Below are 71,375 nucleotides of genomic sequence, written 5' to 3' on the forward strand. Positions count from 1 at the left end.
TTATCACTCCCCCTCTCTTGTTTCTCTACGTCTCTAAATTTTGTTTGGAGGAGAGACTAGCAAGGCCTCCCGCTGTTGCGGAGAATTTCCTCTCGTTGTTAATTTTCCCTGCTCCATATGGCGCCACAGACACTTCACCTGCAGGCTGTAGCAGGCCGTGCAGCAGCCAGCAGACATCCTCGGGCTCAGGCTGTCATTTACACAGGCCTGTGCATCTGTCTGAGCAGAACAGAGCGCAGCAGAATGGAAACAGCTCTTCCGTTCTCACCTCACCGCCTGAGACCAGCACCAGCTACCTGACGAAATCAGATACTGTTTCTGAAATACACTGAAATGCAATAAGGAGGCAGCAGCAGGTTAAGACAAGACGCCGTCTTTGTAGCGGGCTCATGCCCTGAACCGGCACTTTGGAAAAGTCCAGCTGGAAAAAAGCCAGCGAGATCATGCCAGACGTCTGCATGCGAGTCTGTCAGTCTGTCTTTGAGCACGTGCATGCATGTGTGTCCACAGTGCGTTTTTGTGTGTGTGTGTGTGTGTGTGTGTGTGTGTGTGTGTGTGTGTGTGTGTGTGTGTGTGTGTGTGTGTGTGTGTGTGTTTTCAGGGGACCTGAAGTTTGCCTATGGCAGAGCCATGGAAGAGAGCATTTCATCCTGGTTTGTCATTGATTAGAGAAGGGTCTTTAATTCCTTCCCACCCCATGTTGTGATTCATTTGCATTTGTGTCAGGAGGTAATGGAGTTTTGCTCCACGGTTTGCTCTGAAAATCTTGAAGATGTGGTCTAATGTGCATGCAGCCGCTAGCAAAGAGCTTTCTGATTTATTAGGTCTCTTGTGTTGGCTCATTTTTTCCCATCTTCCTTATCATAGGACTCTGTGCTTCTCAAACACAGAGGAGCGAATACTGTAAAAAAAAAAAAAGAAAGAAAGAAAGAAACTCTCAATATGCTTGTAATGATTATTATTTTACAGAAGAAATTTGCATCCAAAACAGACACACAATTTTGTAATAGAACTGTACAGCAGTTTTCTATTCCGCTTACATTAATTTAAAACGTTATATGATGTATATGTTTTATTTACTGCAAAATCTCAACCATTATAAGCTCTCAGTGACATAAATTTGAAAAAATATATATATAAAAAGAGGAAAACCTACAGCCCATATCATAAATATATCAGCAAAAGTAAAATAAAATATCTCTAAATGCTCATAACAAGCACTGTGAATTTACAGTCTTTGTTTTTTTTTTCTAAAAATGATTTTAGAAAAGTGCAAACATCCGTTTTTTTAAATTATGTGACAGTTTGTTAATTAGTGTCTGATAATTCTTCGAGTCTTTTGCACTAATTTACTGCAGTGAAAGCCGTGAGATGTCCCTCATCATCCCAGCACATGCCCTCATTTTCCATGAATCTTAAAGGGTTCCTGTTCACAGAGGTCTGATTTTCCCATTATGTCGGAGATGAGATATGAGGTTAAGGGAAGCGCCTGGATTGGCTGTGGGTTGGTAAGTTGGTCTGGTTTTCTCTGCAAAGTTGGGAAAATGTGGTGATAAAATTTGTCAGCCTCTGGGGGAGGCCGTGTTCAGGGTCACGGCTAAATCTGTGTGCCATGGGCAAAAGGCTAGCCCATAATTCCAGCACAGACGAGCGGAGAGCTGACCTCACTACAGCTGAGGCCAAGCCACACTGATTTCAGCCCACCTGCTGGATAGTCAGTGGGATAACAATGGAGGCGAGGGAAGAGACAGGGGTCTCTCACTCTCTCTTCTTTTCTCCTTTTCTTCTCGGTCTGTAGAGAAACCTAAATGTCCTTGCACATTGGCAGACTCGCAGCTTTTTCTTCATTTCCTCCTCAAAAGAATGCAGCTGTTCACATAACAGCGCCGTGCTTTTCAAGTAGCAAATGGAATTTTCAAGGAATCCCTCCACATACTCAGTCTATCAAAGAAAGAACTCAATAAACATCAAAAACGGCAGAACTCGCACTCTTACAGTTGCTGTTTATGTTAATCCACATATTGATTTTCTATTATATCAAAGTGTTGCATCAACATGCAATCACATTAATACATCTTACCTATTGTGAGTCATGGCTCATTCAACTGATAAATATGTAAATTAAGATGTTTTATAGTTGATGGCCAACATTAATCTCATTTGGATGTCTTAAACCAAATTAAATGAGAAAGGGTAGCTCATAGCAGTTTGGAAAGAGTGTTGCAAATTCATCTCTGAATTAAAAAGGAAATGAGCAGGGGATAGAGCTCGCTTTTTTTTATTACAAATGTTAATGAAAAATGTTATTGACTTGAACAAATGGAAAATACACCTGGAAATGTATATTAAAACCCCCTTTCCAATTTCTCTCTCTGTGTAGTTTGCAATTATAGTTATTTCAGCAATAGTGGGGGAATTAATTTTGCGTGCAGACTGATAATGTTAGCAGTGTAAAAAGAATGGATATTGTGTTGGATAGGGGGTCTCTAGGTATTTAGAAGGAGGGGAGAGAGCAAAGCTTTATTTAATTGAGAGAATGAATCAATAACAGCTGCGGCGCTTTGTCAGAGAAGGCCTTGCGAAATGAGCAAGTAATTTAATGTGGACAATCCAAGGCCAGGTGGATGGTTGATTGAAGGAGTGTATTCGTGGTGGAAGACCATCAGCTGTAGCTAGATGCAGGTGGGCATCTTAAAAACTTAACAAGTTACAAGGACAAGCACTTCCATTGACGCTACGTTTTTAGTTGTGGCTGAGAAGTATAGCTGTTCTTTCTCCTCACTAGATGATGACAAGATCACTGGCTGCTTCTTTGTCTCTTAACATATCTTGACCAAATATCCTTAAATCCACAATTAAGAATGTGAAGTTTCAGAGTATCCATCCAAGTGATGCCGCTTTAATGGTAAATAACAATCCTCCACTTCATCCTGATAGGGATATTTTTTTTCTTCTTGATCTAAGTTTCTGGAAACTCTTTTTCTCTGTTAGAACAGTTCTTACTGTTTATAAGTAGAAAGAAAAATAGTTTTTCCTCGCTAGTTACATCTTACAGTTCAGTTTCATTGTTGCTGGATGCTGGCAAATGTTTTTTTTTTTTCTTCAGATCTCACGTATGCATCATTGCTCTCAGGCCATCACTGAAATCCTTTCTAGAAAAATCAATCTTTAAGGTAAATTAGTCTCCCTGCGCACTGGCAGGCATCCCAGTATGTAAATTCATGTGCTAATTCACAACATGATTTCATTTCAACTTTCAAGCAAATGAGATTTTAATTGAAAATGAGATCTTCCATAGAGTTTCTCACTGGAGATGTGCAGCAGGGGAATGGTACTTTTCGCAGATTGTTTTAAGAGGCACGAACACTTTTGTTTTTAATCTTCCGAGCCATTTTGCAAAAAAAAAAAAAAAAAAAAGAAATACACACACACACACACACACAAAAGACATTGCACATTTCTCAGCATTTCCTCCACAACCTGCAGGTTGGCGAAAAGGCAATGTGAAATTAACATTGCGCTTCAGCTCCTTGTCCGTATGAAAAGGTGGGCTATTAGCGTATGTGTGTGTTTTCATTATGTTAATGGTGTTAACACATGGCCGCAGATTGCCACCAGTGGTGCAGTAATTTTGTCTTGCTGATCATAAAGTGTCCGAGTGGGTCATTTTGATTATGACACGCTAATTACATATTGCTTTGCCTCTTTGTGTATTCTTCCCCTCAAACTCAGAGCGACCTACAGTCTTTAATGGTAAGCTTTTATGCGTTGGAGGGAAGAAAATAGCAGGAAAAGATCTCTGTCTATGTTCCTGACGGCTATGCTGCATGCATGCTTCACTGCTTCCCTTTAAACTTCCTAAATTGTGTTTCACAATAAATAGATGCCCAAGCCCTTAACTGCCAGTATTAGATTAGATACCATTAGATGTAATAGAAAATTCTCTCCCTGTAATATTTTCATAAGAGTTTGAGGCATTTGATTAATCTGACCACATTTTATTGCATTAATGATTTTTTTTCCTTCCCACTCTGCTGTAAAGACATTGTATACAGGCTAATGCTGTTTTCTCTCTCCCCACTCTGCTCGCTCTCATTCATCCTCAGCCGTTATTGCAATGCATTGTTGATGAGGTGAGTCGGCGTCTTATGTGCTTTCACTCCTAAAGTCATTCCTAATGGAGTGGAAACCTTATATTTTGTTTCCTAATGAAGCACAGGAGTGGCAGACAGCTCCGCTTGGGCTGTCCTTTGGCTGCCTGCAGGTTGAAGCCACCGGGCCGAGCCTCGCTGCTCTGAGGGAGACAGCGGGGGATGCTGGGCCGGGGCAGCAGACAGCTTATGCATGAACTTATACACAGGATGCGGGAAGTCTTAAAGAAAAAAATCTTTTAAAATACTCCATTGGAAGTAGAGGTGCGGATTTAGAATTTAACTTAAGTAAACATATGAACTTCAACACTCTGGTACAGTGGTTAGCAGCGTGGCCTCACAGGAAAAGGGTCCTGGGTTTGAATTCACCCGCCAGCTAGAGGCTTTCTGTGTGGGGTTTGTATGTGCTCCCTGTTTATGGGAATGGGTTCCCTCCAAGTTCTCCGGCTTCCTCTCATAATCCAAAGACATACATGTAGTGTTAACTGGTTATTCTAAAACATCATTGGGTGTGAATGTAAGCATGAATGGTTGCCTGTCCAAGGTATACTGTGCCTTTTGCTCTATGATAGCTAGGATAAGGTCTAGGCCTCATGACACTTGACTCCTATGACCCTGAACTGGTCATACTTGGTTGGCTGGATGAAAGTGTGAGAGCAGCATCAGCAAAATATGCGTTAATTATGAGTAGTTAAAGAAACCATTAAATAGCAGATATTTTTACGAGTGTCATGTTTTAATGCCATAATTGGATGATCAGATGTTAATCAGATTTTGTAAACGAATCTGTGGTTTTGTGTCATATCTGTCTATTACATACATAATGAAGGTACAGCCAACATGATTTTACTTTAATTGAACTCGAACGCTGGGGGAAACAGCTAACCTTGCGTTGGAGAACAGCATCTCTAATTTAATTGGCACTAAAACTGAAGTGTAAAAATAAGTTGGCGCACTCACACGTGTTCTTTGTTCGTGCTAAGCTAAGCAAACTAGCTGCTCAGTCTAGCTGCAAGTGCCTTAATTAACTCTCTGATAACTTGTAGCTGCATCTGTCAGATGCTGTAACATCTCCATTTTAAACAGTGTAGCAAAGTAGAACACAGAAGAACTCAAGTGAAGTACAGCTCGCTTTAAATCGATATACTTTCAGCTATCAGAAACATCTGTAGTTTATAAAGGAAAGAAAATACAAGAAAAACTGAACCGTTGAGGGGTCGCTGCCTTTTTTTTTTTCTTTGTCTCTGAAAATTAATGCAAAGTTGTTCTGAGTGATCACCTGCTTCCTAAAATTAAACATTGTATTTAACACAGATCCCACATCCTGTGGGAGATAACGGATACCACTGTCCACAACAATTATCCAAAAATCCAGTGAAGTATCATCTCCTGAATAGTTCACATAATGGACCAACACCTCACTAACTAACTTTATGTTGTTTTTTCCCCCTTTTTTGTCACCTCTCTGCGCATCAGTGCATTAACACATCGGATTATTCATTCAGATCTGCATCAGAAATCGAGGATTTCGTGACCCCAGTCGCTGCTTTAATGCTGTGTTCAGCCAGAACTGAAGCGGTGATGGCTCTGCGCACTCAGAGTCTGTGGAAAATCTGAGCTATTCTGAGCTGAGGTTTCACAGCAAGGTCACTTTTAAAACAAAATGTCTCCCCTGCTATCTAGGTCACAGCACATTCTGTTACTTTCTCCGAAACTTCCTCCCTTCCTTCCTGCAGCTTATAATTAAACACACACAATTATCCCAAATTTAATGGGATTTCAGAACCAGGCTTTTATTTAAGAGGTAATGAATAATATTTTAATTGCATATGTAACTGTGAGATCGAAATGTGCTCCTCTCATCACGTGTAATTACTATGCCACATTTTTCTCGTGTAATATTCTATGAATGCGATCAATAACTGATGAACATCTTTTTGTATCAGTTATTAATTATGAAATGTTCCAGGAGGATGAAAAAGAAGAGGCATAGGTGCACTGAAAACATATGGACTGAGTCCTTTTGTTTATTGATCTCTGTAATTAATGATATAATGCATGTCACTGAAGTAGTTTGACCTCTGAACCGATCATTATTCGGAGTGTAGCAGCATCAATCAAACTGCGCTTTTCTCAGATCTATTTCTGAACACCCCCTCAGGGACAGACAAAGCACCCACTGTATCCTCATTTCTATTCAGCTGACCGTGGCCTTAGTATGAATGATTTAGACATCTGTACATCAGACACAGACAGTATGAGAAGCAGTAATGTGAGATTTTACAAGCCGCTGCTGAAGTTCATAAAGAACACAGTGTTTGCTTCGCTGCCTCAAACTCCCAGAGAAGAAAAAAAAATCATTTCCTTTATAGGACTTTGGTGTATTTACTGATTTGTTGTTCTCTCTGTTCCACCTCGGAAACAACATGTATTTACTCGTCTTGGCGAGATGTTGTTTTTGTGTCCAGTAATGACAGGCTCAGTGGTGTTATTCGCCCTCTTCACATCATAATGACCAGATTGTTTGGGCTATCCGGAAAAAGCGACATGCATCACCGCCCAGCCTGGGGTCTAGAGGTGGTGTGTGGTGTTTATGTCCCACTCCAGCAAGCGTCCCAGGCTCTCCTTGGGACGGGTGTATTAGAATAAGTCATTCCGCTGTTAATTTAAATGGCTTAATACATCACTCTAAGGTGGCAGAGAGATGTGAGCGGCAGAGGGAAGGAATATGAGAGAGAGAAGCCAAGGGGTGTTTCTTCAATATCAAATGAAATTGAATCCTGTGTTACCTCACTTTTGCTGTTTCTCAAGCAGCTCCCAGGCTATTAATGGAAACCTGGAACAGGATTGGTTCAGTCTTACGGTTCTTTAATTTCACCACAGCTCCCAGATGTTAGGTCTTTGTCTCATTGCTGATCCCTTGCTGATCTATGCTGTTGTCTTTATCCCGCCTCCAGTCCGCTGTGGCTGTGTGTTGTGTTATTGGGTCAGGTGAATCTATCAAGGACGGAGAGTTGGGCAGTTCACACACCAGGGGGATAATTACAGGGTGATTGGTGTCCTCACGCTCTCTGCTCTCACTATCTTTGTCTCCTCCCTGCTAGCCTCACCCTTACATGAACGCACACAGCATGCCTGGTATTGGAAGTCGACCAAAAAAAGGAAAAAAAGAAAAGCTTCTTAGTCCCGGGATCCCGGCCCTCTTACCTTCTAGATCTCGGGGGCCCAGTTTGAACCAGCTGTGTTTGTTTGACAGAAAACATGCGCGTCATTGTTTACAGATGTTTTGCACTTATTTACACCACCTCATTGTGCAGAACACAAGAGACAGCACACTGGATTTCTGCACTACCTCCACATCTGCTGCTATTATTACCCTAACCTCCTCCCATGGATAATTCATCACCCTTACCTTCCAACCACATTCTCTTTCTGTCTTACTCAGCCTTGATTCCTCACATCTGCACGTCCTTTCACGGTCATAATGACACACTGCTCAAGTTGAATTAATTACTTTGTAAAACCCATTCCAGTTTTCACTCTTTAAGGAATAGGTTGTCATTTTGGAGGATACCCACCTTTGCGGCCCTGGTGAGAGTTAGCAACTTAGCTTAGAGGACCAATGCCGCTCTTCTGTCTGTCATTCAGACTTGAAGCTAGAGTCTAGAGTCTTAGCTTAACTTAGCATAAAGATCAATAATAGCTGGCCTGGTTTTCTCCAAAGATAAATATACTCTGAGTGTGTTTCTAGTCAAGACACTTTCATCTGTTACCATGTGGAAGGTCAAAGATTCATGAGAAATTTTCAGTTGAGTCACCAGCATGCTCACTTTTAACTCAGGGAAATAGTGAAGAAACTTAAAGCCATGCAATAATTATTTGTTTTTATTTCAGTATGAACATACACAAGCCTAACCTCTTCACAAAATATACTGGGTCAGAAAACCCACCAGATAATGAAGTCGAAGCATCCCAGTGCAATTAAATATCTCTTCTGACTATCAACTACAATACAAATATTGTGAGGTCAAATAATCCCACCACCAGCTTCTGTGTGTGTGTGTGTGTGTGTGTGTGTGTTGTATTTTGTTTTCTTTTTTTAATATGTTTAACAAATACTTAGCTAACCGTGGTTAGGACCCCTGTCAGTCACGTGACCAGGCGGAGTCTCTGGTTTGTACCAGCTGCTTCCTCACCTTTGCTGTGCCGGTTTTATAGTGACAAGAATGTAAATCATGCACTTAAAAAAATGTTGTCCTGTGTTGTCCTTTAAGCAACACCTCTTTACTCTCCTGCGTGTTGGATGCACCTTGTATTTCATTGTATATTTATTCGTGCGCTTTTCAAAGTTTGTAACCTTGAAAACACGCTTTCTTTGGCGAGGGGAGGGAGGCTTTTATATTTTTGTTTTAGACATTTTGCTGACAAGTATGTTGCACGCCCTCTCACCTGCATGTGATCTTGATGGAAATCTCTGGTTTTTTGTTCACGCATACGCGCGCACACACTTTGCACTTCCCGACTTTGAAAACTGCCAATAGAGCAACAGCAGGCTGTTTCAGCACTCTGGACAGTTCCTCCACAGAGACCCGCGGGGATGTTTGAACCGGAGGCTCTCCTCAGCAACACCACCACTCCCACCCAAGTAAGACTGGGGACACCAAGGCTGAGTCCAGCACTGAGATTTGCCACTTCCAGATCCTGATTGTGTGTGCGCGCACGCACAGATGACTCCACTGGAGTCACACAACCCTTCCCCCACATACGCATATCATCCACCCAGAGCTATTCTATCTGTATGGAAATTTGGGCTCCACAGCTGGAATCCCACAAAGCACTGTCATCTACTAATAGTTATTATCGCTTTGGCCTGCTCCCTCACAAAAACCCTGCAATACAAGCACATCGCATCTTTATGGTAATGCCCTACAATAACAGCCCCAAGCTATGGTGCATAGACCTTTGTTATCATTACGATAATTCCCATTCTCACTTGACTCCTCATTACACTATTGAAACTGCTCGGGGTTGGATATAGACAAATTCCTGTATCTCCCTTTATTACACTGTAGCATACAGTGATAGTGCACAGAACTTAGGGTCCCTAAATACTCAAGCAGTCCCTATAATGGCAATTTAAGAGTTGTTCTTATGAATTAGCAGCAGAGAGATCTGTTTGCTATAGCATTAAGGCGCTTTTGAACTTGGTTCTTGTTGGGGATGAACAGCGTGGAGTTTAAATGCAGATTGGATTATGTTTGACAAAACTCTGTTTATTTTTATTATACTGTAGAAAAGAAATAGCAAAATTATTTTGAGGTCCTTTTTTCTTTGTCAACTGCTTTCTTCAAGGTCAATTTTACTTCACACATTAAAAAAACTTCTATGGTCTTCTATGGTTAAAAATGAATTAATGCATATTAGGTTGTTTCCAATGTAATTTAACACATATTTGCTACAGTGTTAATATCTAGAATATATTAGTATATTACTGTCTTTTTGTCAGCATTATTTTTCGGTACTGGTGGTAAATATAGCTTTACATATCTGATCTCAAAGTTAAGTTAAATGCTGCTACGACCGTTTGATTTCTTTGTGTATTTTTTATTTTTCTTCCTTGGATTTTTCTATTTTATTTTATTTTATTACTTTTTTGTCCAGCGTCGACCAAAATCTTCATTCGCTGCCATCAGGATCGTGAACTCTGTGCTCTGAACTCTGCATCTTCATTCATGAAGCTCATTGCCTTTAGTGATTGCTTTAGCTGCATGCTCGATCTAATTGTATTACACATATTAGTATGGGCAAAATGCATCTTTGAATCAGTGTGATGTTTGCTCTCTGATGGGTGCAGAGTTCATCATGAGAAAAAAAGGATTTGAATTTGCCAGGAGGTTTTCTCCCTCTCTCTCTCTCTCTCTCTCTCTCTCTCTCTCTCTCTCTCTCTCTCTCTCTCTCTCTCTCTCACACTCTCTCTCTCTCTCTCTCTCTCTCTCTCTCTCTCTCTCTCTCTCTCTCTTGGCCTGTTTTTTCCAAAACAGACGAGTCTGTGATTTACGACACACGCCTTCTACGATGCGCTTCAGGTCAGCTCTATATTGCAAGCAAGGCTCAGAGAGACATGGCAGCTTGTGTCCTTGCATCTCTCCATGAATGCCCGCACAAGGCCTCTGGATTGCACAAAAAAGTAATTGCGGAGTGATGGGCACAGCTTGTCCCGTGCAGCCTGTGTCCCACACTTGAAGGCTCTCCTCGGAGCACCCTCATTGTCACATAGCCTTTTAGCACCTTTGTTCCTTCCTTCCCTCAGGACCTCACAGCTCACCATTGGCAGATGAGTCCCTGTCTGTGACAAAAGGGTCCCTGCGCTCAGCCTCATTTGATGCTGTGATGAACTCCCCCCCCCCCCCGCCCCCCCTCACTCACACTCAGCACACACACACTGCACACCTCCTCCTGCGAGAAGAAATGTTCCGTTTAGCGGTGGAGGATGTGGGGGTCAGGACCCAGGGGTGGGCTTTTAGGAGACAAATAAACATCAGAGCAGGAGAGGGGTGATGACTTGTTTACACATTAGCGAGCATTTAGCAAGTCTCACTGTTTTCAGCGCGTCTCTCCGGTGGCCTCTCAAACAGCTGATCTTTCTCTTTTGTTGTCCTTCCAGCTCACGATCAACACCGGTGGAATCATGTTGAACAGTCTCAACTTGATCTTGATGCGTACCTGATCAGTCCTGGATCACGTGTCTTTTATCCATGAATTACTGCGCATCGCCCTCTCAGAGAGAGCAAAACCGGGAAGATCCAGAATAATTAGCCTGCAGCACTTTTGCCAGTGATTGTCATCAAACAGTCTCTTGCACATTTTGCGCTGCTCTTACCCTTCCAGTGTTTTTTTTTTAACCTAATCAGGCAAACACACACATACACGCATTTGAACACACTAACTCACAAACTGCATCTTTCTAATACCATCTAATGAGGTGATGACCAACCACTTGTTATAATTGCTTCAGTCTCCTTTTAATTTTCAAGCTTATTAATCATATGTAGAGTTATTTAAGAATGCATAAATTAATCTTAGATTAAAAAGCCTATCAAAGCTTCAAAACAATTAAAGAGTAAGGTAAGATTTCCCCTGGGCTGGCACTTTTATTTTAATAGAGTGTTCAGGTGATTATCATACTTTGATGCAGCACTGTGATTAATGCAGACACACTTTTAAACGAGCTGTTCTGGCTTGCACACATAAAAAGGTAGAATAAGCACGAACCTGACGATGACCTCACTGACTTCTTTTTTTTTTTTTTTTTGGAGGGTGGGCTACTTTTCCCATTTCCTCGCCTGTAGGTGTGGTTGAAAATCGCTTTTTACACACCACTTCCTGCAGAGAGGGAGTCCTGCGAAATAAGTCTGTAGCATTAACAGGAGGTCGTTGTCAGTCTTTTGAGTACTTGAAAGCATGCTCATTTGGAGTGGTTCAGTCTGTCAACACAACTTTTGATTCATCTGAATGTAACACCGGCTGTTAACGGGGTTTACTCTGCTGCTTCAGTGATCAACGGATATTGCCATTCAATCTGAATCTGGTTACTCATTTGAGATGAACAACACCATCGCATTCTCCTTTTTAGCAAAAATAAAATAATATTTTTTTATCATACAATGTGGACATTAATCCCATTAATTTGCATTCGGCGAATATAAATGTTTCTACTTCCACATTTAACGCTGACTGGACAGAAATCTGCATTAAATTCATAATTCTGATATCAGTAATATGCATTTTTATTAGCATTTTGCAACTGTTTTATTATTATTATTATTATTATTATTATTATTATTATTATTATTATTATTCGCGTGGTATCACATGGTACACCTCTCAGAATAAGTGAACAATTACAGATACGTTGTTATTACCGCTCTGCCCCACTGGGGTCGATGGGGCCAACGGGATCGTGTCCTGTTACCTTCATTAATATTACATGACTGCCTGTCGCAGCACTTGTGCCAGATGAAAACAATTAATCCAAACCTTTATTGGCTTTTAAAGGGTAAATGTTGGTCGTTTATGGCACGAGGCTTCACAGTTTTCTTCTCGTGGATGCCTTTCTTTCAAAAAAGAGGGAAGGACCCAAGCGAGAGATCACCAAAGTGACCTTATAGAGCAGCTGGTGATTGTCACAGCGCGCGTTTAGGCCGGGGAGCTGGTAAACGGCGTGTCCGTGGGAACACAGCACATGATGAAGGCCTGAGCGCCGTATTCATAGGCGGACGCGCACAACAATGTGTTGGGGGGTCCCTGCTGTTTTTAGCGGAATGCCTGATCCCACTGCAGCCTCCTCCGTGCATAATGCCAAATAACCCTGAGAAGGAGCAAAAAATAATGAAACGCATGTAACCGACACCACATCATGACGGAATTATGATAAAATATTATATATATATTTTTTAATTTAAATGTATTTTTATCATATTTAAAATATAAGAAAGCCGATTGCTTTAAAAAACAACAACAACAACAACAACGATTTATTCATTTATTTAATGTATCTTTTCTAAACACTTTACCCAATAAACCTCCAGGCTGCTTTGAGACTAAGCACTCAGATCAGCTCATCTTCATTGGTCATGAATCCATAGTTAATTCAGACTGCCTGTGTGAGTGGGAGTGTCTTGCCATAAGTTTTGCCGTCACTTGATTGCGATCGTTGTAGTGGAGTGGGGGGGCTGTACCACAGTCTGCCTGCCATGTGGACTCTGCTGCTGCTGGTGGCGCAACACAAACCATCCGCACACACTGAGAGGGGAGCAGAGAGGCGGGAGGGAGGCGGTGCTGCACGGACAACTGCGTCCCACTCCTAAAGCAAACATCTTCAAGTCCTCCAGCGCGGAGTTGTCATTGCTCCGACATTCACTTGATCACAGCTTTGTCGTTCACGGCGGAGGGGAGCTGCGCGAGCGTCTGAGGTGAGTTTGGGAACAGACTTTGGGCAGCAGATGCACTGAGTGTTTTTGGGGTGTTCCTTATTATTTACGCGCAGTCTCTTTGATATAATCGTGTTCATACACTGAAGAGGTTTAAGATATTAAAGCAAATATAATTCCGTGAACTTTAAGCGTGGAATAGCTTATATGATTTCTCTGCAATGTCCTAAACACGAGTGTCTGCTTTAAAGACTAATTTCTAAAAATAAAGCATCAGCTTCGTGTGTCTTAAATTAAAAACGAAGGCCTGCAAATGACTTGTCCTCGACCTAAAAACGCTGCAGTGAAAGCTAATTATAAAGCTGGAGTTTTGGCGTTCGTTTAACTCACGTGTTCATATCAAACCTTGCTTTTCTTTTTTTTTTCCCTGCAGCTTCTAGGCCTCCAAGGATGGACTCGATACCTGCGGGGCGAGACTCCACTTCCTCGCCAAACTCCAAACAAGAACTTTCCTACCCGAGCACTAACTTGAAGCCCAACCAGGTCGGAGAGACTGTGCTGTACGGAATACCGATCGTGTCTTTGGTAATAGACGGCCAGGAGAGACTGTGCCTCGCACAAATATCCAACACCTTATTGAAGAATTATAGCTATAACGAGATACACAACAGGCGTGTCGCGCTGGGGATCACTTGCGTCCAATGCACCCCTGTCCAGCTGGAGATCCTGCGGAGAGCAGGGGCGATGCCCATCTCCTCCAGGCGCTGCGGGATGATCACTAAACGCGAGGCAGAGAGACTTTGTAAGTCCTTCCTAGGAGCTCACTCGCCCCCCAAACTTCCGGAGAATTTTGCCTTTGATGTGTCCCACGAGTGCGCCTGGGGGAGTCGAGGCAGCTTCATCCCGGCCAGATACAACAGCTCCAGGGCCAAGTGCATTAAGTGCTCCTATTGCAACATGTACTTCTCCCCGAATAAATTCATATTTCACTCCCACCGCACGCCGGAGTCCAAGTACACGCAGCCAGACGCAGCTAATTTCAATTCTTGGCGGCGGCATCTAAAACTAACAGATAAAGGCAGTGCCATGGAGATTTTACACGCGTGGGAAGACGTGAAGGCCATGTTCAACGGGGGGAGTCGCAAGAGGACGCTGCCAGGCAGTGGGTCCGGGTCTAGCTCTCCTTTGAAATCACACGAGCCCAGCCGTCCACAAAGCTCCCCGGAGATCCCCGCAAAGATCCTAAGCTGCGAGGGCAGCCGGGGTGCTATGACGAGCACGCGCAGCTACCCGGTCATCCCGGTGCCCAGCAAGGGCTTCGGGATAATGCAAAAGATCCCACCGCCCCTCTTCCCTCACCCATACGGGTTCCCGGCTTTCGGCCTGTGTCAGAAGAAAGAAGACGGCATGATGGGCGAGCAAAGCAAAGGCGGCCTCCCGGGTGTGCTGTGGCCTGCCACCAAGGACAGCGCCTACCACTCCTTCCCCATGTTCTGGCCCGCGGCCGGCGCGCTGCCCATGCCCCCATATCCCCAAACCCAGCACAAGCCCCCTCCAGAGCTGCTGTGTCCGCCCAGGCAGACTGACATGGACATGTCCGAGCACAGTGACCGCAGCACCAACACATCGAAAGACAGCGCGGTCGATAATGACCGATGCTCCAGCACTCAGTCTCTGCGCAACGAAGAAGACAAGTCAGGGGACGAGGGGAGGCCGGCGGAGGGGGTGCCGCTCCAGCCCCGGAAAATCAGCTACGTGTCGGCGTTCAGACCTGTCATCAAAGACGCTGACTGCATCGCCAAGCTGTACGGCAACAGAAGCGCGTACAACGGCTGTCGCACCGGTTACTTATCGCCCGACTTTTTAAGCGAGAGCTCGAGCTACCGCTCTGTGTCCCCGTGCGTAGACAGTGAGGGCGAGCCAGACGTGGACGTGGAGACAAACAAAACGCAGGACGAGGAAGAGGAGGAGGGCTCCCGGCCTCTGTCTTCGGTGTGTCCTCGGACTCCCCTAGCTTTGACACACACCGTTTCACCACACGATTCTGACTCTAAAGGCCTGCAGGAGAGCAGCCTGGTCGATTCCCAGAAAACGAGCCTGCACGTGGCCCAGTCCTCTGAAAGAGAACTGCAGACCAAGCAGTTATCAGAGAGCCACATAGCTGCACCTTTCACCGAAGTGAGTGACTTCAAACACGGGCGATAATTCAGAGCTGTAATTTTCCCCTGAAGATCGGGTTCTGTTCTTTTTGCCTGTATGTGTACGTTTCAGCAGAGAAATGTGTGCTTGTGGGGGAATTTCTGTCTATGTTAAAACAGTGTAACACAACAAAAGGCATTTCCACATCACTTAGGAGGGGGAATAAAATCTTTTATCGTTTCTCTAATAAAATATCTATACATTAATTAAAGGTTTTCATTATTCATTTTTTTTTATGTTTTACTCCATTACAAATATTTTTTTTTTTCACCAAACTTCAAAGAAGTGGTAATTCTTTTTCCTTTAGGTTTACACACCAGAGAGGAGTGAGCTGCAACAAAGGAGCAGTCCGTATCAATTCAGAGCTGCGAATTACCCGCCTGGAGTAGGCCTACTTACAACAAACGGTTAGACTTTTATTTTCCTGCCTTTGTTTAAAAAAAAAAAAGAAAAATGAAAAAAAAGGGAGGGAAAAAATTATATCGACTTATTTTGTCTTAAGATGAGAGTGCAAGTAAAGAAGAGCCGTCTTCCACAGTGGAGGAGATCGAAACGAAATCTTTTAACGAACAAAGCAGCGAGGAGCACCAGCGAGAGCCGGATGAAGGTAAGTTACACCGAGGTCAGAAAAAAGGGATTTCAAACAAAACAAAAAAAAAAGCTCAGTAGATGTGGGACTACATTTTTGCCGAAGAACTTAATTTATATTATGTGTACTCAGGCGAGGACGCGCCACCCAGAGCTCTACCAACACAAAGGGACATACAAAGTCTGGCAAAAGGTAAGCTATCTACTGCTTCTATTATTATTATTATTATTATTATTATTATTATTATTATTATTATTATTATTATTATTATTATTATTATTATTTACATTTGACGTAGCCTACATTATTGAGTTTTTCTCCATCACATACATTTATAAATATAAAAAAAAGCTCATGAGAGGTTGTAGATTAGCGGGCCTAAATTTTATAAATCAAGCAAAACTTGAGTCAGTTTCAACGTCCTGTCGCTCATCTGCACCTTCAGAGTCTTTGTATTTTCGAGGTGGAGCGACCTTTAATTAAAAAATTAGAAAAACTGAAGTTAAAGTTAATAAGACAACACCTCAGACTTTCCACTTTCATCTTTTGTTACATAAATGTGGGGTTTGGCGGGGGTGTCGTCTGCAGTCCAGGAAGACCTGCTCTGAATTTTCAGTGCAGATGATGATAATGATGTGCTCATCACTGTCATTAAAAATAGCAAAAGTGTCCTACATGGAAGCTGATGGGAAAGCCCTCATCTTTTCTCCTTCAACACCCGGCGTTTTTGTTTGATTTTGATTTGTTTCTTTTTCTGTGTTTATTTATTTGTTTATTTTTGCAGAAGAGCTACAAAAGCAGCTCTTGGAGCAGGTGGAGCTGAGGAAAAAGCTGGAACGTGAATTTCAACATTTAAAAGGTAAGCTAATCTCTGCCACGGTGCATGTAAAGGCAAATGTTCCTCCTCTCTGTGACTGAGGCCAAAACATAAGCCTTAATATATCAAATCCACCTCAGCAGTAGTTCCCATGTGCTGCAGCGGAACTAAATAACTGCTGCTTTTAATCTGATCTACCTTTGCCCCTTTTTCATATTGATATACTGAATATATGTTTTTTTAAAATATATGTGGACAGCAGAAAAAAAAGGGTAACTTTAAAAAGTCAGTGTTTGATTTTTATGAAACACTAACTGAAAAATATCTATAATAATATAATTATATATAAAACGGTTCCCCATCCACCACAATGAAAAATGTTACAGAACATTCCCATCTGCAGTCCATACATTAAGACCATCTGGATATGACACTAACAGCTTCACACTGGCAATGTAAAGATCATGATTTTGAAAATGAAACTAACCATGTCCTCAAGAAGCAGCTGCATTCAGGTGATTAATCAGGTGAATATCAGGTGAGATATGAGCAAATATTTTTTTTGTAACTTAAAATAATTTTATCCACCTTTTCTTACAAACAAATAAATACCTTTTTTCTGAAACATATTATATAGCAATATGAATATTTGGCAGACTCATATAAAAATTGAGAATTGATGTAATACCCAAAATATGTGCACTGGTTGCAGTACAGGTAAAGATGAATAGAAATTAAGATAAACCTGCAAGAATGGAAACTAAACGATGTCACATACAGGTAGTTAAGTGATGATGAAGGCTTCCATATATAAAACTATTTGTTTTTCAAAATTTTTGGAAAGAAATTAAACCTATATGTGGCCCATTTAGCATATATATATATATATATATTAAAATTATTATTAAAAATCTAGGGACAAGACAGTAAAACTTGTTAATGTTAACCCTGTAATATCATTAATATTGGAAACTTTTTAAAAAAAATTTTGATACCTAGCATAATCATCCTATTACTATATCTGAAAGTAAGACTGTTATGAATATAAGAGTGGTGAAGAAACATTATCAAACAAAAATCTGAGCAGATGTTATGATGTAACATATTTAAAGGGTATTCCGTTTATATTTCTCCTAATATAAACATGTCCTTGCAAATGCTTTTTTAAACTTTCATCAGTGGCATCAATATTTTAATTATAGGTCGGATTTATTTTCATTTAAATGCTATAAATAAAAAAATTATTGTCATAAGAAAATGTTTTTGTTTCCAGCTGAAGGCATGCCCGGGTGTTTGCTACCGTTGATGCCCTTGGTTTGTAGCTTTAGCTTGAGAAGAGCGCCCTCTACTGATCAGCTGCCCGACAAGTTTAATACATGCATCTGTTGTGAATGGCATCAGCCTCTTAAAAGCCTTAATTTATAAGAAACTATTGCCTCTCTCTAAACAAACATTCCACTTTGTTTGTTTATGCTGTGGAGGTTACATGATTGTTTAAAATGACAAAGATCAGAGGTGCAAACATTTCCTACATGGTTCTGTCAGTAACTTTGGGGACAGCGGTGGCTAAAATGAAGGGGTTTTTTTCTGTCTGTGAAATAATTGTGGTTGGTTTACTGACTCAGATCTTTCATTTGCTTCTCAGATAATTTTCAGGATCAAATGAAAAGGGAACTTTCCTACAGGGAGGAGATGGTCCAGCAGCTTCACATAGTCAGAGGTGAGAAAAATAAAGCAAAGGCAGCGCACACAACAGCGTTTCAAGATGTTTCTAACTGTGGGATTTACAGATATTTTATAGCTTATTTTTCATGTAAAATCACCGGCGACAGTCTATGTGCTCAATTAGGTTTATTTTACTGTTTTCATATATAACGGACAAGCCTGATTTTTCACATGATCTCTGTTTTTGGCATCGGGGGTGCAAAGTGGTGAACAGTATCATAACGTAACTTTATATCAACAGATATTAGTGGCCAGCTCTTGCCTCTTGCGTGCACACTTACCCCAGTGAATTGCTCCAGAAAGAGAAGGTCGAAGGGTAATTGTGGATGGACAGGCTATTTGAGTGGATGGTCCACAGCCTCTTTAAACGCTTCCAAACTACTTGTTTTGAGCAACTCCTACTCATATCATGAATCGATCATATCATCATTTAACTGTAAACGTGCAGTTGTGTTTAACTTGTCTTATGTAGGTCTAAATATTTAAACAGCAGCAGCCTCTGTAATCCCCAGCAGGATGATTTACGCTCACATGCGCGTGCACTATTGATTGTTTGATCTCCTTCTTCATAGAAGCTCACGACGCTTTACACCATTTCTCCTGTAAGATGTTGACTCCTCGCCACTGCACCGGATCCTGCTCCTTCAAATCGCCTCTGCTACCACCGTGAATCAGACACAGGGGCGCGAGGACGCAGCCACAGCTTCTGTTAAAAACCACACCACGGGAGATTTAAAAACCACCACGGACACTCTGAGCCAAGCTGAAAGTAGTCTAAAGTGTAATTACCTGTAATATATTAAAAAAAAGTAAAAAAAAAAAAAAGTGGATCTCCACCCTCAGCGTTTATGTATCTCGCATACAGTGATTTGTTTTATTGAAATTATCCCATCGATTATTATTATTTGTGGCAAAGTGCAATGACAATGTATGTTTGTTGTAAAGGTGGGTTATTATTTCTTCTTCTTCATTTTTTCCTCCCCCTATCAACAATAGCAGCTTTGATTAGACGGTTCATTGCTCCTTATCCTCTCAGTATTGTAAATAAGTCTACTAATTTTAATGTGTTCTTCCATGCAGGCCAGTAGCTTACCTTGGATGTTATGCACTTTAAAACGAGTGGTGGGAATTACAGTAAAAAACAAAGCAAAACAAAATACAAAAAAGCCTCCGCGTTGAAATACAGCATATTTATTTCTGTAGCGGTCAAACTATGCCTATTTGCTGTTGGAAATTTGAAAAACACAGAAATTAGTAGGCTGAATTAGTGCATCTGCGACCTTGTAAGCAGTGACATATCCTATTAAGAATAGTCTATTCCTCCATGTAATATTTGTTTTTGTCGCTAATGAATAAATCATTTTATTTAAAGAAGTGTGATTTATTTCCCCCCATATTTACATTTCTTTTTACCTTTTTGATTCCCACAACTTTTTTTTCTTTTTTTTTCCTGCAAGTAATCAATCAACACAGGATCTCGTGAGCCAGTGGACTCCTAATTTAGCAAAACCCACTTATGTGAGTGCACCTTTCACCTTTGTGAATGAATGAATGAAGCTATATGCTGTAAGCGTTATTTAAATAACTGTTTGTGGAGGGGGAAATAATGCCATATCCATGAGAAAACAGCTTTCTACACGCGGAAAACAAGCAACCCGAGGCTATTTTGAGTGTGGAATATTCGTCTAGGTAATCGACGACTGAGACCTAGATCCAACTTCCCAGAGCCCAAGGAAACAACTTGAAATGATCAGGTGTTTAGTTTATATATATATATATAAATAAATAAAGTGATAAGACAAGGAAAAAGTGGCGGATTCCCAAGTTAAGATTGCCAATATTAATTACGTCTAAATGACTTAATTATAAGGATCAAATATTTCCATTGTCAGTTGACAAATTAAATAAAAGATTTACAAATTATAGCACGAATAAAGGGAAGGAACACTGCGTCTTAAGCCTAATTGCGACCCTGTTTTATCTTTACGTACTGCAGAGCAAGCCAACTAAGATCTGAAGGTGCGCCCTGCTTTTGTTCAAAGTAGTCTGTAATACCTCGGAGACGCCCTGTGGTCGTTTGTGTGCCAGCAGCGCCCCCTGCTGTGCACTGTGGAGAATGAAAACTGACTTTTTATGTTTCTTGAGGATGGCTGTTGCGCCTGCGCAACCAGTGTAACAAGATGGCGGAGAGTGCGGAACTGAAGGTAAAGCGAGTACATACGTTAGCTTGATAAATAAACGTTTCACACACTGAGATTTCAATTTCAGGTGTTAGCGCCGTTGACACTTAACAGTAGACACCCGAAGAGTGTTGTTATGAAGGCATATGATAAGAAAACAGCAGAGCAGAAACGACTAGATAGACAGTTAGCTGACGAGCTAGCTCGGTAGCACTAGCTTTGTTATTGTTGCACACTCTGCGTTAGGCTGTCTGTGGTTCACCTGCACTTATATAAGGTCGGATGTGGGCTTTAGCAAGAGATGAAGCTAATATTCCTGTCAGCGTGTGAAACCCACTGGCATTGTAATGTTAGCCTCCTAGCCTTAACAGTAGTTCGCCGTGCGAACCGCAGTGTGTGTTAAAGATGGGCTCTGTCTATTCCCTGGAATCCTAGTGCAGGTTAACTTGGATTGGCTATACTTTTGACATCTAGTCCAACAAATTACAGACACTGTCCACACTCCTGTTTTAGTGTAATCCAACGCGATTTGTTTTCAAACACAAGTTAACACAATGAAAAGTCTTGTTTTGTTTCAGTGAGGTCACACCAGCATCATGCGGGCGGTGTTAGTTAGTTTTTACTTATTAAACCACAGCGGTGTGTCCCCACTTTCTAATTTAATATTGTTAATGGATTATTATTTCACTGTGGATAATTACACTACATGCAAAAGGCTTTCATTTTGATCTTCACTTCAAATGAACTAATATCTGCGATACTCACACGTTGCATTGCCAAAGGTGATCATATCAACTGTACTGTAGCAATCATTGAGGTTGATCAGTAAGTGTTACTTTTGTACAGCATAAAATGCATTTGAGATGAGCTCACTAAAGATTTAAATCTATCTGTAATTTCTAAGAGTACCGCTTTTGAGTTAAGAGTTGGATTTGCGCAATACTGCAGTACACTTCTTTAATCTGGCTTCATCATTATGTAGGGAATGTGTTATAAAGGTGTTTTCATGCGTGATTCTGATTTGCACTGCTGGTGTTGCAGTTAAAAGAACACAGATTCTAACACTAATTAGTCATTTGGTATTTAAAACCACCAAGACTGTCTTTATTAGTGGTATATACTATACTGAGAGAGAGAGCTCTCTGTGATCCCTTATTCTTGAATATGGCAGGCACCACCCTGTTATGGGAGTGTGTTACAGAAAAAAGAAATGCCATTGTAGTTATCTCCAAACTATGTTTTAAGTTTTCTCAAGCCAGCTTTAATAAGTACATATTATGCAACTTCACAGTATAATTTGCACCTCTAAGGCGTCATGAGAATATTTTCCATTGCTTAAATATTTATCCCGGGTAGGTCACTGATTGATTGTCAGAGGAGATTACCAAAATATTTGCATATGGACTATATGATTGCAGCCTGTCCTTTTAATGCTGACGTTGCTTTATTTGTCTGCAACGCAGTCATCCACAAAGATATTACAGCATGTAGTCAGCACAAGAATATGAGTGGAGGCTTTACAGTAGAATGTAAGATAGTAGAAACTATTTAAAATTGACTTTTATTCTCTCTGTGTCTCAGAGGCTGTCATGCAGGCTAGTGTTGTTGCTTTGCTTCACTGCATTTCACTCTAAAATATTTGTTTTGTTTTTAAACAAACATAAAAGAAACTCACGTCCTGCTAAATCCTTGAAAAAAATAAAACCACCATATAGTTTAATGCAGTCTGTTGCAGCGTTGCCACCTTCATTGTCAAACATTACCAGAGTTAGATTATCTTGGACAATGTCTCAAAAAGTTTCTGTAGTGGATTCCATTATTTTGTACAGCTGACCATGTCCACATCCTGTTTTACCACGAGCAACATGTGCTGATGTGTTATGAATTAAAAGTACAAAGACATTGCATTTAGAAATGTGCATTTCTGCATCTAACCAAAAGCCTGTCTCTTCCATAGTCATCTCAGAGGGGCTATGTTTACAGACAAATATTAATGACTCAGTGAAAATGTTGTGTGTGGACATTGCAAGATAGCAAAGGATTTAAAAGCATTATTTATTTATTTAAAAATAAGAAGAAGAAGAAGAAATTATTTAACAGTTGTATTTAATTGACAAAATAGTTTTTTGTTTCTTTATGACAGATTAGAAATTTTTGTTTTTAAGTTGTTATAGATCTTCTTTTCCTCACTCTTCATTTTTCACCAGCAAATGGTAATGAGCCTTCGTGTTTCTGAGCTCCAAGTGTTGTTGGGATATGCGGGACGGAATAAGCATGGGCGCAAACATGAACTTTTGACCAAAGCTCTCCACCTACTCAAGGCTGGTTGCAGTCCCGCAGTGCAGATGAAGATCAAAGAGCTCTACAGGCGGCGCTTTCCAACCAAAATGGTTTCGCCAGTGGACCTAGCTCTTCCCGGTGTTCACGCTGCAGCCAGCTTGCCCACTGGCCTTGCCCAACTGGGGTTTGACAGCCACGGTTCCCCATCACCGCTGCTGCCTGTTTCCTTACTCGGGCCTAAGCACGAGCTGAGTCTGCCTCATCTTTCCTCCGCTCTGCACCCTGTACACCCTGATGTCAAGCTCCAGAGATTGTCATTCTACGATGTGCTGGATGAGCTGATAAAGCCAACCAGCCTGGGTGAGTCCACAACTTCCTGTTCAGCTTTGTTTAGTGATAGCACCTCTCCATTGCGTGCATCCCATGAAAGCACCGGGTAAAAGTTCAGCATCTGTTGACCTCAGTCGTTTCTGTAGGTTTCCCCACTGACTCTGTGTTTCTGGTTTCTTTTTCATAGCTTCAGACAACAGTCAGCGGTTCCAGGAAGCATGTTATGCCTTTGCATTAACACCGCAGCAAGTTCAGCAGATCAGCAGCTCCATGTAAGTGAGAAAGCTTCTTGGTACATTCGGCAAGTTAAATAAATGAGAAGGCAAATAACTGTCACTTTTAAAGCTTTATCGCTAATTAACCTTTTATAATTAAATATCGGAGAAAACCGAGTCATTCATGTGTTGTGTGTTAAATATTTCTTCTTTTTGAATTCTTCAGGGACATATCCGGGACCAAATGTGACTTTGCTGTTCAAGTCCAGTTAAGGTATGACTAAGATAGCCTTTTCTTTTGAGCATCTGTTTTAATCGGTGTGATGTGGCGGTGTGAGTAATGGGTCTGTTTTTAGCTGCTCTCCATTTTGAATCAGCCAGAAATAGTAATGTCACATGAACAAAAGTTTAGAGAAAAAAAGAGCAACTGTGCACACATCCAGACTAACTTTTCTTTTAAGTGACAGAACAGAAAAAGGTTTGAAAACTAAGTGGCTACAAGTAATAAGTGAACCCTTAAAACACTGATACACAAGCAACATTTTGATCCTCAAGCGTGCCAAAGAACAAAAAGCCTAAGAGAGCTCATGCAGCTGGAAACTTGTTTCTAAATGTTTTAATCCTGAACAAAAGTTACGACAGTTTTGTTTGTTTTAAGCATGCTGCTAGTGTTTTTCTTTTCAAATTTAAGAAATGAAAGCCTCAACCTGCTAATTATGATTTTAGTTATCGTTAATGATAAGTGACAATGATGAGATCCTGCCATCCATGCTCTTCTGCTTATCGTTATCAGGGTCATGGGGGGGGGGGCTGGAGGGCTGGAGCCCATCCCAGCTACGCAAAGATAAGAATTGAGTTGAATTACATTGAGGTCAAATTTTCAAATGAACAGTGAAGGATACAAGGCATGTTTTTCTCTTGGGGGCTCAGGCTTTTGTTTATATTCACAACGGACATGAGGGATTACAAAAATAATCAAAGAAAAGTACAAGCATATTTGGATGTGGACACATTGTTACCACACTAAACAGTAAAGGGGAAGTTTGCTTTAAAGAACACATAATTTATCCAGTCTAGCCTGTAGGATTTCCTAAGCCAGCATATATATGACAGAGAATACTTAATGACATTAAAAACTGGTGAATGACATCCGTTAAGAAGTGCTCTCCTGTATCATAGATGGAGATGGCTGTACTTGACACAACCGAAAACCTAAAATAAGCAAGAAAGAAAGAAAGCCAGCCTTTTTGTCAAAGTGGTAACTGAACAGAAACAAATTGTGTTTGCCATTTTTTCCTCAACATCTGAACTTATCCTCGATGCAATTTGTTTTCTCTTATTTTCAGATTTTGCTTATCGGAGACAAGCTGTCCCCAGGAGGACCATTTCCCCCCAAATCTGTGCGTGAAGGTGAATGGAAAGCCTTGTAATCTTCCGGTGAGTCCTTGGTGTTTGTTTTGTTTTTGTTTGCTTGTCATAGAGCATTTCCAGTGTTTAATAATGTGACTGTGAGTTACTAAATTTGTTGTGTTCCTTATAGGGATATCTTCCTCCCACCAAAAATGGAGTTGAACCAAAAAGGCCCAGTCGCCCCATTAACATAACGTCTCTTGTCCGGCTGTCTACTACAGTCCCCAACACAATTGTGGTGTCATGGACTTCAGAAATTGGCAGGGTAAACACACTGGATTCTCATTTTTTTATGTTTAAACAAATGGTCTGCGGAGTTGTGAGGAGAACATGAACCATCAGCATGACCTGGTTTGCTTATTATTTCCTCTTTTTTTCAGTGTTTTTCCATGGCTGTGTATTTGGTCAGACAGCAGTCGTCAGCGGTGTTGTTGCAAAGACTACGGGCCAAAGGAATCAGGAACCCTGACCACTCCAGGGCTCTGAGTAAGTCACGATATTAATTGGGAAGTACAAAGAACTGGATCTGCCCCATGATTTGTGAGAATGACATTTAAGAAACAGAAATTTCATACAGTAACTCTGCTACAGTTTTCTAACTGGTCTGACCACAGAGTCGAAACAAAGGTAAAGGTACTTTTCTTTGCATTCCTCATATGTTCTCTGGAAAAGTCCCTCTGTTTGTTTATGTGAACAAAGGCCAACGGTGGAGCTTACATTTTCTGCTTCACAATTTTGTAGTCCTTACTGTATGTGGGACTCTACAATACTATCAGAGTAATTCCCCTGAATTTGCTTGTTTCAGTTTGGTTTTTAATGTTTAAAGTGTTTAGTTTTTACTTTAGCTTTGTTTGTTTTTTTATATTTGCAATATGAAATAATTTGTCAGTAGCAAGGTCACAATTGTTCCTTTAACACAGACACACTGGGAACAATGTTTGGTCTCAATAAATCTATGCAACAACATTGTGCTTCAGTTCAGTTCAGTTTTACTTCTGTAGCACCAAATCACAGCAACAGTCGCCTCAAGGCATTTTATATTCTAAGGTGAAGACTCTACTGTAATATAATGTTTTAAGAGCTTTTCTTTTATGTTATTTTTTTTTTTTAAAGTTTTTCAATACATGTTAACTTTTTTCCACTTTTTTAGTTTTGTTATGTTTTTTTAGTTCAACAAACTATAATAACCTTAAAACATTGTTACACAAGCAACATTTTGAACCTTAAGTGTGTCAAAGAACAAATTCCATTAAACATTAAAAAGTTGTGACTCTAGCACTTTGTTTTGCTTACAGTCAAAGAGAAGTTGACGGCCGATCCAGAGAGTGAGATTGCTACCACAAGTCTAAGAGTTTCTCTCCTGTGTCCTGTAAGTACCATTCATCACTATCCTCCTTGCTTCTTAGTTGCTTCTTAGCCTGCTGTTAGAGCAACAAGAAATACGTTTACAGTTTTAGTGACCTGAGGTTTACGGTATTTGGATGTAAAGTGGTTGGGGACTGTTGCTTTTGTTCTGTGCTATTATATAGTATAAAACTGATCACTGTGTCAGTCAATGAAAGCGACATTTATCGAATTATCTTTCTTTTCTTTTCTTTTTTAGTTGGGGAAGATGAGGCTGACAATCCCCTGCCGAGCAATGACATGCTCACACCTCCAGTGCTTCGATGCTACTCTTTATATTCAAATGAATGAGAAGAAGCCAACATGGGTTTGTCCAGTCTGTGACAAGAAGGCACCATATGAGCACCTAATTATTGACGGGTGAGCACGTCTTTTTTTTTATTTTATTTTTTTAATGTCGGGTATGGTTGGCTTCATCGGGTGAGGGCCTCCAGCTCGCACTGGAGCGGTTCGCAGCCGAGTGTAACGCAGCGGGAATGAGGATCAGCACCTCCAAATCTGAGGCCATGGTTCTCAGCCGGAAAAGGGTGGAGTGCCCACTCCGGGTCGGGGATGAGTTCCTGCCCCAAGTGGAGGAGTTCAAGTATCTCGGGGTCTTGTTCGCGAGTGATGGGAGAAGGGAGCCAGAGATCGACAGACGGATTGGGGCTGCAGCTGCAGTAATGCGGACGCTGCACCGGTCCGTCGTGGTGAAGAGGGAGCTGAGTGTAAAAGCGAAGCTCTCAATTTACCGGTCGATCTACGTCCCTACCCTCACCTATGGCCACGAGCTGTGGGTAGTGACCGAAAGAACGAGATCGCGGATACAAGCGGCGGAAATGAGCTTCCTCCGAAGGGTGGCTGGCCTCTCCCTTAGAGATAGGGTGAGAAGTTCGGCCATCCGGGAGGGGCTTAGAGTAGAGCAGCTGCTGCTCCACATCGAAAGGAGCCAGCTGAGGTGGTTCGGGCATCTGGCAAGGATGCCCCCTGGGCGCCTCCTGGGCGAGGTGTTCCAGGCATGTCCCACCGGGAGGAGGCCCCGGGGCAGACCCAGGACACGCTGGAGAGATTATATCTCTCGGCTGGCCTGGGAACGCCTTGGTATTCCCCCGGACAAGCTGGAGGAGGTGGCTGGGGAGAGGGAGGTCTGGACCTCTTTGCTTAGGCTGCTACCCCCGCGACCCGACCTCGGATAAGCGGATGAAGATGGATGGATGGATGGATGGTATGGTTCCATGCCCATCCGTTTAGTATGATGTAGTCAGAAATGCTCTCCTTCCTCTACTTTGTAGAAATGTTAATCCAGTCGTCTTCTGACCAGAAAGGGTGGAGCAGGTTTCTTTAACATTGGCAAAAAAGGGATGTGCTGAATGCCTTTTTAATTTGATTAAACCCACTTGTTCTGGGTGGATGTTGCTGATCAGACAGCTTTAGCAAAAACGGATGCAGTCATCTGGTTATGAAGTTAAAGTTGGCTTAACTTTAACATCCTGCATTCCTGATTTTTATCAGGATAATCCTGCAGCTTGTCTGACAGTTGTCAAGATAAATAATAATAAAACTGCATGCTGCATAAATAGCGTGTAGCTTTATAAGCAATTAAACTCAGTTAAACTTCTTGTTTTAACTTGAAACAGACTTTCTTTGGTTTGTGTTTTATTGTCTCCTGACTATCTTGAACACAGCTGTTTCTGGACTGGATTCCTGGACAGGAATTGCCAATAATACAAATCCTTGTTTATGTTTATTTAGTATCAGTTGCTCAATCTGCTCATGATGAATCACAGCTGTATTGTAATTCTGAAGTTTGACTTTTAAGTGACTCACAAGTACTTAAGATTATTGTAATAGAATTGGAATGGCTTGTTTTTCTAGGTTGTTCATGGAAATCTTGAATAGCTGCTCTGACTGTGATGAAATCCAGTTCAAAGAAGATGGAAGCTGGGCCCCTATGAGGTCAAAGAAAGAAGTGCAGGAGGTTTCTGCTTCCTACAACGGTGTAGACAGCGGTATGTCAGTTGATTTTAATCTTTAAATCTAATCTTCCCCATGATCTGGGAACGCAGACTGACATTGCTGTTTCCTTGTAGATCTGTCTGGAACCGATGCGCATGAGCACAAACGGTCTTCTAATGACAACTGCAAGAAAGTAGATGTGATCGATCTGACACTGGATAGCTCCTCAGAAGATGAGCTAGATGACGAGCCGCCTCCTAAAAGAGCCTGTCCCTCGCTGTCACCCGTCTCTCCACCTGCAAGCAAAGGGTAAGTCATGAAACTGCAAAGGAAGTGAGATGACTGTAAAAAATGTGTTCAACTCTGTCTGCTTTTGTCTCTAAACATATGATGTTATTTCCTCCCAGAGTACTAAACCTGCACAGCCAGGCCTCACCTGTGAGCAGAGCTCCCAGCATGCCACCTGTGGAGACCAGTTACATTCCTCCCCCACCACCTCTCATCCAGGACTACCGCCACTACTATCACACAGCCAGTGACCTGCCAGGTAGCCCCGTCAATTTCCCTAAAGGAAATGAATTTTATCTCACTGCCATCATAGCGTGTATGTGTTAAATTCTGTCATCTGACTACCAGCATGAGTGTGCCTCCTGATAGACAGAACTAGGGATAATGTTGATGTCTTACAGTGTCGCCATGTCATAGGGAGATAACTTCACAGTGATTATTGTAAGTCATTAAGTGTACATTAGTCACGTAGGTTTGCGCAAGGGTGAGACAGTAGAAACAAAAACCTGTTCGTTTGGTTGGTTGTTTTTTTTTTTTGTTCTGTTTTGTTTTCGTGCAGTGGTCAGTTGAAATTTTGTAACACTTTTCTTTTTTTTCTTTTTTTTTAAAGCATGCTGAGAATGATAAGACTTTGGTTTTTGTTACAAAATTTTCCTTATCAGGACACATTTATTGTTGTACTGAATAATTTGGCTCTCTAATCAGATAATTTATCAAATGTACCAGTGTAATTAACTGGGGAAGGTGTTTTTACTTTAAATTTTTACTTTAAATGCTACTTTTCCAAAAAAAAACAAACCCAAAAAAACTTTTTCTCAGAACTTTTTTTTTTTTTTTTTTTTACACACTGAGCGAAAAGGAAACTGAAAAAATGGAGAACATGGACGCTTTTTGGGAGGGATTAATAAAATAAAAAGATATTCAAATTACCTCCGTAAAAATATTTGGCTCTAATGTGTCGATTAAATTGAAAGAAAGGTTTTTGTTGTGGGAAATATTCCATATACTGGAGACCTGGGGAATTTTCATTGTAATACATCGGTTGAAAATTATTCACTTGTAATGACTTCATGCCTCTGAACGCAGCTTGTAAAGTCGTTTCTTTTTCTTACAGATCAAAATTTCTTCTCCTTCCTTCAAGGCGACAATCAGGTACAGTTACTCATTCTCATCCAGCGACCACAAACCCGCCTAAATAGATTGTAAAAGAGTGATATATTTTCAGTAAGACAAATCTTTAGATCTGTACATTGAATTAAATAAATTTACAGATGTTTTTTATCCAGTGATAGCTGTGCAAATCAAAACTAAGCTTTATTCATACATTTAGTGCTGTACATACAGCAACCTCACTTTTTCTCACATACTTAAGTTACTAAAGTGCTGTTTGAATTATTATCTCGCTAACAAATAACACTTGCAGGTAGGGCTGGGCCATATTATACCGTTCACGGTAATACCGGTATAATGTTAGGCAACGATAGGAAAATGAAATATCGCGATAGAATATGAGTAAAACGCGCATGCGCAGTGCCTTTGTTTTCATACGCACATGGCCGATTGTTGAGTGAAACAGATGAACCAGAATTGGTTTGTAAAAATGGTGCAACTTCAGTGATGTGGAACTGGTTTGGTGTTTGTCCGTCAGATACACAACAAAGCACATTTTTTTGCAGAACATGCAAGCCGACGTCGTTATTGTTGTATTTGTCGGACTAAGATGCTCTTAAATCTGGGAGTAATCTGGGTCCTAAACTCAGTATACTTCAGGTCAAACAAACACTGCAGCATCACTGAGAGTTAACTGTCTAAATTCTTTCATCTTTAATAAAACGATCAGCATTGCTGCTTTACCAGGTGTAACAATTCAGTTTAACTTCCAGGCATCCATGAAAACAAAATTTATTACATTTAACGGAGTTAGAAGTTAGCAGGAAGCTAGCGGAAGTTAGCTCGCTAGTTTCGCTAGTTACCTAAGCATGATATAGCATGTTCTGACTGAGAGATTTCTGAAAAAATTCAAACGTACAGTTCTGCTATCACTTCCAACATAAATGAAGGCAGGAAACTAAACAGCAGTGACGTTTGTAGGGTTACTGAAGTTGGGCTAGCTGGTATATAATGATGTGCTACGTGATCGCTAGCGACACAGCTATGTTAGCATAACATAAACAGTGAAGCTGGAGGATGAACACTAAGGTTCCTCATGGTTAGAGACAAATGCAATCGCATGGCAGGATGCTGTAAACGGACCAAACTTCAGTCAGGAGAACAACTGAGATAATCCATCCACAATACAAGGCTAGTCATTAATATACTGCAACAACATGGGAATAGAGCAGCTGCCAGAGAATTCAACATCAATGAATCAATGGTACAGAAGTGGAGGAAGCAAGAAGAATGAGTTTAATAAAGTTTGATTTATCTAACTGCTTTGTTTAGCTCAATGTGCCTTATAATCCCGTGCACCTTATGGTCCAAAAAATACGTACTGCACACTACAGTTTAATGTTGCAAAGCACCTCTTTTTAACTTCAGTGGATATTATATATGGTTATGCTCAGGATATGTCAGCCCATTTCTACTGGAAATGCCTTTTGGTTAAACTTTCAGCAAGGAATTTGCATTTGCACTGTTACATTTTTATAAAGCTTTAATGTACATAAAAACCAGCTTCTTGTTTAAGTGAAAATTAATGGAAGGTTGTCTTTTTGCGCTAGTAATGTTGTGGAGTATTTTGTCTCGCATCAATTATATCGTCAGTTATATCGTTATCGCAAATTTTCAAATGTATATCGTGATAAATATTTTTGGCCATATCGCCCTGCTCTACTTGCAGGTGTACGCTGAGGTCCGTGTCAAATCTGAGGTCATTTGGAAAACTGATTCTCAGATTTCTGCTAAAACTAGTTTTCTGTTATCCTCTTACAACAACTGGTGTCTTCATGTGAGGCGTTTAGTGATTGTCTTTGTAGATTGTTACTAATGAAAGTAACTTGGTTTGCATCCCTCTTTCCAAATTGCACGACTCTCTGCCCGCACATCACTCACACACAGCGCCATTCAACACCACAGGAAAACATGCCAGTGACATTTGGGAACAACCTTAAACTTAATATTCACTAAAACAACTTAATTTGCCATTTTGCTTCTATCTTTAGCAGCTGTTAGTTGAACTACTGTTTATTATATTAAAGCATGCATGCAGTCAGACAGGCACAGGTCTTAGTAGTTTGTCTTAAAACTAAAACTTGGTCATCTGTTTTTGCTTTTTGGTTTGTTTTATTCTCCCCATTCTTCAGTGTCATGAAGTTTTGTAAATATAGCACTAGGCTTTAACATATTTCTTCACAGTATGCTTGACTGTTGTCACTCTTCTTTGTCCTGTTAGCATTACAATATGGTGATGGCTGCTGCAGCAGCTGCGTCGGCTTCAGCCTCAGAGGATCATGACCTGCTCCTCAACCGTTTCCTGCCCTACAGCTCCCCTCAGCTCTTACGTGAACAGCCAGGCACCCCGGGGAGCAGCACATTGGCTGCCACCAACGGAGGCAGCAACAGCGGCAGCACCAGTAGTTTGGTGTCTTCGAGCAGTCTGCGGGACCACGACAAAGACCGGGATCGGGACAGAGACAGGGACAGCCATTCCATTTCAGGATTATCAAGGTCCTCAGTGGAAGCAGCAGCAGCTGCAGCGGCCATTTATGGCTCCATATCTGACATTATCTCTCTTGACTAGATCCACTCAGAACTGAAAGACAAGGGAGACCTCGAGAGCAGGAGTTCTTTGTAAATAAAGAAGAGGAAGATGAAAGAATACAGTGCTATGTACAGAGAGGAAAATCTATTTTCAATTTTACTTATCATATGTATATAAACTTAGGACGCTTCCTGTCCGGTGAGTTACTTCAGTTGATATTTTTCTGTGAATACTGAAGACTTTTTCACACCTCTTCATGTGGTCCTTTGATTAAATTGTACCTTTTGTACCTGTTTTTACGGTTTTGTTTCGATAATTCATGTCAATGGCATTATTTCAGTATACATGCACAGAACGCAGTGGGGGTCACAACCTTATGGAGCGTAATATTCAGAATATAAAGCAAAAGGGCATTGTTATAGATGTACAAAAGGCAAGTCTCAGCAAAACAGGAAAATGGGTAACACTTTCTTTATTTTCTAAATGGCTTTATTTCTGTTGACATGCTGTGGGCAGCAGAAAGATCGGCCATTTTTTGCCATCACTGTAGAATTTTTTCAGTAGAACATTCATGCTGTGGTCATTATTTTAAATAATTATTTATGATGTAAGTTATGTAGGATGTGTGCTGTTTTTTTTTTGTTTTTTTTTTAAAAGAAGCATTCCCTATGCCTCTAGGAACTGTTGCCACTAGAAATGCAGGAGTAAATGCTAGATCCTTCTATTGTCGTAAGTGCTCTCTTTTCCTCCTCACTTCTTTAACTCAAATCAAACATGAGCGATGTTAAATTGTTCAAACTGTACCTGGATGACATAAATTGGGAGAAGTCAGTATTGTTAAGACAACACTTTTATTTTAATTTTATTTTGTTGTTGTTGTGTGAATGAAGGGCACAGGTCCAGCAAGAACCACTATCGGACCTTTTATATAAGTCTTAGATTTGCAGTATTGTGTAATTTTTTTTCTCTCAAAGTGTAGTTGTTTTACTTTGCATATTATATTCTTAAAAACATGCACAAAAAAAACACAATTGATGAGTTGATACCGATAAATTTCTGCTCCACCGTCAATGGGAGACTAGTTTCTGGTCCGCGTGAGGTGAAATGCTATATTTGAAAGGTGTAAAACTGTTCACTGAGTGCAATTGGATTAAATACATTTCACTGGGTTTGATTTTAGCACTTGTTGCTTTTTGTTTTTTAATTTACAGAGAGCCTGTTTGGAGCAGTGAAGCATTACAATGTGCAATTGAGTAGTTTTCAGCTTTATGTGTGTCTACAAATTACCTGAAAGCTCACCTGTTTGAGTGAATCACAACACCCTTTTTTTTGGCCCAAAACTCAAAATCATCTATGTTACTTTGGACTCCTCCCTTTCCTTTATTTTGTTTGACTTGTGCTTACAGTTAGAATTATTTATTATCATATATATTTTTCAGCATTTGTTTGATTAATGAACATGCATTGCTGTCATTGTATGTGATCATTTCTTTTGTAATTATATATAATTAATGCTATTTAAAGATGTCATTGTTGCTTGACATGCATTATAACATTTTCTGTTTGTCTGTTTTGCTATCAGATGATGTCAATAACTCAATAGAAGCTTTGATCGTTTTGAACGGCTGCGAGGTCTACTGTGCTGTTTGATATTTGTAAGAATTAAAACCAATACAAGGAAGTGCATGTTTTGTAGATGGCGTGAGGACAGCTCCGTTTGCTTCTCTGGTAGCTTTTGAGAGCATTCAGTATAGCAACAAAATCACTCGGTTGAATGTCGCCAGCAAAAATGTACCGTCTCTGAGGAGCGGCGTGGCACTTAAAAGAAATCTGCATTGTTTATGAAATTGTTTTTCAGTATCAAGGTCTTAGGTTACAAAAGGATAAAGCTACGTAATATCATTGGCAGTTATTATTAGAAGAAGAAAGAAAAGCAACATTGTACACATTTGCTTGTTAGTAGTTTTCTTGATTTTGGAGGAGTGGAAATGGCCTCGGGGTATCCCTGTGTTTTAATGGTTAATTTAAACTAGGAGTGATGGCATATTCAAAAAATACAAAATAACTGAAATGATATTTATGTACTTACAAACCAAACTAAACTAAAATATTAATGCATACATATACAGGAAATGTCACTTTTTAAGTCTTTCTCAATTTGGTTGAGTATGTAAACCTGACAAAGTGCCGCAGGCTTTCTGCATTTGTTTATTCAGTCAGCATGGTCGAAGTCCACTTCCCTGCTGTGTTTACCATACAAAATACGTTATTTACCCTGTATTTAGAACTTTTTTTTCATGCAGTTGAAATGGACAGGTTGCCAGTCTGTGGCAGAGACTCAGACGAGCATTCATGTTCACATTCACACCGATAGTCATTTTGAAATCAGTATTATAGGACTGTGGGAAGAAGTCAAGGTACCCCATAAGGAACCCGTGCAGGCACAGGGAGAACATGTAAACCTCACTCAGTCATGCCCAACTGGGGGCTTTTTGCTATGAGGTGATTACCATGCAGTCCTTAAAAATACATCTGCCAGATGACACTCTGCCAGACAGATAATTTGAATTATAGATGATAGTAGCATGAGATATAAATTATTTCCTGTATCTGTCTTTGTGGTAGTGGAGCTGAATCAGTCTGTTACATAAGGTGGACCTCAGTGATATTCCTGTCCATCACAGCTTTAAAAGTTTCCTGTTTGCAACCAATCACAGAGCCACAGAAGCAGATGATTTCTTCATCTCAACAAAATCATTTACTAGTCAACAGTCAAACATGGTGGTGGTAGTTTGGTGGTCTGGGGCTGCTTTGCTGCTTCAGGATGACTTGCTGTAATTGATGGAACTGTGAATTCTGCTCTCTTCTAGAAAATCGTGAAGGAGAATGTCTGGCCATCTTTCCGTGCCCTGAAGCTCAAGCACACTTGATTTATGCAGCAGGACAACAATCCAAAACACATCTGCAAGTCTACCTTTGAATGTGCTGTGCTGGCCTAGTCAAAGTCCAGACTGAAATCCAAATCAGATACTTTGACATAACCTTACACAGGTTGCTCAAAAATGCTTAATTAAAACAGTTTTGCAAAGAAAAGTGAGCCAAAATTCCTTCCAAGTGATATGAAAGATCTATTGCCAGTTACCACAAATGCTTGATTGCAGTTTCTGCTGCCAAGGGGCACACAACTAGTTATCAGGTGTAGGGGACAATTTTAACACAGCACCAGTTGGTTTGGCTATCTTTTTCTTTTTTACATTAATAAATGAAATTATCATTTACAATTTGTGTTTTGTATGTATTTTGTCTTATATTATGCTGGAGAGTAGTGACAATCTAATTTGTTAACTAATGCCATTGTGCAGTAACTTGCAGGTAGTGCAGTTACATACACATTTGCATTGTTTTTATTTATTTTCTATCTATTTATTTATTTATTCATTGCAATTTTTAATAACTATTGAAATTATAATTTTTGGGAGTATAAGAAAAAATATATGTTTTTAAACTTTTTTTTCTACCCTGGTCTCTGGTTTCTGTAAAAGAAATTAACTGGTGAACATTGTATACAGAATCCAGACACTAAACATGGCATACCTTGTTGACATTTTACCTCCTTTTTAAAATTATATTTAGTTATTTATTTACTGCGTTGGTTCAAATTTTATGTTAATTGTCATTTCATGATCAATATTATTATTTATTTTTACAGTATTGATATTATATTGAACTTCTGAAAACCTGCTTTTGGCAGTTATCCCCCACTTAAAAAATAATAATAATAATAATATTGAAAAAAACCCAAAAACTAACAGAAACCTGCCAACCCACTCTGAAACTTTTACTTAACGTAAACAAACACCAAATAAAAATAATATATATATAAAATCACCAGTCTTTGGAGCATCTGTTCATCATATGACACTAATTAATAGCACACTTGCGTTCGAGCCAAACCACAGGTCTGTCTCAGAGGACATGGGCACAACCAGCTGTTTTTAGCTTAAAGCCGTTTCATGACTTGTTGTCTAGCCTGCATTTTATTTTTTTTAACAGACACCGATGCTTCAAAAGTCCAGCAGAAGGCAGAAACGTGTAAGGTAAATGTGAAAAGAAATCCTGTTTTGCATTCATTGCTGATTTGGAGTGTGGATGTGGGTTTAGTCGGGGCATTAAAGCGTCATCGCGTCGGTCATGACGTTTTTAGAAAGCGGCGCCGCTGCAGACTGGAATGGGAGCTGGCGATTTTTCCCATATTTTGATAGTTTAATCCGTGAATGGCGCCGAAACAGGACCCGAAACCTAAATTTCAAGAAGGTAACAGTTTGTTTCCTTCTTGTTCTGTTAGGCTTGTACCAGCAGCGAGTGCTGGAGTCGCCGAAAAGCTTCAAAGTGTCAGCTAGTTACTGATCGTAACAAACAGCTAGCCGTATTAGCTCTCATTGTTGTTACTGTGAACACTAAATTGGACTCGGGAGTTTTTATTCGCCGCTTTGGTGGTTTATTTCGTCCTGTCATTACTACACAAACCAATTTCAGAAGTAAGAAGCTATATAAACTGTGTTTTCGAGATCTTTTATTGAACTGAAGGTTATATTTTCATTCATGCAGCGTTAGCTTCTCATTGACTGTTAGCTGAGTCCTAGCTAGCTTTTTTTGTACACGGCGTGTTAGCACCGCCTGCTGCTGACTTGGCGCTCATTTGTTGAATTATATACAAGTGGTTAAGTTATTAAATTAACTAGCAGGACTACGTTAAATTTATTTAGTAAAAGTCTTCCTTTTTATTATCAGTGACCAGAATGTTCTCTTGACAGTTAGTCATATTAGTGAGATAATAGTCGAGTTTTCATGTAAACTTCCCTAAATATGCAGTTGTGGTCAGATGTTTATATGTAGTCGTTATGGGCATGTAATGCCATGGTATTTTTTTCCACCCTGGAAAACGAATGAGTATACATCATTAATGACTTTAACAACCAAGAACGTGGTACACAAAGTATACATACAGGCTCAAATGTATACATACATTCACTTAAAGCTTTTAAGTAGTGCTTAAGGTTCTACAGTGTCTTTTTAAATGACAAGACCAAGGCGCATTAAGTTCTTGTTGGTGATCATGACTGACTACAACTGGTAGTTTTTATTTTTTATTTATTTTTGTCTGGGGAAAACATTTGTTTGACAGCATTAATTGGGCTGACCAATACCAAAAAAATATGATCTTCTCGATCTATAAAGAAAAGGAAAATATTTAAATTAAGTGAATGTCTCTATTTAAAAACAAACAAAAAATTCATGATGTGATATTATAGTATATAGTATATCAGAAATCTGTTCACTATTTTTATTACAAATTATATCAGTAAGGAAGCTGACTAAATATTCACTGATAATTTATGGCAAAGGGGTGGGATTAAATAAGTGTATACTTCTTCCCACTCCCTTTCAACATGTAAATTAATCAGAATGTTTTTTTGTATGTAATTTGTATAGTATTTTTTTCTCTCTTATTTCTTTTCTAAATGTACTTGTGTATTGTTCACATGTTGAAATAAATTACCAATCAATCAATACTTTGAACAATGGGACTTTGATGGACCAGTTGGAGAAGTCTAAGTAACTAGGTAAAGATCTAAGAAGAAGATTATAATTTTATTCAAGTTGAAAAGTTGAACAACCCACAAACCACCAAGTCTCAAGCCTGCCATGAACTGGAAACCGCTGCAATACCACCATCACTGTGGTTTCACTGAGTTTTACATTGCTACGGACTAACAGGGTGCCGACCAAGAATAAGCCCCAGCTCCAAAATCAGCACCTTCAAGATCAACTGAAATTTGCAGTTGGCCACATGAACAAGTCAAATGTCTTCTGGAGAAGTTTTATGATCAGATAACTCCATCCCTAGTAAAAAGTTGTACCGTATGTCTTGGCCAGGAATCCAACAAATTTATATTGCCTCTACCAAGTCTGCTAAGAAGAGGGGTCAGATATCCAGTCAGAAGCTTGTTGATGACTACCAAAAGCATCTGGTTGAGATGGAGCTTGCTAAGAGACACAATCAAATATTAGGAGTGTATGTATACTCTTGAGCCTGTGTGGTTAGGACAACATCTAAAATAAATTCAAGTGTGTGTTCGTACTATCCTGGTGGGGATCAAAATCTGACATATACTATACTGGTGGGGAGTTTCTGCACCGTGGGGACCAAAATCCAGGTCCCTACGGGGTTGAAAGCAATTTTCACACTCAAAACGTGGTTTTAGTGCCAGGGTTACAATTAGGTTATGGTTAGGGTCAGGGTTAGGCATTCATTTTTGATGGTTAGGGTAAGCGGCTAGGGAAAGCATTATGTCAATGGGATGTCCCCACGAGGATAGCAAACCAGACGTGTGTGTGTGTGTGGGGGGGTCTTTCTTCTCTCCTGTCAATGCCTTACTCACGTCCTTATTTTGTTATCTTTTCAGGTGAAAGAGTGCTGTGTTTTCATGGGCCATTGCTCTACGAAGCTAAGGTAAGCTGCCTTAATTAAGCGTGTCTCTCATTCAGTCGTCTTCTTTGTGTCTGTGTTTGACAATGAGTCATCCCTCTCTTTGCAGTGTGTTAAGATAAACATCAAGGACAAACAAATCAAATACTTTATTCATTACAGTGGGTGGAATAAGAAGTAAGTTTTTGGTTCCAATAAATCCCGATTAACGTTTGTACAGGAACTGTTTAACAAGTGCTTACATTCTTTTGATGTTGTGTCTTCCAGCTGGGACGAATGGGTTCCTGAAAGCAGGGTGCTTAAGTATGTGGATAGTAATCTGCAGAAACAGAGAGAGCTTCAGAGGGCCAATCAGTACGTCAATACTCTTTTTCTATTCACTATCGACTTTGAACTGACTGTGAGTTCCTTATGACTGTTGGAGCAAGTTAGGCAAAATCCTTCATCCAATTTCAGTAGCACACAATGTGTGCTATGTTTTAAACGTATTGGGACACAACAGAGTTTTAGTCTAGCTCACAATGGGCCTCTATGGAGTCACTATACAAGTGAAGCACATTCAGTCTTAATAGAATATTTTCCTGTAATTTTATTTACACATTAATCTGTTATTTTTATGCTCGAGTAAATGTCCCACTTAGAACCCCCCCCCTTTATTTGTGTACTAAATCCCTTTATGCAAGTGCCAACACTAATGTGTCATGCCTATTCATAGTACTACAAAAACTGTGTTGGGTCACGTGCTACAGTGATTTTTAAATCTTGTGAAAGTGTAGTGAGTGTGGTACAAATTAATTATTCCTGAATATCTGAACTTGTTTTAATACAGAGACCATTATGTAGAAGGAAAAATGAGGGGTCAAGCGCCAAATAAGAAGATACCTGCTGCATCGCAGAAAAACGATGTGTGAGTTTTTGTTTTGTTTTCCTCTGTAACATAAGCTGCCAAACTGCTTTTCATATTAACACTTCACACTTAATTAGCTCTTCTTTGTTTGTAGGAAAACCAAAAAGAACAAACAGAAGAGTAAGTACATCACATTGTCTTACAATGTTAGAATTTATAAATGCGATTCTTAAAATTGACTCATTATAAGGCAAGAGTGGCAGTTAATTAAAGCTGTGTCTGTGCAGCTCCTGGAGCAGGAGAAGGGACTAGTTCAGGGGGAGATCCAACCCATCCTCCACGCAAGAAAAGAGCTCGTGTCGACCCAACTGTGGAAAGCGTAAGTTCAGAATTTTGTTTCTGTTGGTAATGTCAAATAATACCAGACTGTGCGAAAATGAACAGGCTTAATGTGCCAATACACCTGCTGCAGTGGTCGCTTTGCTCACTGCCACGCCATCACACAGATGCAGCCATTTATGCCTGCAGTTAAGGCGCAAGAAGTTTGTAGTATTCTCCTAAATGATAGGTGTCGCCACTCAGACACTATCTTGTCATATGCGCTGATGGGGAGAAGTCAAACCGGGAAACCAAAGCTTTGTCAAAAGTGTTTTGTTTTTGTTTTATTTGCAAAGTTCCTTTGACAAGCTCAGCCGAGCACAACGCACCAAGTCGCAAAAATCAAGAGGTGCACGACCGACCAACATGGCACAAGATGTGAAGTGAAAATTATCAAGAGACTACACAAGCGACGCGGCAACCATAAAAAAGCCCTAAGGCTGCTTTGTTTTCTCCTCATGTGGTTTATGAGAACAAAGTAATCGCACTTGGGTGCAGACCAGAGCAACCGCACTGAAACCCTTTGGGGGAGCTGATCTTTCTTTGGTTTCAAACAAACTTCAGAGCGGTTTGTTTATGGTTGTTTATAGGTTTGAGTGGAACACCTTGCTATAGCCGAGAATGCTTTGCATTCTGGAGTGTTGCAGCGTGTATAAACTGTGAAATATTAACCAGATAAAATACAAATGTTAGGACTCAATTTTCCATGTTATCCACTATTCCAGACCACAGCACCTGTTTCCTGTATTTACTTTTGTTGCTCTCACTCCAGACTCGAGTAAGCATACCGAACATTGTTGCATCGTTTTTAGTGACGCATTTTGGCTCACTTTGAGTTTGATTGGCATCTTCTGTGTGAAAAGAGACGAAACCATGGGAAAAAGCTACAAGTTTACAAATTCATGAACTGCATCAGACCAGAGTTAACAAACTATAGGTGTAAAAACGCCTTAATTCACTGCAGTTGCAGCAGTGTAGCAGGAACTACATTTGAAACCACTGTTTATGAAATGTTTCTGAGGCTTGGTTTCCATTTAGGTGTGTAAACATGATTGTTAAAAGCTTTCTTTTAATTAACTTTTTCTTTTTTTTCCCCCCGCACTCCTGTTTACTCAGGAGGAAACTTTCATAAATCGAGTGGAGGTCAAAGTGAAAATCCCGGAGGAGCTGAAACCCTGGCTTGTGGACGACTGGGACTTGATTACACGGCAAAAGCAGGTTAGTAAGCACTGACCTTAAACTCAAGTTTCACTTCACAGCATTTTATACATTGTATTTGTCTACAACATTTCCAAAGTTATTTCTTTCTATTTTGTTTTTCTTCAGCTTTTCCACCTACCTGCCAAAAAAAATGTTGACGCAGTCCTTGAAGATTATGCAAACTACAAGAAATCAAGAGGAAACTCAGACAGCAAGTAAAAACTTCTACTTTTCATCTTCTCAAGCAAAACTGTTTATGGTGCAAGCAATGCAGAGAGAGAAAATGTTTTATTTAAAATGTTTCTAGGACATGGTGAACAAATACTAAGAGTAAAGATTTGACTTTTCTGTTTTCTCTTCACTGATCAGGGAGTTTGCTGTAAACGAGGTGGTTGCTGGTGTCCGTGAATATTTCAATGTTATGCTGGGGACACAACTTCTCTACAAATTCGAGAGGCCTCAGTACGCAGACATCCTTGCCAACCACCCAGATACACCAATGTCTCAGATCTATGGGGCTCCTCACCTACTCAGACTCTTTGGTAAAAGCACTTACACATCATCATGTTTGGTGAAAGAACTAGACAATGAAAACTGTGTAGAAGAGCTAAAGATTGTCCTGTTTTCTTATCAAATTATTCATATAAAGCCATTAGCAAATGTATATTATAAAACTATCAGATGTGTGTTGTAGGTCTTAATGCACAAAAATGATTGAACATGTTTTTGTCTAAGCTTTAACATATTAAACACTGAGCTGTTTCTACCATAAAACTCCAAAGATGCAAAGATGCTTTTTTAAAAAAGATTATCTGCCTTTTCACTTGTGTTGAAAGAGCTGACTGTAAAATCTCTTGATGATTCAGTTGTTACTGGAAATTAACTCTTTGATCTGGGGGAGGTATTATTTCCACTGTAACCACAGTTTGAAGGCACAGCCAAAAGTTTTTCAACTTCATCATCTCTCAACTTGGACTAAGCCCAAAATAACTCCCTATTGGCATTGTCATAATTAAGGTTATAAAAGGTCAGATTCTTTTCTGGATTCGGTCCATCTTTTATGGATGCTTTGTGAAGATAAGATTGGGCCTAGACAGGTTTTTAGTGTCAGGGCAGTGCCCGAGAAATCAGAAAAATATATGCCAGCATCAATCATAAAAAGGAATTGATAGCTTGGAGGCTGTTTATACCCCATCTAGGGCTGGCATGGACAAAACACGAAAGGCATCTCTTTCCCAAGTTCCAAGGAGCCACAAAAGCCACTTGTTAAGTTGGTGAATTAACTCTGGGGTGAGCTGAGGCCAGAACATCAAGCAAATCTGTCCACAGATTCAAAATGGAGATAATCCAACCAAAAGAAACAAAAGGCAAAACGCAGCAATTCAATACCCAACTGACATAAGTATGAGAACTGTTCAAAATTGAATGCAGCCCACCCTTAGTTATTCACACTTGAACACAAACACATTGCAAGAGCTACATGTGTGTGGCAGGTTGAAGCTTGCAGCCCCCCCCCCCCCAATGCAGATCTTTTAATCCCTTCACGACCCTCAGAAAATCGGGGGCTTGATAGAAAAATAGCTGCAACTCCTAAATGATTTATACGTCTTGATAAACAGTTATAACTGAGAGTCTACACTTTAAAATAAATTAAGATATGACTAAAGTCTCCTGTGGCAGTGTACAGAGACAAAACTGCAAGAGGTTTGTGATTGGCCAAAAGCCTATGGCCCTGACTGCGATGCCATGTTTATTACAGGGTATGTTGTCTCAGTTAATTTCTTGTCATAACAAAGCATCATAAATAAAGTCAAATGACATAAGCTCGGTAAAACATTTGTTGAGAGAAGTGTTGCACACACACCTCCTTTAGATGGTGTTGATTTTTGCTTAAGCAGTAGTAGTGTAGAGGTGTTGACCTTCTCTGTCTAGTCCCGACTTTATCCTTTTGTGTGTGTGTGTGTGTGTGTGTGTGTGTATTAAACACACACACACATATATGCAAGCATCAACATTTAAAAATAAGGGCTGCTTTAAATTGAAAGTGTGCGGGTGAGGCATGGTTTTGCAATGAGCTGTTATAAATGAAACTGAGGTCAGTGGTCACATGACTTATAAAAGGCTGTCATTGTTTGGTTTTGAAAGTGAGAATCGGAGCCATGCTGGCGTACACGCCCCTGGATGAGAAGAGCCTTGCACTGCTGCTCAGTTACCTACAGGACTTCCTCAAGTGAGTATTCAGGAATCTTAACGAGGCTCATGATGATTATCAAAGCTCAGCAGAGATGAGTAAAATGTTTCTTCATTTCAGGTATCTTGTAAAAAACTCTGCATCGCTCTTCAATGCAAGCGACTATGAAGTTGCCCCTCCAGAGTACCACCGCAAGGCAGTGTAAGGTTTTTTTATTTTCGGATCAGAAGGCTTTGTGTGTTGACGTTTGGAGACATTCTTCCCAGTTGAAAGGATGTTTTCACAAAACGCCTTTGGAGAGCGGATTGTGAGAGATCTGTTGACGATGTAGAGGAGAATTGGAGCAAGATGTCACACTAATCCCTGGACAAATCCATTTTCTTTCATGTGGAAAGCTGCTGATTATGCTGTTCCTGTACTGGTATGTTTTTGAGTACCACTTAGTAGTTTTTTTTTTTTTTTTGTCTTTTTGTTTGTTTGGGGTTTTTTCTCTCTTTAGAGAGAAGAATTTCACGTTCCCTGTTTTAATTCAGATGCTGGCTTAATTTGTCATGTAGGCTGTCACCATTTTTCTAATAAAACCATTCTCCAGATGTTTGTCCTTACATTTACATTTTGTTTAAAGACGTGTTTACGTGAAGATCCTTTGTTTTGTTTTTTAAATGTAGTGCTTTATGGGAGCGTTACAAAAATCAAAATGAAGATGTGATTAGTTGTTTACAACCAAGGTACAGATTTCTTTTCATATATTTTGTTGAAATATATGAAACCCGTTAAGACAAGTCAGTTGTATAATATGCTGTAAATATTTTTAATAGATTAAATATTATTTTGCACTTTTCGCTCAAGTTTAATTTTACTTGAATTTCACTCTTTTACCCAGCGTCATAGTTAATGAGCAAGGACCAATAACAAAGCTTTTCTTTTATGCAATGAATGTACGCTAGGACTTTTTTTTTTTTTTTTTTTTCCCTTAATGCCTTTTTAGGAAATGTGTACTTAATAGAAGATATTGGGGTTTTTTTTTTTAAAAGATCCGTAATACAAATGGAGGTTTTAAGTGCAAACATTAGTGCTTGACAACTTATTTTCTCCATCTTTTGATTCTGCTCTCATTTAGTTTTCATTCATTTCAAGTATTTTATGTAAACATGTAAATTACTCAACACTGAAACACAGTGAGCTTTTAAATGCACAACTTGTACATTTAGTCATTTTAAAGACCAAATTTTTAATTAGTACATGGTGTTTAAAAAAATAAAAAAATAATTTTTAGAAAAGTATTATGTCTGAGGTCTGCAGAGCCAAATCAGAAAGATTAAAGTTGCATCTACTTCTGTCATGTGAATGAGCCATTACTTGGCTTATCTAACAGTGTATGTGGGGCATTTGATGGTGTAACAAATGCAGCAGTGCCATTGCACTGAAATATTTAAAACCATATCTAAATATTTTAACGGCTATTTTGTGCCTGTTGTAATCTACAACATTTACTGTTAAAATACATTTATATAAAATATATGCTATAGAAAACAAGCTTTATACTGTTGTCACATTTGGCATTTGGTTGTCATTTTATCCTCTTGGCTACAATTTCCCATAATCAGATCATCTCAAACTGGTTTCTTGAACATGACAAAGTGTTCACTGTATTCAAATGGCCTCCACAGATCTCAGTTCATCTGTGGGATGTGGTTGAATGGGATATTGACATCATGGATGTGCAGCCCTCAAATCTGCAACGGTGTGATGCTAATATGTCAATATGGACTAAAATTTGGTATCTAGCCTGAAGATGGAGTTGACCACATGAGGTTTAGTCTTTTAAAAAGATCACCCTCTAAACTTTAGTGCTGTTCTTGGATAAATCACACCACATTGCACCCAAAGTCTGCACTAAATAACTGAAATAACTCCACTGACCATAACAGTTCTTCCAAGTGAATTATTTGAACTTAAACATTTGGATACCCAGAAATCTTTACACTCCATGAAGGAAGGGGGGAAAAAACGGATGCATTGTGTCATTACAACCAATTGCTGTTAATACTTTTTGTTCAAAGTTGAAATTACTCAACTTTATTTAGAAGAACATATGTACTTTACAAAATGACCTCTATTACATTTACAGAGGCATTGTGACAGGGCTGGTGTAGAAAATCAATTGTGCCTGAATTTCAGCTCAGTTTCAGGGTCCTGGTTTTGTGCACGCTGTCTCATTGTCATGACTCATTGTTGAGCTATCAGCAAGGTTAGTAGCAACACCTGTGCTTTTCTTATGATCAATCAAAACGCCTACTGTGAAAATATTTGTCTTCAGCTAGGATTAACAACGATTTAATTAGTCTTTTAAATCATCCTGTCTCGGTCTGTGCTGTTTAGACAGGGATATTTGAGTGTCAGCCACACCAGGCCTGTTCTGCTTTATTTCAGCTAAGTGCCGGATCAGGGCCGCAGCCAAGATTCCTTCTTTCCTGCAGAAATTAAATGTAACTGATGACTTACTTAGTATGAACTGGACAGATGGTCTTAATTTAAACACCTAAAAGGCTGTTCTCCGTGAAGCCTTTAATGCTCCACTTAAAGAATCATTTCAAATGTAGACACCTGTCTTTTTCCTCTCACGCTGGTTGAGATGATTCTCCTGCTCTGATGATCTGAACAAAGGGAGCAAACCCAACTCTTTTACTGCCAGCGGTGGAATAACATCTGTGTGATGGAAAGCATGTGCTGCGCTCAGGCCTAAGAACAGTTTCTGGCCACTTGAGGGACAATTTATAGGGCCGCAAATTTTCAAGCCTGTCTTTTCAATTTTCAACAACAATCAGGGACCCGTGTGCAAATAAAGCCTTACTATATGAACCCCGAAACACGCTTTCATGCTGTAATCATTTCACCTTGTTGAGGTAAGAAATATAATAATCTGTCCACATCCAGAGAGCCTTCCTCCACTCACCTCTCTCCACTGTTCAGCACAGTCCCCTCCAGCTGGCTAGTCTTCCACTGTTGTGACTGAGTCGACATGAAAAAGAGAAGCTAAATATTAGTTTCAGGCTGATTTGTGGTTTCATCTGTCAGCTGCTTGCAGTTGTTATGGCAAGAACGATGCCGAGCGTTTCAAGAAGAATTTCTTTAATCCAATTTCCCCCGGCCTCAACCAGAACCATATGTGTTTTCACTGCAGTGCGCTCTGAGATCACAGCGCCCTGATGGCTTTTAACAGCCCATCAGGAAGACTGACATGAAACTAAGACTTCTCTGCAGATCCGTTCAGGGAGACACCTCAGCGCCTGCTTCTTGCTTTGGCGTCATTTACTGCTGTGATTAACGCGTCACGCTCCCAGACAGAGGTCGGGTCACCGAGAGGTTTCCTCTGGTGTGAGAGCTTTCATTTGACCCAGGTGACAAGTAGCCTTAGTGCTGTCATTATCTGACAGATGAGAGAGACATGTGCGCAATGTGGCCTTCACCAAAATGGGAAAGATTTAAGTCTGAGTGATGTTTTTTTTTTTTTTTTTTTCCTTCACGTCTGCTCTGATCTGCCAAGTAAAAGAGACACTTCAGAAAGGTCTGCAGAAACCACTTGGATCAGAGATCACAAAACGGCCCGAGTTCACTGCCCTTTGGGAATGATCAGAGTCAGGATTTACCAGAGTATTCCAGCAACGACTTGTGGTTGTGTTTTATATATTAAAGCAAATTAGCCTTTCCTCTTGTGGAAAAGTTTTTACTTTTACTCGTCCGCATTTTTCGTTGCTATATTAAAAATATAATATAAAAGTTTCAGCTCAACCAAAACACTATTTATATTTACCTCATATACTCACATTTTTGCTCCAGATCCTCTGGAAGAGCCCGTTCAGCACTCTTAAGTGCAATTTGCCCGTCAGCTGCCTCTGCTATTTGTATTAAAATGTTCAGTGGTGAGGATGTGGGTTTGTATTTCAACGCTTGCTCACTCGAGAATCTCACCAATATTGTTTTGATAGTAAACAAACATTTGTCTTCTGTCTTGAAAAGATCATTATGTTGTCAGTGGAAAAGATGCAGGTCGAAATCCTGATCTAATCTATTTAACTACAAAATCCCCCCATTTTTTGTGCCCACCAAACAAGCTCACTGTAATGTTTCGTGAGAGCCACCAGATGGCAGGATTTCACAGGATAAGTGCAAAGCCAGACAAGACCTGAACGGTCCAAATCAAGATATTCTGGTTTGCGGTATACTTATCAGCTTTGCTGGTTGTTTTGCTTTTTTCTCCCAAATAAAGTTTTCTCTATCAGAAGCACATGTGAGGCAATCACTCCAGAGAAAGATTAAGTTACTGTAGAAATGTAATGCCAATTAAAAAAAAAAGAAGACTGTCATCCAGTCGTCTTCTGTCCAAACTGTCTGTCTGCAGTCCAAATTGTAAATTCGAGACAAACTCCTGCAGTGATGGCAGAGAACCCCCTATTATTAGAAAACAAATGTTATCAGTTTAACTGACTGATGAAAGGCATTTGTGCTCGATTACTCCCTCAGAACGCATCCATCTGTTTCAGGCTCTCTGAGGTGAAAGACTGTCAGTGTTTAATGTGGTTGTGAATGTTTCCCCAGACTAGGATTTAGTGGTAGACTAATTACACAATGGGCAGGCAGCCTCAGCAGCACACTGCTGCCAGAGTCTTGTGTGACTGTATGTCATTAGTATTGGAACAGAGCGTTTGCCACAAAGGGCTGCGGTCACTCTGAGCCATTAAAACATGAAAGACGCCTATCCCACTCTTCTGGAGAAGGAATTTGCAAGACATAAACAGCCTGTAAAATGGAAAACTACATCTGTGTCCATTTGTTTTCCTGAAAGGCGGCCAGATTTGGTAATTCGTACTGAGATTCTTTCCAATAACAGAGCGCAGTCCAAATAAAGGATAAGGACTATTTGATCCATCTGTTTTCAATGTGGCATAGTAGTGGTTTTGTGCACAGGATCTCGATCCAGTGGGAGAGTAAGGAACTGTGAGGGCTTCAGAGTATGTTGGTGCCTTTGCTCAATTTGCACTCAGAGGTTTAGTACATGTGTGATGTTTCTCAAGTGAAACACGAGCCACCCCAGTGCATTGCTGGAGAGTAACCCATTTACTCGACTACTGTATTTGGGTCTATTTACACTGTTGTATTACTGCTTATACAGGCCTAAAGTGAACATACCAGCATTTTTCCAGGGAGTCAAGAACTTCCATAATACTTTGCAGAATCCGAGGAATGTCATCGTTACATTTGAAATTTTCCATTTCCATAAAAAAAGAAGAAGAAAAAGAGAAAGTTTGGGGCCTGTAATAGCTGTATTTATTTTGTTAAACAGTAACTGTATTGTCTCTTTTAACCACATCATAGTCATTTTGTTATGCTCTAAATTTAACTGACAGCTGTATGAGGATAGGTTTTCTCTCTCTGGCAATCAGTCCTTGTTATTGCAAGGGAACCCTTGATTTTTGTATTTCCAAATCCTGCGAGTTGTGTTGCCTATTGAATGCCTTCTAGGTGATGTATTTTGGGAACATGCTGGAGAGATTATCTATCCTGGCTTGCCCTGGAGAAACCTCTGTATTCAAACAAAGAAAAAAGGAGATGGTAGGCAGAGAGAGGGAAGTTTGGGATAGCTACGCTGCCCCGCGATCCATACCCAGATAAGGAAAGGATGGATGCACAATCACTGGAACTGATTTTCAATTTCCAGAGCAGCAGATCATGACCATACCGGTTTGTGGGCCCTCTTCTTACTGATTGTTCAATCACTAACTTTTTGCTGTTGTTGTTTGCTTAACTATTTGCTTTTCCCAGAGTTTTCTGGAGTAAATTATTGCTTAGTTTTACTGGTCTACCGCCATGCCAACAATTTTGTAAAAACTTTGATCATTGTTAAGATGCTTACAATCAGAGTCACACCTGTAAAATCGGGCTATATTTTGTGCTCTTGCTTGAACCCCAACTGACCATAAATGCACAAAATCTGATAGTAATCCATCAAAGGCAGCGTGAAAATCACAGGAAAGTTAGTGAACTTCTATTCATCCTTTTGTTAATCTTCTTTTAGACCTCCTCAGATTAACCACATGACTCCTCAAGGCGCCGATCTTTGCCCTCAGATTGGAAACCCGTGAACAGTACTCACTGAAGTGTGAAAGCGTTGAGAGGAAAATGTAAATGAGCCCTTCAGCGAAACAGTTAAACGTTAATTTAACCTGCAGGGACTTCACTATATTAGACATTACCTTGCCAGAAAATTCAATCTTTCTTTTGATGTTGAGCAGGGGTGTAAAAAGACTGTGAACTGGCAGCTCTGAATATCTAAAAAAGATAAGCCGGTGTCTCTCTCCCTCATTAGGCTGAATGCTGAGCTAAAACAGCTTTTCATGTCACCTTAGTAAACAGTTTAATGTGCACCTCTTTCATCTGCTATTCCCCCCCCCCCGCAGCTTTGATCCACGCCTCAGTGTCTGGGTACGATTGCACCTCTTCACTGTAGATTTGTCTCTATGCTAATTGAGATTTTTTTTCATGAGCTTGTTCTGAAAACACCCACTGAGATAATAAATGAAAGGCCGGAGTGTCGTTTAACCTCTGACTCCTCTCGAGATTGAGATGGAATATCCTGATCGTTCATTGTTCTTTCATTTTATTTTTTCAGTCAGATCACATCAGGAATGTGTGCACCTTCAACATATTTTAGCAAATCACCATAAAACAAATCATAGGGAGATTTAATTAAAAACAAATACGGCGTATTGTGATGACTAACAGGACGGTTTAATAGTTTAAAGTTTCTCTGTGAGGATGAGGTGCTCTGCTTTAGTGCTGTAACCTTCTTCTATAGATTGTCACTTGAAACAGTAGGGGGGCAATTAGTGGCAAATCTAGTCAGCTCATGACCTTCTGAGCGGCCTTCTTCTTTAGTGATGAGTGAAAATGAGAGAACCACTTTCACGTGACATTTCATTCATTGCACAGTGTCAGGGATCGAACCATCGGCGCTCCAAACTGCTCCACTTTCCTGAGCCGCAGCCATAACCGAGATAAAATTCGAATTAAAAGTCAGCTGCATAAAACTATTTACTGTGAAATCAAAATCAGGTGGTAAAGCGATCATATTTGTAACCTGCAGAGGGCAAGCTTGGCTGAGAAATAAGCATCAGAGCTGAGAGCCACACTCAGCAGCCACTTTATTAAGCACCCCCAGCTAACGTATTTCTGTATATTTAACATAGTCCTGCATCAATTTGTGTCTTTTTTTCTCTGATGTCAGCCTCTTTGCAGTGTTTACTTTTTGATTAAAGTGTTTCAAGTATTTTATTTTGATATTTTTTTTTACACCTCATTCATCTGATGGTAGATTAGATCTTAGAATTAACAACACCAGCTGTAGCCTCAAAAATTAACTACAAAGGTGAAACAGCAGATCTCTAGGACATTTTTTAACACAGCTGAGCATTATTAGATTCATGAAGGTTGAATTGACAACAGAACAGCTGCTTTGTATTGGTTTTTTTTAATCTAGAATCTCAAACTATCTGGCATTCAAGTGTATGATGTACTTTGAGGTCCACTGCTAACAAGGTAACAAGATCCAGCTTTCTCAGGATTCAGCTTCAAGAATCAGGATTTATATTCAATAAATCAACACATAATCTTATTAGACTGTGGTAAAATAGAAGGCTTATGTTTTATATTTTAAAAATAGTTGCTTTTCTGAATGCATTTCTCAACAGGAGATGTGATGACGTATTTTAGGTTTGCAGGAATCTAACAGCGATATCTCATTAGGAGGCCTGTACCGAGACAGTTACATCTCCTCCGACTGTGCTGCTGGTCAGTTCTAAGCTGAGTGATTTTTCCTGACCCTGACGTGCCACAGCAGTGCCCTCGGTGCTCAAACTATCCATGTTGCTTGTTGACAGCAGCTCCTCTTTGGGGCTGCCGGAGATTGGCCCGAGGCTGACCTCCCGTCAGTCTGCTGGAGGAAAGCAGGAGACTAGTTTGGACTGGGAAGACAGGGTGAAGCCTAGAGGAATAATAAGGAGGGGAGGGGAGAGCCCGACACACAGACAGTGCACTGCGCATACACACATTTGACAGAGTTGATCTGAGGTTTTTCTAGGCTTTCCTCCCACACATTTCCACCGCGTGAGTCAAAGGGCAAACTGTTAATTTATTAAATTACTACTTTCTTTTTTGCTTCCAGGTATGTTTTCAAATGCTATAATTAACTGTCAGGTGTATAATGACACAAATATTTTGATGGTTGTTATTCATTTTGTAAGTTGATCTAATGGTGCATGAGCTGTCTTCATGTCTAACTGGGTTTGTTGACTGCAGGAACAGGACAGCACTGTGTTATTATGATTTGAGAGGAAATGTTAGGTTTCATCTGCGCTCATAAATAGTCTATCATCACAGAGCAGCACATAGCGGGGAAAAATTAGTGCATATTTTTGTGCTGTAGATCAAAGAAAAAAATGGCACAGAATCAATTAATGATTAATATGCCATCTGTTGGTGGTGGCGTTTTGAATATCAATATGACTCCCCTCGGATGTTTAATCACCTGATACCATTGTGTTGGAACACAACAACGGAGCTGTTGAAAGTGCCGTAGTGTCAGAGAGCCCAAATGTTTTGATCCACCTCCACGATATCATAAGATATTCATCGCTCCAGTGGAGAAACACGTCTTCGGGGCCCCGACAGCAGAGCACACATGCAGATATCTGCTGTGCGTGCAGGGCTGCTGTAGAGATCCCACCCAAGGCAAGGCCCCATTCGCTCTCTAGCACGGAGGATGTTGTCGATATGGCCTTGACAGCGCGTTCTAACCCTGAGGCCCAAAGAGGGACAGGAAACAGTTGGCTCTTGATCGACTGAAGTGGTGCCTGGGACTTTCCCACACGCCTCGGGATGCTCCTCGTTGAGCCTGGTCTGTGGTTGGAGCGTGTGTCTGCACCACTTCACACCAGGGAGAAGAGGGAGGGGAGGGAGAGGAGCGGGGCACACTCAGCCTTACTGTAGAAGTTGGAGAAAACTTTTCAGAGGGGATTCATCGCCCCTTAGCTGAGAGAACAGCATAAATTATTTGCGCTGGCAGATGTTCACAGACCCAAATATGCATGAATTTGTAGAGCTGGCAGGCTTCCCTCAGTCAAACGTACTAGTTTTCACGATGCGTGCAGGAGCAGTTGTTATTCTGGCTGTTTTACAGAGAGCATTAATCTGAGCTGTCAGCACCACCAACCACTTTGGTGGAAATTATTTCACTCCTTAATAAGGGAACTCTGGTGCTGTATTACATATGGCGGTCAGGGTAACATTCTTGGTGGGTCTGTCATCATGTAGCTGCTCTCCAACAGTGAGCCTTCTGTGTTGGGCCTGCAGCACACTCTCTAACCCAGAGATGAAAAGAATACTAACTGGGAATTAAACGGAATAACTACCTCTCACATTCTCTCTCGTGGCGAAGATGAAGAAAACCTCCTGCTAGGAAGAACGAGAAACTCAATAATAGTACTATATTGACCTATTACTGAGCTTCTCTTATTATTTATTATGTATTATATGTTTTTTAATGTAATGTGACATAATACATTATATAAACCCAATTTAAACAAATTTAAAAAGTTGGGGCGCTGTCTAAAATGGGGGCGATCGTGGCTCAAGAGTTGGCACTTCGTCTCGCAATCGGAAGGTTGCCGGTACGAGCCCCGGATCCGTCAGTCTCGGTCGTCGTGTCCTTGGGCAAGACACTTCAAGTCATGCAGTTTGCGGTTTAGCATTGTCTTGCTGAAATATGCAAGGCCTTTCTTGAAAAAGATGTCATCTGGATGCGAGCATATATGCAAAGATAGAATTTCGTATTTCGTTCAGAACTGATGGTGCCCTCCCAAATGTGCGAGCTGTCAATTTCGAAGGCACAAATGCATACGATCAGGAATGCAGGCTTTTAAACAGAGTGCCGATAACAAGCCGGATGGTCCCTCTCCCGCTTCCAAAAATATTTAAACATTTTTTATTTGTCTGACCACAGACGTTTTCCACTTTGCTTCAGTCCATTTCAAATGGTTCATACACAGCTTCTTGTTGGTGTGATAGAGCTTCAGCCTTGTTTATGGATGACACGGTGAACTGTGTTCATGGACAGTGATTTCTGAAAGTGTTCCTGAGTCCATGCAGTGATTTTCATGACCGACATCACGTCTGTTTTAATGCAGTGCTGCCTGAAGGCCCGAAGGTCCGAAGGTTAGGATTTTCAGCCTTGCTCCTTGTGCACACAGATTTCTCCAGATTCTCAGAATATTTTAATGATATTGTGGACTGTAGATGGTGAGATTGTCAAAGTCTGGACAATCCTACATTGAGGATCATTATTCTGAAATTGTTCCGTAATTCGTGGATGACATTTTTTGCAGATTTCTGAACCTCCTTTACTTCCGAGAAGCTCTGCCTGTCTAAGAAGCTCTTTTTTATTCCTAGTCCCGACCTGTTTCTGGTTACTTAGCCTCCCAGCTTTTTTTTTTTTTTTTTTTTTTTTTTACTGTTTATAATTGTTAAAAATAAATTGTATGCTTCTCATTTCTTTCTCCTCTCTTATGTCATCTCTTAAGCAGCTCAGGTTTTAGCTGAAATGTACAGGCCCCTTTTCAGCCAAATGCATAAATCTGAGTACATATTTTTCTTATTTATTGTAAAAACAAAGTAAACCCCGGATGCCTCCCAGGCCAAAAAAACTTTAGTCCCGATGATTTATTTTTATTTTTTACTGCTGATCATTTTAGCATTACAACCTTCACAAATGTGCTATTTCTGCAGGACTGCTGTAATTACATAAGACCACAAATGTGCTCACTACATATGGGCATAATGAAAAATAGATTAGGGAAATGCATATTGTGGTGCCTTCTGTGGTCGGTTATCCTGGCCACTCTAAGCACTCTGGTCATTATATGGGTTCTAATGTAGCATTTTGCCGCACATGGAAAGCCAACGTTTGCAAATGATCATGTTTCTATTTTCCAGCACCTTTTATAGGCATGCAGTCATCAACTAAAACCGTGTGACACCTGAATGTGAAGCACAAAACATTAGACATTGTATAATCAAGCTTTCATCGGCGTTCCAAGAAGTAAATAACAATAATAAAGGTGGGTGAGACAACCTGTAACTGTCACGCTGTATCTAACTGTGGAGAGAGAAGTGACTTAGAGCCTTTCCAACAGGAGGGCTTTGGCAGACTGCCACTTAGTGTGGTCCCCCTGAGGGCCCTTACTCATGAATCAGAGAAAATGGGAATTACACATATTAAAGAGGGTAAACGTCAGTAATCACAGCGCTGGGAAGGATGCTTGAGGACTCATCAGGCCCACTGCTGCTTTTTTAGAGACACTTGTTTCAAGGAGCCACTGTGTTTAGTGGCTGGCAGCAACACTGCGACAGGCTAAATTACAGATTTCACCTAGAATATTCACCGTCAGCACACCTGCATCTACTCCCAAGCCTCCACGAGTCTCCGTCTCCACGCTGATGGTGCACACCACAATAACGCCGTCTGACTGCTCCCCCACTCCCCGAGTCACGCAGCAGGCAGGTCGAGTTACAGCCTGTCATGTTCGTTATTGTCTTCTGTGCATTGGTATTTCCAGCATGTTTGTCCGACATCGACTGCCTTGTGGTCCCTGATAGAGATGGGCTTGGTAGTTTTGACACGGAAAAGTTTGTTTGTTTGTCTGTCTGGTCAGCAGAGGTCACGCAGCAGTATGTTTGTTTGGCGGGTCAATTGAGTCTACTAACAGAGGAGGCCAGTGAGGAGAAGTGATGGAGGGAGAAGTGCTCATTAGTGGCCCTTTCCTCCTATGTGTTCCTCCTCTGGTGGAGATGGGAAGACCACCAGGCCCTTTACCCTGACTCCCAGATAAGATGTCTGGAGTCGCTCCACATGACTTAGTGTTGTTGGTACTTTGACAGAAAACAACCCTCAAGGGAAACTCAGGCAACCATAAATATTTAGGCACCAAAGAGCTTTATGGAGTTTGTTGTAAAAGGATTTATAGCAGCCTGGGAGGCAATGCATCAGTGTCTGAGGGCCTTAAGCATCCAGTGTTTACAGGACCTCGTATGAATCCTCCCAAAACTCTCAGCCAAGCCTGGAGAATTGGACCAAATAAGCACTCCAGCACCAGGAATGCAAACACCACAACTCCTCCAAATGAGTTTCAGAAAACAGGTGTGAGCGCAGCAAAAAAAGAAAAGAAACGAAAAATGAGCTACAGATGATTATTCACAAACAAGTCAAGTTACTGGCCTTATATGGATCGACTTGGAAATATTGGTTCTGTGCCTTGTGAGGATTTGATGCAATTATTCGCTGTGTAAACTGAGACCAACAGCTAGAAAGGCCATCAATAAGCTTGTAAAAAATACATTTGGGGTTATGAATAGTTCAGGATCTGATTTACCTAGTTCAGCTGTGTATTGTTTAATGTAATATCGGCACTTGCTGTCTGTGTCAGATAGGAATTTCACCCCTGGACAGAGCCGAGCTTGTTGCTTCCCAATTTTGCCATCTTTAAGCTGAGCAGAACGATTCGAAAGATCTGAGCTGTGTTCAACAGGGAAGCTAAAAAAATGGTTATTTTTTGCAATAACTCATTTTTGGGACAAACTTGTATGCTTTAACCATCCAGCAGACACTGAGCAATGTTAGCATCCGTTTAGTCGCCTGCTTCCCCCACCCCCCAATACACTCTTTTTGGTCACTTGTGAGGCAAATGTTTGTGTCTTTAGCTGCTTACCCTTTCTGTCTGTCCATTATTTGGTGCTAAGCAGTCAACACTCACTGAGTTTTATAATGGTTTTCCAATAGAAATTTCACAAATGTAGAGAAATTGTAGAGATATTTTGTGGACTTTTCACAAAGCTTTGCACCAGGAGGCCCTGTGGTGCATGGAGAATGTTATGAAAGTGAGAGTGTCTTAAGTGCTTACAGTCTTGCCTTACCACACCAACGTCAGCCAAGGATCTGCATAACTTGGATCTAAAGTTTGACTCCCCCCGATTCAGACTTTTTGAGAAAGGGAGCAGAAATCAAAACAGTTACATTGTGGGCTGTAAGGCTGAAATTTGAACATATGCAAACTTTTCAGACATGTGGGAAGTTTGGTGATTGCTCTCTCTCTTTAGTGTAAGTGACACCTTTCACATACTGGTTGAAGTGTCCCCTGTTAAAGCCACTTAAATCACTGGAGAGCTGTTTGTTATTCAAATTCAGCCTCAGCATGCCATGGTATGACGTGTTACACAAAAAGCCTTTATGGATATACGCTCTTATAATAATGGCTCGTTGAACCAGGCGTAAATAAACAACCGTGGCGGGTAGCTGATTAGTTATTGTTTCCTCTGTGGCAAACTATTGTTGCACTAAAACAACGGCACTCTCTAAACAAATCACTTGTAGCAGCAGGCTGTCTGGGCAGCCTCCACCGCAACTCTTCCTTTACATTCACTCTCCTCATCAATGTTGCATGAGGGTGTTATCTGCATCCCTCTCATCTCTCCCTTCCTCCCCAGGTTTTTATCTGACCAAGCTCTTTCATCTCTATCCTTAGGTGGAAGCCGGACATCTCGGTCCACTATCCACGCCACCCCTGTCTCTGCTGGCCTAGCTGCTCCTCTCTTCATCCTCCCATGCTGCCCTTTACTACCTCCCCGCAGGGTCACAGGGCTGCTTTGTCCCAGATTGCTGGAGGATCAGGATTCCTCATTATCCCTTTAACTGTACATTTATCTGACAAGACAGAAGAGAGAGAGCGACCCCCGGCATCATTAAGCTTTAATAGACAGCCAAGAAATGAGGGAGAAGCCATAAAAGCAGGAGCCGAACCAGAGTTTCTCTTTAATGTCTCTGATCGTCCTGACAGGATTATTAATCAGGAACTAAAGGAATTTAAAACCTTTGCTCTTGGCTTCCTCACTTAGAGTCTTTAGCTTGCACCATTACATAGCAACCCAGGGTCAGGAGGTCTGTAGCTAATTGGTTCTACAGGGTTTTGAATAACAATGAGCTGAGCCCAATTACTGAACTACAGAGAGGCGGAGATGAGAAGAGAGGGAGGGGGACCCGGTGGAACAGGCACAAGGATGCAGGGAGGAGGCGGAGGAGGAGATGAGGTGGGGGGGAGGCTTTTTCACGGCTGCTGTCTCCCTCCTCCTTAGAGTGGGGATATTAATGAGATCAGTAAATGAATGCTGGCATAGATGGGGATGTGCTGCTGTAGAAAAACAGCCGCCCTGCCCCTGCAGGACAGCAGCAGCAGCAGTTCCTCATTCACTATTCCATTTGACTCGCACGAAATGTGTGCGCCACGTTCTTTTTGTCCCAGATTTTTCCCCCTTCTTTGCATCACATGTTCGTTTATTAGTGATGTATTTTCCTTTCTTTCCTCTGACACAGGGGATCTGTTTCTGTGGTCTTTTGATAGCTCGGCCGTATAGCAGTCTGCCTTGTTGAGCCTTTAATGTTGTCTTCGGGGGTTTGTATTCAGCGGTGGCTAATGCAGTTAGTCCCAGCAGTTTAGAGGCAGTTTGGTAGTAAATTCACAGTCACTCCGAGGCATAACAGCTGCCGATTGTTCCTTATTTTTGTGACCCCTTCTGCTTTGGTCCACATCAAGACTTGTTTTTCACCCTCTTGCTTACCCATCATAACGTGCTGCTGCTGCTGCTGCTGCTGCTGCATATCCAGTGGGTAGATTAAGCCGAGCTGTATCCACACAATGTCTCTCCACTCTAGTGTGTCATGGCCCGTCTTGCCTTGCTTGTGCTGATGAAACTAGTTTGGATGGAAGCATTATCAGATTTAGAGAGCTAATTTGCTGCAGCGGCAAAAGGACCGTTCATCCTGTTCAAGGGATGCTTTTTTCACTTTGGTGGTGCTCCGTATTTTTTATTTTATTTTTTTTTTAGCCCTTGAAACATTGCATCAGTGCTGAGCTGTAAGACTTTTAAATTGATCTCTGCTTAAATAATCTCTTTCAAATTCATGAATTCACATCGAGCAATCCCCTCTTCTGAGCATTCATCACTTTCAATAAACCCCCGAGAAGCTGTCATTATGCCTCCACCTCCTCATCGTGCTCTAAACTGCTGTTCAAGGGCTGCAATTTGGAAATGTGATTTAAATATTGCTTGAAATGGATAGCTCGTATTTACCTAAGCCCCCCCCCCTTCACGGTGCCAGAGTCTGTCATGCGATGAAAGCCAGAGGATGTCAACTGCACTTCCTGTGCATGAGTTGTAGACATTAATTGCTGCTAGCACAAAGTTTAGCCCCGACCTTTCCAGATCACAAGGCAAACAGAATTCTCTGTGGGCCTGCTTTTCCGCACGCTTTTGTCACTCCTTCTTCATGGCTGGATTTCTCCGAGATGAGAAAGGATTGTCTTTGCTTACACTTTTAATCGGCTATAGAGCGCTGAAATACTCCAGCTGGAATGAGAAGGAGATAAAGGCCTTCTTAACTCCGGGCTGCAAATGAACTACAAATCCTTGAGCTGGATTGCTGTTCATTCTTCAGTTATGTAAGCCCCAAATCAGTTTTTTTCCCCCTGTTCCCACTCAATGGTGTCACTGTGTATATACAAATAAATTCTTGACAGACAAGCCTTATAATCTCGTTCAACTTTCAAGTACAAGCATTAATAAGAGCACGAGTCAATTTTTCCCAGGGTTTAAAAGTAATCAGCACGCTCGCTGCGTGATGATCAACTCATGATGGCTTTGAATATTCATCACCAGTGATTGATTGGCTTCATATAGGTTTGTGCGAGGCTGTCTTACAAATACGCCTTTGAAATTCCTCCTCGGCAGCGTGCTTGGATGTGGATTACGCGTCGAATCTCATCTCTTTAAAAATGGTTGCGAGTGCCATTCATTCCAAACAATCCTTCTGAGCCCGTAATATATTCTGAACTCGCGAATCTGCATATTTGCGTACTGTAACCGAGTTGCAGCTGTGGTCTCAGAAGAGTTTATCATTATTTCACATTTATTTTGTCTCCCTAATTACCTAATTAATTCTGTTGTTTTGATTGTGGTGTTTACCGTTTGTTTTGTGGAGGCGTAATCCTGTTCTATTTGTCTGTTTGAAGAAGGAGCAGTCTCGCTGAATTATTCATGCTGCACTCCAGCGACAGCACAGCCGTTTAAATGATGAAGGCATTTATGAAATCCTCTCTCTCTCTCTCTTTTTCACACACACTTTCTCCCTTTCTCACTCTAGCCTCTCTCTCTCTCTCTCCCTTTTTCTCTCTTTCTCTCAGAGAGGGCCTGAGGCGATGGAGTGTAAGGAGGGGAGAGGATTTCACAAGGCGATGAGGTGATGGAAAAACATGTCCCTCTAATGTGTCTCACCGATCTCAGAGAGGGCCGGACCCCAAAGCCACGTCTAACCTGACGCTATCATTTGACCTTTTATCTCCACTTCTCACAGGAAACAGTGCTACGCCCTGCTCATTGTTCAAGCCTCTATGAGTGTGTGTGTGTGTGATTTTCTGACCGAGCCAAACCCCCACTGAGCAGAAATGTGGACACTTGAGCCGACACAGGCGCTCTGAAGTGCTGCTGAGGTGTCAAAACGTTGTTCACTGATTGGATATCACTGTGTCATGTGGTGGCTCGGTGTCCACTTCACACCTTCAGCTGTGACTTCTTTCAGTGTTGACGAGACTCGATAGAGCACAAGTCAGCAGAGGCTGTGGATCTATTCAAGGTTTACTGACATCTGGTTTGATTTTTCCCCCCTTTTTTAAGAAAATGCTTTGTCTCCGCTCTCAGTGTGGTCTTAATGGTGTTCCCACTCAAAGAGTATTGGAGGAGGAGGAGAGAGAAGAGGAGGGGGGTGATGGGGCTCTCTGGAGATTGTCTGTTTGCTGTGTTTACTGCCAAACCCTTAAGGACTTACAGGCACTTTCATCAGCACTCAGCAGTACATAATACACACCTCCCCGCCTGTGTTCGCTCAGCTTCTAATGTCTTATTTCACTCTCACACACTCTTATGCGTTTCTGAAAAACTATATATGACACCTTTGAGTCCCAGGGGTCACTTATGTCCGTCTGTAAGGCCTGATTACCATCTTCTAGTGGCAGCACACCATTATACATTTACATGAAAAAGATCTTACACCAGACATCATTTGTTTGAGCTTCCTTTCAGGGTTTCCCTGTGGGGCGGCATTGTCCTTAAAATGCACAAATCTCAGATAGTAGCTCTGGTTTTCAGGAGGCCTGTTTCTTTTGACGATTGCAAGCTTGATGGACGTTATCAGCCGCCATGTGACTCCAGGCTCAAACAAAAGCCTTGAGCAAATAGTATGTATGATTTTATTAAAAATCTTTCCTAATGTGTTGTTTTCTCTCTGTGGGCCTGTGGATTTTGCATGCTATTTGATCTGCCCTAAACATACATCTTTAATCTTAGCTGCAGGCTGTGTGAGAGGTAGTGCGTGTCACTGCCTCTCCACTGAGTCTGCGGGCCTGCTTTTACACCACTGCAGTCCCTCTGGGAGGCCTGCAGAGGGCAGCATGCTAAACACAGCATCCTCTCCTACAGCAGTTCCTTTGCACCTGCACCACCCCCTCCTCCTACTCCTCCACAACTATCTCTATTAAGGTACATCTTCATTAGCTCACAAGAGGAAATAAAAAAAGAGAAGAAGAAGAAAGAATAATAATAATAATAAAAAAACAGGCTGAGAATGAAACCATCATGGGCCCGCGGGGTGTTCTACTGTTTGTACTGACACAGAGGACGAGTTATGCTAATTGAGAGTTCTTTGCATAATTAGGCAGAAAAAACTTTATCATTATTATTAGTGGAGAATAGCCAGACAGAGGGTAATTTCAAGTTTCCCAGCAGGGTGCTGGCAGAGAACAGAAACAAAAAGGACACACTCTCAATGTTATTCCTGCTGTCTTTTGATGCAGGGAGCATAATTCATCTAAGATACTTAGCCTGAGTACGCTTTAATGATGATGACTTTTCCCAATGTGATTTTTCAAAGTGTTTTAATGTATTGTCTTCATAGTGGATGTGTTTGCTGTGGTAAATTCGAGGACTGCATATTAAGTTATCCACCTAAATGAGATATTTTTTTCTTTCGTGTTTAATGAGCCTTCACTTTTTGCCATTTTTTTTTTTGCAGACATCTTCATTCTGCTTTTGTGTGTGTGCGAGTGCGTTGTGGTTTGTGGCACATGTTTGGTCCTGTGTTGAGACTGGGAATGTGTGATACCACTGAGAGGTGATGCGGCTAGCCGCTCAGCTACACAGGGCTGTGAGTAAGTGGGCCGTGGTTATAACAGGCACACAGGGCAGTCACAACAGAGTGCTGAATCTATTAGTTCCTCAGCAGGATTTCAGCAGGTCATTAGGGTTCAGTAAGATCCTGTGATATCCTGTTATGCACTTTACCTCTTCACTTAAGTTTGATGATGCTACAGCCAGTGTGTGTAGGAAGATGTCTTTTCCCTAGGAGCGCGGGGCCTGTGCTTGCTTGAAGACGGTGAACGATAGTTTATGCCGCAGTAAGTATTCCTTTCAAAGGCTTTACAAGGCACTGGGGATTAAGAGACTGTACCACACTCATCTCATTTGTGTCAGAGCCGAGAAAAGGGAGCACTCTAAACACACACTGCACCAATAAGCCGTATAGGATAGAGTGGAGATGAGGGCTCTCAGAAACATTGCACCTGCCCCAGTTGTTCTCCACCAACATGGCCGTCTGTGCACTGCCTGCTTCACAAATTCAGGGAACATTCCCTCGCTTCAAAGGTTCCCCTGCATTTTTTCATCTCTGTGCACCAGCCCACGGCCAAAACCACAGATTAATATTTCAAAACATGTTTCTTGCTTGCACCCCGACTCCCCCCTCTTCCCATCTCCCCGCTTCTCTCTATACCTCCCCTCCCTCCTTTGCCTCAATGATGCCCCCCACCCCCCAATCTCCACCCACCCACACCCCCAGCATCATCTCTCACACATGCAGCCCATTCCCTGTTCACCACTTATTCTCCTCTCGCCCCCGCCCCAACCCCAACCTGCCTGCCTCCCCGCCTGCTTGCTCGCCAAAATGTGTGATATTTTTCCATATCTCAAGTTTTGCTGCTCCACTGCTCTCTTCAATCCAATCACCAGTGCAGTATGTTTTATGGATTAATAAGAAATGATCTTGGAAGGTCCAGGCAAGGCAGCTGAGGAGCCAAAAGCAGAAGGATGAAGTGATGAAACAGAGGGGGAGAGGGGCAGGGTGCCGTCTGCAGTCGAATTTTAATGAGTACCAAGGGGAATATCCAATTTTTTTTTTTTTAATGGGGTATCCTTCTGGTGCTTTGCTCTAAATCACTGTCACACAAACAAGGTATTTCCCATCATGCCTCTGATTTGGCTTGGTAACTGTGTCATCCCGTGGCAGAAACACCTCACCGACGCACCTGCTCCGCAATCCTAATTGAACAGATGATCTGCCAATTTGTCATGTTTATCTTCAGAGGCGTTCTGGCGTCAGTGCCCCTGCTCTGCTCAGCCCCCTCAGAACACAGTGCAGATGTTAGCAGAGCCTTTTTTTATGACAGATCTTGTAGTCATTACTGAATAATTCATTGCAACATTAATGTCTTTAGATAGCATCTCCAGCATCTTGCTCTGCCTTTTTGGCTCCCTCTCTCTCTTCATTCTCCAGCTCCTCACAAGGGAAAACTTTATTATTCTCTCCACTGACAGCAAAGTATATGGATAAAAGATAATTGCCTGGCTTGACTCAGCCATTGATATGAAAATAGAATTGAAATTATTCACCGTGTTTTAAAGGTTAGTTGAAGGTTATTATTCAGGGAAAGGTGTTCTGGAAAGGAGTGTCTATGCGCAGCCCAGTGGCAGACCTGACAAGACATTTCTGAAAGGCTAATATGCTATGCATGCTGCAAAGGCCATGCAGTGAATAAACAGAAAGGGTCTCCTGAGATCTTAACACAGGAGAAGTCAATTATTTATGAGCAAATTATAGCTCACTCTGTGCATAAATATGATACGCTCCAAAAAAAAAAAAGAATGAAAAAAAAGATGTGGGCTTGATTGTGAGCACACCCCACTTTCTTTTATTCACTATATTGTTTGTCCTTTCATTCGCGCTTCCCTGCATGGTGGAATGTAATATGAACACTCTAATGAAGAGCGAGAGGGTTTTCTCAACCAGTTTAATGTATTCGATCCGTTGCATGCTTATAGGCTTGTTATGGTTCAGATGGACTTTGAACATGGGCTTAATAAATCACCTCCGCCAGCAGTCGTCTGATGTTTCTGCTTAACAGCTGCTCTGATGTCTGTGGTTGGCCCAGCACTACTTACGCCACTCTCTATTACCATGGCAACTGTGGGGACGTATGCAGGTAGCATGCTGTAAGCTGGAAGAAGTCATGGTGTGCTTTTTGATAGCAGCCATAGAGGAGCAGACAGCCGCCTGCCTGTCTGTCTGTCTGTCAGCAGGCGGCTGGTCCGCTGCACATGTGAGCTAATATCTAGTCAGGTTTGTCTTTTAAAGATTCCTTTATGCATTTTAAAGCTTTGTTTTTCTTTGTTCCCTGACTTGAATGAGTGAGGTGTAATGATATTATTTGGTTTGTTTTCAATTCACACTTAAAAATCCGTTTTAGAGTATTTATGAGCAGATTTCCTCTCGTATATCTTTATTTATAGGCAGGAGCGTAAAAGCAAAGTAAGGCTAAACAAATCAGTTTTCACACACTGACTTGAAGTCAGATTGGAGTCTGACTTCCATGTAAAGGCATCAAAGAGAAGTGAGACGAGAGGCAGAAATGAGCACTTCTTCTAGGAAGATGCTGTGGTTCACACCTCCTCTTCACCTGTTTCCTCAGCCTCTCGTTCGATCCTTTTTCTGTTCATCGAGCTTCGCTGACTTCATTCAAAGATGCAGGTGTGATCACTCACCCATTCACTGTTAGTTAAGACCACCTCTTCTGATCCCAAAATAGACAGTTCCAGTTCCTTCCATAAAAAAACACCTTGCTTTTTAAATATTTCATATAAACTTTCGATTTGTCAAAGTCATTCAGATACTTGATTTATTTGTTTTTTTTAAAGAAATGCATAAGTATGAATAGAAAGCGCTCTCTAGGCTCAGTATTGCAGAATTGTGGCTTCCCATTTCTCAGTTTTGTTTTTGACATCAGCTACTGTGCTGCAAGTACGGATGGGAATTGATCAGAATTGATTAATTCTCTTATGAATTGTCATTGGGTTGTCATTGGCTCCATTTTGAGAGTCACTACCATTACTAAGCAGAAATAAAGAGAAATAAAGAGAGATTTGTGCAAATTAATTGCATGTTGTGGATCAAACATAGCAGCCTAATGGGGTTGTTTCTGTCCTGGATGCAGTTTTTCACTTTACCATTTATCTCGTGCTTTTGTGCAATAAAAAAAAGTCCACATTCATGCTCTAGACTACATTGTTATTTTCCTCCTCTGACATGCAAACTGAAATCAGCCAATTGCAAGTGCAAGAACTGATAAGCACAATCGATAAGCAGGCAGACTAACAATTCCAAGAAAAAATGACTGCTGGGAACCAGTTTTCTACAAGAGCCGGTTCTTGATTCCCATTCCTAACTGTAAGGCTTGGTTATTCGATTGTGGGCTAAAACATTCAGCACTGCTGCTGCGCTTTCATGCAAGTGTTTCCACTGGATCATACAGGGGCAGATTTAGGCCTCCACTGCTGATGACAGACGGCATCATGTCGATATCTGTCTGCTCTTCTGTGTCAGGCCTCGAATAAAGATCATTGACACCGTATCTCTCTCCCTCCCTCCCACCTTCCTTCAGCCCTGTCTTGCACTGTGGAAAGAAATTGGATCCTCTTCTTAAAGCTAAGCACTTCAGGATGAAGTTTTTCTGAAGCCAAAACTGCTTGTGTGATTACAGACAGATCGATACCTTGTGGTGTCTCCAGCCAGCTCACCCTGCTGGCACAGGAAATGATGCGATCCATGCAGCTCTGACATTGACAGGCCCTAGGGAGGCAACAGCTTCACTTACTAGAAAAATGCTCTCCATTAGCTCGGCTGGGTGGCTTTGCCCTGTCATTGTTATGCTAGCGAGACTGTGACATTTATGTTATGTGGATGGCAAATGCCTTTCTCATCATCTGCTCACAGCACAATTTAAATTTTCATCAACTTTGATGGACAGCTCCTGAAGAATTATCATCAAGAAAATGAAATCTTTCCTGACCCTAAATGCCACCGCTGCTGCCACTCCTTGACGGTGTCCCACAGTGCTGCTGACAAAGGCTGTAGACAGTCACACAGTGTCTCCCTTCAAGCTGCTGCCCTTTAGCTCTTGTGTTACTGATCAGAGGTTAAACCTCACGGCTTTTCTCATAGTCGTGGAGAGGCCTGGTGAGAGGCCACGTCCTTTCTCAGACCTCAACAACACCCAGACCCCATGCCCTCCCCTCTGCCCAGGAAGTGGTACTCATATCCATGTCAGAGAATAGTGGTACTTTAGAGCAGAATGTGTGTGTGTGTGTGGGTGTGGGTGTGTGCGTGTGTTTACGGCTGAGCCAGCATCTCTTAAACCCAAGCACTTGCATTGACCCACCTCCCATCTCTTTCCCTCTCTCTCCCTCTCATCCCCCACGGTTTCCTTGTTTGAAACAATATAGCCTGCCTGTTGTTATTGATTCAGAAGATTGGATCCTGGTAAGTGCTCCTTCGAGTCTGGTGTTATATTAAGCAATTGTTCCAACAGCAGATGACAGGGCTGAGAAAGTTTTGGCTGACTCTAATAGGCCTGGTATTACGTGTGTGTTAATTGATTGGATAGCAGAAGGGGCAGGGGGGGGGAGGCTGACTGTGAGAATTCAGGGCTAAGCAGCTGATAGTTGGACACTAATTCGGAACATTCGAACAGTGTGACAAAATCGCTGTGGTCCAAACAGTTACATACACTCGCTTAACGACACAGGCCGCTCTCTTGTTTTGATGAAAGCACATGATAATAACATGACCGTACACAAAAAGAAAAGTTTAGAACTTGTCTAAGGGGCAGATCAATCCATACCCTCAATCTTTTTTTTCTTCTTCTTGGCATTAGTGAAGCCTAACTTCATCCGGTCGGCCATGCTGGGTGTATTTGCCAAAGCGCCTGAGCTGCACAGCCAGTATCCAGACATTGTCAGCAACACAGGGGTAGTATTGCATGGAAGGTTGTTTTATGGAAGCCACCCGAAGTAAACGCTCCATTCATCCTGTCTGTCTGCACTGGCCTCCATTTCCTCTTCTGTCACACGCATGGTTAAGACCAGCTTGAAGCATTTATCACAGAGCCAGAACATGGGGTGGGGTAGGTGGTGTGCTGGTGGAGATCAAGCAAAGGGAAACCGAGCCCACCTTGCTCTTTGTTTGTCTAACATCCAAACATCTCTCACTTGTCAGGGAAACGTCAGCAGTGAAATCCCCCCTCAGTTCTGCTGTCAGAGCTGCACAGCGATTCAGCATCAGTCTGATGTCTCTGGAAGTGATGACATTATTTTGACAGTCGTAATGCATTATGCATCTAATTCCATTAGCTGTGAGTGGTCATCGTTTGTTTTCAATGAATTTAGTGTGCGTGTGTGTGTGCACTTGGGTGTGTATGTGTGTGTGCGCGTGCACACATCTTTATTTTGGTCAAGTGAATCCCATTAGATTCCATTTCCAATAACAGCATGTTCTACTGTGGTTGCATTTCAGTAGAGAGGTAATTTGCTAATGGCATGGCCCTTATTAGAAAGCAATTATTATTAATTACCAGTGGGTGATACAAGAGCTGATTTAGTCTTTAAAGCCCACTGTTTTTCTGGCAGTGTGGCCAGTGTGTGAGTGTGTGTGTGTGCACATATTTGTGTGTCTGTCTTTCTCGGAGATGATTGCCAGCCCCACGCCATCGCCCTCACCTCCCACTGGCCTGCTGCCAAGCAGCGACATTGTCATTATCAGTGTGCCAGAGGGCTGGGTAAATGTCATTATTGTAGCTTGTGGATTCCTCCAGGGAATCAGCAGCTACCCGTTTAATTTCTCTAACAGCCCGGGAAATATTTGTTGCATCACCAGCCTGGTTCATGGCAAACATCTATCGCTGCTATGCAATTAACGACATAGATCATTTACATAGTCACAGAGCTAATTTTCATAATGTTCCCTTTATTATCAGAGGAAGAAATTAACCCAGGAATTTATTTACACACCCACTGCAAATGGTAACAGTGTGCTAATTGGCTGTTAGATGATTAATAGGCTTATAGCACATGCTAATGAATGGTGCACTCACTGTTTCAGAGGTGCTCCAGCACTGTGCTTGTGTTTTGGCAGCTTAATTAGACAGATAATTATGTACTTGTTGCTTTCACTTTCAAGCAAATACCATCAAACATTTTAAAAGATTAAAATGGCTTGCACGGGTATGCTTGTGTTGGTTCTGCTTTGTTTTAAATGGCCACGAAACACCGGGGCTCTGATTTGTTAGCATCCAGTGGGGTCTTTAAAGGATCTAAATGTATGTATTTGGGGAATGTAGGCCTTCATTAGGTGGATAAATCAGAAATAAATAATGAATAAATTATTGAATATGACAACTACATTGAGTAAAAAAAAGCAAATTCACTAAAAACACATGATGTTTGGTAACATCAAACATTCAAATTCCTGAAACTTTATCATCGTTAGTAATATAGTGATCATTTGATGTTTATGGTGCTGTTGCTCTTAAAAGACTATGTCCACTCTTAAGTAACTCTTAATTTCATGAAACAATGACAAAATCCATCTGACGAGAAAGGCGAGTTTGCCTCATTATTGCAGTGTCACCGTGTTTAAAATGCTACTGGTTGGGTAGGAGGACAGAAAGAGAGCCCTTTTTTTTCTACTTCTCAAAACATAAAGCAGCTCTTTGTTGATAATCACTGCAGTTTGTAGCCGTCCTTACACAAGGCCCCAATCTGGAGCAGCTTCACAGAGAATGCAGTTTTGTGGTTGTGTTCTGTTTGCTCCCTATAGGATAAAAGTCAGTGGTTGGCTGTGGTGTTAAATCCTCTAGGGAAACTGGATATGAATATTTGATGTAAATCCTCCTTTTTATCAACTGACATGACTCAAAGCAGGGGTCCTCATTGATCTGGTGTTATAAATACAGATTCAAAGAACTCTCCCCAAACAACTCCCTGATTAAAGCTGTGTTTATACGTTCTGTTCATGACTGAGTGAGATTCACACGCAAGCCCAGAAGAATGCCCGTGTAGTAGGAGCAAAGCTGTGAACAGGCTGTCTTTAATGTGGCTCCCACTGGCTGTTGTGAACACCGAGTCTCTGGATCTGCTTCAACTCATTAGCTCCCAAACTTGGACTGAATCTAATATGTCATGCTCATGAATCAAATCCACAGAGAGATGAGCAGATACAACAGAAATACAAACTGAGACACGTTTTCCCGATGTATGGTTCAACAGATTTGTTTCCTGTGGATCTCTGTGGCATTTTTTTCTTTTTTGTTAACATGCTAGTTTTCATATGGCAGAAGATATATTGTGCAAATGAGTTTCTCTTTCATCCATAAAGCGAAAAGACACGCTTCTATCGCGCACACTCCAGCTTAATATGCATCTAATTACATTGTACATGTTGTCTGCTTTCTCTGATAGTCCCATTTGACCTTGACTCAGACTTCTACTGGAATCTCAATCCTGAATGCTGATTAAAGAAACTTGAATAGCCCCTGTTCCATTCTGCAAAGACAGATGAATTTCGAAACTGCACGCCAATAGTATTTCAATAGGCTCTTGGCCTTCTGTCAAACGTCCATTTGTGAGTTTAAATGACTGGTGAATTTCATCTTAATTACAACGAAGTTAAACCAAGCCCAGAGTTCATTCTCATTTTGTTCACTTTGCCAATTATGGATGTAGCTGGCAACGCTGTGGCTTCCACCTCTCATTTCTCAAACTCGTATTGTCCCTGGAGCAGAGAAGATTGGTACGTGCCCGACGTCCCGCCGCTGTGCTCAAAGTGAAGCAGATGAGATTACTCTGTGTGCATGAAGACGGTTTCACCTAATATCAACTATGAGCCTGCCCCATGCATACTAATCATATGGATATGCTCTTTGATATGAACCGGCTCTCACCTTCATTAGTGTATAAAATGAAACATACTTTTTTTCACATATTTGATATTCTGGGGAAGCGAGAGACTTCTGAGACTGATAACTGTGACAAAGACTCGCTATCTTCTCCTGCTCGGTTCAGTCTGCACTGAAGAAAAACCTCACTATAGAGCACATTAATACCCGGGAAACCAGGACAGAGAGGTATTTTTGCTTGCATTCAGCTGCTTTAAGAGGGACGGCTAATTCATGTTTTCCCATATCAGATTAAATTTGCTTTCTTCATGCATGTGCTAAAGATAATCTGTTCCAGAGCTCAGAGTTATGATTATCCTGGTGGCAAGGACAGAAACATAGAGAGGCTATAGCAGCCCTAAGTAATTAAATTAGCCCTGAATGGCTAATTGGATCAATTTGGAAGGCAGACACTGTCAAGGATAAGAGTAATCATCTATGCAGCAGCAATCTTTTATTGCTCAGCCACGTCTTGTAAAAAGACAAGGTGTGATCCAGAAGGTTAATGTAATTACTGTCCAATTCTCTCACTCACTGTGCACAATAATGCTAATTAATCTAAGATCTCTGGACTATAATGAAGCGCGACAAGCCAGGTAATGCTGATTATAGTTTTAAGGACATGACTGAATGTTCTCTGTTATTTCCTTGTCCTAGAGTCTGTGATGATGCTGTAATTAGAGCACTCATTTCTCGCACTTTTACAAGACTATTGCCTTCACTGAGAATTTGATCTACTGCAAGAGGAGTATATTTGGTTCTCACCTGGATGGCATTTAGTATGATAGTCATGCATTTCCCCCCAATAAAGCAGTGATTTACATTTCATCCAAGGCAAGCTCCCCCGGCTCAGCGAGGTGTAAAGCAATGTAATGAGAGAAAGACTTGGCTTATGAGCAGAGCATTCATATTCATTAGCAGCTGACATTAACATATGATGCCCGTGACTGATCTGTGATGCATGTTTTATGAATGCAGTTAATGGCACGCTGACAGCACGGTGAGCCATAAAGGACCAGAGCAATCCACCAAATGAAAGCCACAGAGCAGCGGGACGATTATTGATTCTCCCCTGTGTCCTATTGATCTCTGACGTTTTCATCTGGCACAGAGCTGCTAATCTGCTGTGTATCAGAGAGACACCCACAGTGCAGCCCATTGACTCTGCTATCAATAGCCACAAAGCTGGATATCATTAAATCCTCATCACTTTGTTTCCCCCGGCCAGCCGCCACAGACGACTGAGCACTCTGCGTGACCTCTGAAAAACCACTGTCCACTGGCTTGTTTATGGCCTCAGCTTCTGGTGCCTGGCATTTACTGCCTCCTTTTTAATAGGCCAGTGTAACAGCTTTGTTGTACACAGAGCTGATATTGACCACTGCCGAATAGTGTGTGACTGGTTTATCCCATCAAGTGAGTACATACAGGGCTTCAAGGTAGCCCACAGTTAATGGAAAATAAACTCTAGCTTTGTCTGCAAACAAGGACAATATGTGGCTAAAAGCTATCAAGGCAAGTGTTAAAAGCAGCTTACAAGCTTACTGAAAACAAACACTGGGTAAATTTACACATTTATAATCCCATACAGCAATTAAAACAGCTGGGTAATGTCTTTAAACTGTTCTCCCAAGAAAATCAGCAGCGTCAGTTCTCTGACCCAAAATGACACATTTGCTTTTTCAGTTATCAACATTGGGAGCAAAAGAGTAAATCTGGTGACATTGCTATAGGTTCAAAGTAGTCCACATGGGAATGGGTAAATTATACCTGACTGACTGTAAATATAAGAAAGACGCAGCCACCTGAGAGCACCTATTAGTTTGTGGGTTCTCCTTTTAAAGTTTGGCATTTTGGCATCATG

At 41.1% G+C, this 71,375-nt stretch overlaps 3 protein-coding genes across 6 annotated transcripts; all 3 read left to right on the forward strand.

Annotated features, from left to right (window-relative positions):
- The first annotated feature begins 10,151 nt into the window (after nt 1-10,151).
- Nucleotides 10,152-19,627, forward strand: skor1b (SKI family transcriptional corepressor 1b). 3 transcript variants are annotated; one of them, XM_085282288.1, is made up of 8 exons: nt 10,152-13,123; nt 13,515-15,259; nt 15,588-15,687; nt 15,783-15,887; nt 16,002-16,061; nt 16,654-16,728; nt 18,332-18,406; nt 18,984-19,627. In XM_085282288.1, the coding sequence occupies exons 2-8, from the start codon at nt 13,532-13,534 to the stop codon at nt 19,079-19,081; spliced, it is 2,241 nt and encodes a 746-aa protein (XP_085138414.1). In that variant the 5' UTR covers nt 10,152-13,123; nt 13,515-13,531; the 3' UTR covers nt 19,082-19,627. The 3 variants fall into 3 exon arrangements, with proteins under 3 accessions (XP_085138414.1, XP_085138416.1, XP_085138415.1); XM_085282290.1 differs by having other exon boundaries at nt 18,987-19,627; XM_085282289.1 differs by having other exon boundaries at nt 10,152-15,259.
- A 949-nt stretch (nt 19,628-20,576) lies between these two features.
- On the forward strand, nt 20,577-35,691 carry pias1b (protein inhibitor of activated STAT, 1b). The gene is made up of 14 exons (XM_085282291.1): nt 20,577-20,615; nt 22,799-23,231; nt 23,389-23,473; nt 23,643-23,690; nt 24,763-24,853; nt 24,957-25,091; nt 25,207-25,312; nt 26,122-26,195; nt 26,430-26,590; nt 28,085-28,218; nt 28,300-28,474; nt 28,573-28,712; nt 29,568-29,605; nt 31,845-35,691. Exons 1-14 carry the CDS (start codon nt 20,592-20,594, stop codon nt 32,190-32,192), a joined length of 1,992 nt encoding a protein of 663 aa, XP_085138417.1. The 5' UTR covers nt 20,577-20,591; the 3' UTR covers nt 32,193-35,691.
- Nucleotides 35,692-36,312: 621 nt separating this feature from the next.
- morf4l1 (mortality factor 4 like 1) lies at nt 36,313-43,852 on the forward strand. Of its 2 annotated transcripts, XM_085282292.1 has the most exons (12): nt 36,328-36,467; nt 38,621-38,667; nt 38,753-38,820; nt 38,911-38,997; nt 39,473-39,550; nt 39,645-39,670; nt 39,778-39,869; nt 40,985-41,086; nt 41,195-41,283; nt 41,438-41,610; nt 43,214-43,298; nt 43,380-43,852. In XM_085282292.1, the coding sequence occupies exons 1-12, from the start codon at nt 36,428-36,430 to the stop codon at nt 43,462-43,464; spliced, it is 972 nt and encodes a 323-aa protein (XP_085138418.1). In that variant the 5' UTR covers nt 36,328-36,427; the 3' UTR covers nt 43,465-43,852. The 2 variants fall into 2 exon arrangements, with proteins under 2 accessions (XP_085138419.1, XP_085138418.1); XM_085282293.1 differs by lacking the exon at nt 38,621-38,667 and having other exon boundaries at nt 36,313-36,467.
- Nucleotides 43,853-71,375: the final 27,523 nt, after the last annotated feature.

This window comes from Mchenga conophoros, linkage group LG7 (assembly GCF_057382185.1).
Source record: "Mchenga conophoros isolate Kocher_MC1m ecotype Shallow Benthic linkage group LG7, M_conophoros_male_GT1.1, whole genome shotgun sequence".
Lineage (NCBI taxonomy): Eukaryota > Metazoa > Chordata > Actinopteri > Cichliformes > Cichlidae > Mchenga > Mchenga conophoros.

Coding starts and splice junctions, on each gene's coding strand:
- skor1b (XM_085282289.1), top strand. CDS start 13,532: ATGGACTCGATACCTGCGGGGCGAGACTCCACTTCCTCGCCAAACTCC. Junction 15,260..15,587: donor TAGCTGCACCTTTCACCGAA/GTGAGTGACTTC, acceptor TTTTTCCTTTAG/GTTTACACACCAGAGAGGAG. Junction 15,888..16,001: donor CCAGCGAGAGCCGGATGAAG/GTAAGTTACACC, acceptor ATGTGTACTCAG/GCGAGGACGCGCCACCCAGA.
- morf4l1 (XM_085282293.1), top strand. CDS start 36,345: ATGACGTTTTTAGAAAGCGGCGCCGCTGCAGACTGGAATGGGAGCTGG. Junction 36,468..38,752: donor GAAACCTAAATTTCAAGAAG/GTAACAGTTTGT, acceptor CTCTCTTTGCAG/TGTGTTAAGATAAACATCAA. Junction 43,299..43,379: donor TACCTACAGGACTTCCTCAA/GTGAGTATTCAG, acceptor TCTTCATTTCAG/GTATCTTGTAAAAAACTCTG.
- pias1b (XM_085282291.1), top strand. CDS start 20,592: ATGGCGGAGAGTGCGGAACTGAAG. Junction 23,474..23,642: donor CAGCAGATCAGCAGCTCCAT/GTAAGTGAGAAA, acceptor TGAATTCTTCAG/GGACATATCCGGGACCAAAT. Junction 26,196..26,429: donor GAGTTTCTCTCCTGTGTCCT/GTAAGTACCATT, acceptor TTTCTTTTTTAG/TTGGGGAAGATGAGGCTGAC.